This window comes from Petromyzon marinus, chromosome 21, assembly GCF_048934315.1.
Source record: "Petromyzon marinus isolate PM22_M1 ecotype Great Lakes invasive population chromosome 21, UKy_Petmar_22M1.pri1.0, whole genome shotgun sequence".
Classification (NCBI taxonomy): domain Eukaryota; kingdom Metazoa; phylum Chordata; class Hyperoartia; order Petromyzontiformes; family Petromyzontidae; genus Petromyzon; species Petromyzon marinus.
This window is the reverse complement of record NC_133687.1, coordinates 14,811,873-14,863,559: the sequence shown is the minus strand read 5'-3', so window position 1 is coordinate 14,863,559 and position 51,687 is coordinate 14,811,873. Positions and strand designations below refer to the sequence as shown.

The following is a 51,687-nucleotide window of genomic DNA, read 5'->3' as shown; positions in this document are numbered from 1 at the left end:
CCCTCACTCACCTGGGGCACTGCCCTCACTCACCTGGGGCACTGCCCACACTCACCTGGGGCACTGCCCTCACTCACCTGGGGCACTGCCCTCACTCACCTGGGGCACTGCCCACACTCACCTGGGCACTGCCCTAACTCACCTGGGGCACTGCCCACACCCACCTGGGACACTACCCACACTCACCTGGGGCACTGCCCACACTCACCTGGGGCACTGCCCACACCCACCTGGGGTATTGCCCACACCCACCTGGGGCACTGCCCTCACTCACCTGGGACACTGCCCTCACTCACCTGGGACACTGCCCACACCCACCTGGGACACTGCCCACACTCACCTGGGGCACTGCCCACACTCACCTGGGACACTGCCCTCACTCACCTGGGACACTGCCCTCACTCACCTGGGGCACTGCCCTCACTCACCTGGGGCACTGCCCACACCCACCTGGGACACTGCCCACACCCACCTGGGACACTGCCCACACCCACCTGGGACACTGCCCACACTCACCTGGGGCACTGCCCTCACTCACCTGTAGGCACTGCCCTCACTCACCTGGGACACTGCCCTCACTCACCTGGGGCACTGCCCTCACTCACCTGGGGCACTGCCCACACCCACCTGGGACACTGCCCACACCCACCTGGGACACTGCCCTCACTCACCTGGGGCACTGCCCTCACTCACCTGGGACACTGCCCTCACTCACCTAGGACACTGCCCTCACTCACCTGGGGCACTGCCCTCACTCACCTGGGGCACTGCCCACAACCACCTGGGACACTGCCCACACCCACCTGGGACACTGCCCTCACTCACCTGGGGCACTGCCCACACTCACCTGGGGCACTGCCCACACTCACCTGGGGCACTGCCCTCACTCACCTGTAGGCACTGCCCTCACTCACCTGGGACACTGCCCACACCCACCTGGGGGCACTGCCCACACCCACCTGGGGCACTGCCCACACCCACCTGGGACACTGCCCACACTCACCTGGGACACTGCCCACACTCACCTGGGGCACTGCCCACACCCACCTGGGGCACTGCCCTCACTCACCTGGGACACTGCCCACACCCACCTGGGGCACTGCCCACACTCACCTGGGGCACTGCCCACACTCACCTGGGACACTGCCCACACTCACCTGGGGCACTGCCCACACCCACCTGGGGCACTGCCCACACTCATCTGGGGCACTACCCACACCCACCTGGGACACTGCCCACACTCACCTGGGGCACTGCCCTCACTCACCTGGGGCACTGCCCTCACTCACCTGGGGCACTGCCCACACTCACCTGGAACACTGCCCACACCCACCTGGGACACTGCCCACACCCACCTGGGGCACTGCCCACACTCACCTGGGGCACTGCCCACACTCACCTGGAACACTGCCCACACTCACCTGGGGCACTGCCCACACTCACCTGGGGCACTGCCCACACTCACCTGGAACACTGCCCACACTCACCTGGGGCTCGGCTTCCGAGGGATTCTGCTTCTTCTTCTTCTTGAGGAGTTGCGCGGTGCGCTCTGAGTGATGCTCTCACCCAACCGCTACATTCCCAGGCTGTTCAACAAACTTAATCACCGCCCTCTTACATCGGGCCCCGGGGGGGCAAGGAGCCGTCCATAAATGACGTCACGCACTTAGGGGGGGATCAGACATTTGTGACGATGTGTGACGAGGGGGGAGGGGTGACAACACGTTCTACTTAATTAAATACTTTTTAATAAATGTTCTCTTCTACAACATCAGAGTGCAGCGCCACGTTAAATACGCACTACAATGACAATAGTTTAAAGCGATTTGAAGCATGTTTTATTTTTTTTGGGAGGGGGGGGCAGAGCTTTGTGACGTCATATATGAGGGGGGTCTGACTTTTTGTGACGCCGTGTGACGAGAGGGGGGGGGGGGTCAAAAACCGTCCAAAATCGCGTGACATCATTTATGGACGGCCCCCAACCGGTACATTCCCAGTCCGTTCAACAAACTGAATCACCGCCCGCTTACATCGGGCCGCGGGGGGAAAGGAGCTGCGGATTTATTCTGTTTGCCTTTTGGGGGAGGGGCCACACTTATGCTCATTGTGACGTCTATCCCAATGTTTGACCAATGTATTTTGCGAATATTAATGTACACATACACACGAATGTGTATGTATATATTATATACATTCCTGTGTGTATATACACACAGGAATGTGTGTATATGTGTATACAGAATGTGTGTGCAGTGTATAGACGCGCGTGAAGTGGATGGAGGAGGGGAAGGTCCATCAGCCGAATTTGATTGGAATTCAGCCGACGTCAAATCGCCGCACAGATGAAGCCACCTGATGTCCACAGGCAAAGGTAAAGATTTCCCGTGCAGCCTTAACAGACTGTTGGGGCAAGTGCTGTTAGCGAGTAGCACCTGTAAAAGCCCGCACGGCCCACGAGGGGGTAGGTTGCCAGCACCACGCCCGGCCGCCTTTGTCTCCCCAGTCGTGATGTTTACACACCGCACCAGGCACTTAAGACAGATCATCACCACTGATGTTGGCCGTGAGCGTGACGAGATGTTAACCACGTCGCCTGGTATGCAGGAGGTCGCGGGTTCGATCCCAACTCTGACGCCTGCTGTATATTTGGAGTTTGTGTTTCTCTTCCCCCCCCCCCCATCTACAATTACAAACGTGCGTTTAGAGCGATTTGGTCGCTCTACATTTCCACACGATCAGCCACTTCATTGAGCTATCATTTGTGGCCAGGTCGCCTCTGGAACAGAGCTATACTGTATAGCCCAGTGGGCCTTACCCCGTAAAATAAAAACAATTGTTTAGTGTAAAGCTTCTTATTAAAACCCGGTTAACCACGTGCATGCGTATGAGAAGTCCCGCGGGTTCCTTCACTGCGTGATCCACCACCCCGCCACGCCAGTCGCTGGCCTCCTCCTCCTTGCCCGGCAAGCCCAGCCACACACCTCGCACACATTTTTATTGTTTAACCCACCCCATCGGCCCTGCCGCCCCCCAGCATGCAGAGAGCGGGTGACAGCACCTCGCCAATGGGATCGCCGTGCCGTGTTGAATGTGTCGCCAGGGCGTCGGCCCCGCTGTGCGTGTTGGGCTGGCTGGGTGTCGTGCCGTCCAAGTCCGGGGTTGTTGTAACGAGAGAGCGCGGCGCGGTCGGTTGTGTGTGTGTGGATCATTGGGCCGGTTTGTGGAAGAAATGACACGCGAGGCTCAACAGTTCTGGGTTTGTTACGCACGACAGGGTGGGTGCAACAAACGACGCCGTCTGTGTGTTCACGAGCATGGCACAGCGGGGCCGCCACTGCCAACTCTGTCCCCAGTTGGTCACCCAGCACCACCGCCAATGACAGAGCACACTGCCTTCCTGCGGCTGAACACATTTATAGTTACCGTGCAGAGTCACCACGGGAAAGGGTTGTCACTCGAAACGGCAGCCTATTGCAGCGTTCTGTATTTATGGTAGAAAGGCAGTGTTAACCATGAAGCGAAGTGAGATTTTTTTTTTTAAATACGTAATGTGATCAAATTGTTGATGTAAAATTGCATTAGTTCATGCAAACTGCAGATCACAATCCCTGAGTAAGAACCGCAAACCAATGCTGGAAGTCTGCCAGGCGGAGAGGCGGCGCCAACGATTGCTTTGCAATTCTCTACAGGTAGTGTAGGTAGTGAGTATTTCATATTTGCCTATTTGTACCCCACTGGCAACACAGTTCTATATTTGTTATCCTTATTAATTTGCGTGTACGTGTGTACCGGCACGCGCCTCTAATATTTGCTTCACCCGCTTGCCCAACATGTGTGTGCGTGTGTTGAACTTCTTTCGCACCGTACGTAGACAAGCGCGCTAATGGGAGGTGCGGGGGGAAGAACACGAACACAAAAAGGACTTTGTCATAAGTCAGTTTTCACTCTCGACAAATGCGCGGTTATCAGTCCACGTAGTGCGCTGTAATTGTCTATATTTGCACCACTCACCTGCACCACTCACCTGCACCACTCACCTGCACGGTATTTGTGGACGTGTGCGTGGAGCGGTGGTGCAGTGGTCGCGCTATGCTGCGCTACGAACCCGAGGACCCGGGTTTGATTTCCGCTCCCAGCCACCAACAACAGTGACGATTATCTAAACCGGTCCTGGACGTCCCCGAGGTCGACTCAGCCTCAAACGAGTGCGGTGTATAAACATCGCCGCTGGGGGAGACAAAGGCGGTCGGGCGTGGTGCTAGCCACACACCCCCTCGTATGCCGTGCCGGCCTTCATAGGTGCTCGCTAACAGCACTTGCCCCAACAGCCTGTTGCAGGCTATCCTGGAGATCTTTGTCTTTGTTGCAGCCTTTTCACGCCGTGGCCGTCGTTTCGCCATACTTCACCACACCCGTCAGCGCGGTTTCGTAAACGCCGGCCGTCGCAACCAGCACGGTACGACGACTGCGACTCCTGCAGCTGCCTGCGCTCTGCTGACAAAGTGCAGCAGCAGCAGCAGCAGGCAGGCAGGCCAGCCTGCTGCAGCTGCTGCTGCTGCTGCCCGCGTCAAGCTGCCGTGACAGCGATCCGCGGCTCGGTTGTCGACGCGTGGAGGCGGCGGCTACAAGGGTGTGAACAAGTGAGTCGCTTGAATTACGGTCACTGCGGTTCTGCTTCTAAATGCGTCTGTCGCTGTCCTGCAAGGCGTGGGTTCGTGACGCCGGGCGGGCAGCACACTGAGCAACACCGGAAGGCGCGCTGATGAGAGCGCGGATTAGCAATGGGGACTCGGTGGGGTGGTCAGCAACTTGCTTGATAGCCGCTCGGTTTCAAAATCCTCGACTTACGGGAAAAAAAATAAAACCAACGCGTAAACAAAACACGACGTGTTCGGCCTGCCGCCCATGTTTACAGCATGGCAGCATTTAGCGGTGAGAAGCCGTAACACTAAACGTCTCACGTCGAGTGTGAGTCGTGTTGTCCACAGTTTATCATACATCTAAGTCCATGCTAGTCCGCGTCTGACTTCAAATGTCCAGGTATTGATTACAAAGTCCATATACTAGACCGAGTCTGACTTCAAATGTCCAGGTATTGATTACAAAGTCCATATACTAGACCGAGTCTGAATTCAAATGTCCAGTTATTGATTACAAAGTCCATATACTAGACCGAGTCTGAATTCAAATATCTAGGTATTGATTACAAAGTCCATATAAAATACCGAGTCTGAATTCAAATACCAAATTGATGGGGCGTTTACATCCCCACATTGATATGTTTTTAGCTTCACACCATCAGTTATTTGGTCGTGCAAGCATCTGGTTCTCGCAATCGTAAGTCATCCACTCGAGGGTTTAATTCTCTTGATTCACATTTCACATTCATGGCTCTAGCGCCTGGCAATTGGCGTAATACTGCGACCAACTAGCGCCGTGTTCTAACGATTCACCTCGAATGATGTGTGCCTACGTACGTCGGACTTCAGTCGCACCGTACGTAGCCAACCGTGTGAATCGGAAGTGCGGGGAAGGATAACAAACTATGTGTCTGTGTGTGAGTCTATGGGTCTCTGTGTGAGTCTATGGGTCTGTGTGTGAGTCTATGGGTCTGTGTGTGAGTATATGGGTCTGTGTGTGAGTCTATGGGTCTGTGTGTGAGTCTATGGGTCTCTGTGTGAGTCTATGGGTCTGTGTGTGAGTATATGGGTCTGTGTGTGAGTATATGGGTCTGTGTGTGAGTATATGGGTCTGTGTGTGAGTATATGGGTCTCTGTGTGAGTCTATGGGTCTGTGTGTGAGTATATGGGTCTGTGTGTGAGTATATGGGTATCTGTGTGAGTCTATGGGTCTCTGTGTGAGTCTATGGGTCTGTGTGTGAGTATATGGGTCTCTGCGTGAGTCTATGGGTCGGTGTGTGAGGAGATGGGTCTTTGTGTGAGTCTATGGGTCTCTGTGTGAGTCTATGGGTCTGTGTGTGAGTCTATGGGTCTGTGTGTGAGTCTATGGGTCTGTGTGTGAGTCTATGGGTCTGTGTGTGAGTCTATGGGTCTGTGTGTGAGTCTATGGGTCTCTGTGTGAGTCTATGGGTCTCTGTGTGAGTCTATGGTTCTCTGTGTGAGTCTATGGGTCTCTGTGTGAGTCTATGGGTCTGTGTGTGAGTCTATGGGTCTGTGTGTGAGTCTATGGGTCTCTGTGTGAGTCTACGGGTCTGTGTGTGAGTTTATGGGTCTGTGTGTGAGTCTATGGGTCTGTGTGTGAGTCTATGGGTCTCTGTGTGAGTCTATGGTTCTCTGTGTGAGTCTATGGGTCTCTGTGTGAGTCTATGGGTCTCTGTGTGAGTCTATGGTTCTCTGTGTGAGTCTATGGGTCTCTGTGTGAGTCTATGGGTCTCTGTGTGAGTCTATGGGTCTCTGTGTGAGTCTGTGGGTCTCTGTGTGAGTCTATGGGTCTCTGCGTGAGTCTATGGGTCTCTGTGTGAGTCTATGGGTCTCTGTGTGAGTCTATGTATGTACGTTGAACTTCTTTCGCGTACACGTCAGTAGGTATTTATACAAGTCAACAAAGAAGCCATGTGCACGATTCTTGCTGTATCAAGTGCTCGCTAATGCTACTTGACTGCGAGGTTCATACACGAGTATTTTGCTTTAATAATCATGGATAACACTACGCACAAAAAAGCAGCAAGTTCATAACTCTATGTGTTCTTTAAGCATGGATTCACCATAGCCATCATCAGACATGCTAACTCCACTGCTGGATGAATGCCTCTCCCCTGTAGCAATCCACGTGGCACCTGCGTCCGAGTCGATGGCTGCGTCTCCGCATCGGGCATGTGTGTCTCTGTGTGTCTGTGTGTCTCTGTGTGTGTGTCTCTGTGTGTCTCTATGTGTCTGTGTGTCTCTGTGTGTGTCTGTGTGTCTCTGTGTATGTCTGTGTGTGTGTGTCTCTGTGTCTCTGCGTGTGTCTGTGTCTCTGTGTCTGTGTGTGTGTCTCTGTGTATGTCTCTGTGTGTACCCTCTTGAACTGCTCTGCTCAATATCATCGCCACCCCCCCCCCCTCCCCGTGTCAACCGGCCCGAGGCGGCGCTGCGGCGCTTCGCGTGACGCCACAAAGAGGGGGGGCCGCGTGGGGGGGGGGGGCGTGGCCGTGCCAGGAGTCCTCAATGGGACTCTTTGACGACTTCTCGATTCGTGGCTTCAGGTTCCCGTTGAGAGGGAGGCCGAAACAACCCCGAAGCGAAGCGGCCGTGTACGCGCGCGCTGCGGCTAATGAGCAATTAGCCTCGGGCGGGTTCTGGAAGGAACTCGCTTTTTGTGACTTTTACGCATTTGCTTGCTGAAGGCGGCGTGCCGGAGGGTAAGAAAGGACCCCCTCCTCTCGCTCCGTAACAGAGGGGTCGGTTCTGCATGAGCGGTGGCCTCGGCGTGGCTCGGTGTGACGACGGCCTCAGTTGCCGCTGCGACAAGCGCGAACTGGCGACGCGCGCGTGGAAGATCTCGAGAGAGAGAGAGGAGGGGGAGGGGAACTCGAGGTGACCTGTTGGCCTGGGGATCGTCAGAGTGGATGGGGCAGGCGGCGAGCGAGAAGAAAAAGGCGGCCCACCAGAGGGACAGCGGAGCCCTGCAGATCGTCGCCAGCTCTCTTTAGACCGCGAACCCTCACCGCCACCGTGGGATAGCTTTTTTTCTGACTTTCTTGATCGGTGTAGTGGTGCCCCCAGCGCCTGTTTGCTGCCGCTGTTTGCAAGAATTTCGTCACCCGAGAGCCACCACGGACACGCAGCGAGGGGAGAGAGACGGAGCTACGTACGGGTACGTGAACGCCTACCGGGAGGTAGCGCTGACGCTGCCGCAGCGGTGCCCGCGTTGTCGCGCGGTTTATTACCGCGGGAGTTACGGGCAGTCTAGAAGCCTGCTGCCGGCTACGCAATAGATTTTCAACGGCGCAAACGTAAGCCGTGTGAGCTGTCATTGACGGTCAATCCGCTGCTGGATATGAATGCCTCCTCCCCACGCCGTGTTGCTGGCCACGGGCAACTTGGGTGACCATACTTCACCACGTTCGTCAGTGCAGATAGGTTGGTGAAATGGGGGCCACCAGAAGCGGTTTAAATATCTCCCCCGACGTCAGCTGGCGTCTTGTTAGCAGTGGTAAGGAATTCCACTCAGGCGGGGCCGGGTTGGTAGCGCAGTGCTGCGTTAACCGATCCGCCACCCGCACCACCCCCAATGTGCACATATACAGGCATACTTCGAATAGCGCTCAGGGATGCGTTCTTGGTAAACGGAGCGCTGTGCGAAACGGCGCTATAGGAGGTCACTATAACACGGTTCCGATGGAGATGCGTACCGACAGCGCTATATCTGTTTAACCTATGAGCAATATTTGAGGGCTAATGTTTGTGTATCGGTAATAGCCTTAGTAATAATAACAACCGCCATTCGCCACTAAGTGGCGGTGACGTCACCGCGGCGCTTGTGCCAGGTCACGTGCACTTTAAATCCACGTGCAGTGTCGAACGCTCGCTGGCAGGAGGTCACGGGGCAGACCCAGCAGGTGCCATGGGTCGACTAAGATGAGTGGCCGATACACCGCCTGTGCCCCCTATTGTGCCAACTCGCTGCGTTTTACCGCCCGGCGCTCCGCTCGTTGTTGTGAGCGTCGTTCCTCTGCCCTCCGTTGTTGCTGGAGGGCGACTGTCGCCAACAACTGATCAGTGGCAGCGTCCTTCACGAGCCTCCTCCTCCACGGCCTTAACAATGATACTGAATACACACACGCATCATACAGGCCTATATCTTTGTTTTATATTCGCATGTTGTGGACTTTTGCCGTGGGTGCGTTACAGGCGGCACGTTGTGACCGCTCAGCTCTCTCTCTTTCGGGCCCCGCACGATGCTCATTCAAATCCTCTCAGCCTCTCATGCTGTGTGGGAAGGGTGCTGCATCGTTACGCTGCCGCACGGCGTGTCGCCCATGTCGGCAGCGTAGTAAACATACAAAGACAAAGATCCCCCGTATGGCCCATAACAGACTGCAGGGGCAAGTGCTGTTAGCGAGCGGCAGCTATGAAGGCCGGAACGGCACACGAGGGGGTGGGTGGCCAGCACTACGCCCGGCCGCCTTTGTCTCCCCCGAGTAACCAGCTATATGTTCACGCCGAATACTACCTCGTAACTGTGCAGTACAAACAACTTGCGAGTTGTGGAGTACAAAGCTGCTGTGTATATCGGATGCATACAACGCAGGCGTTGTTGCGTCGGAATATAGTTACGGGTTTATAGAAACAACAGACGTCCGCTGATTTATAACCTAATAATATCAATACAATTCGTTTTCTTGATTATATCAGCCTATGCATGGGCTTCCGTGATCAACTCTATGCAGCAGCAGGCGTTTAACACACACACTGTGGTCTACTGATGAGACCCAGCAACATCGTAACCCACACACACACTGGGCTCTACTGATGAGACCCATCAACATCGTAACCCACACACACACTGGGGTCTACTGATGAGACCCAGCAACATCGTAACCCACACACACGCTGTGGTCCACTGATGAGACCCAGCAACATCGTATCCCACACACACGCTGTGGTCCACTGATGAGACCCAGCAACATCGTAACCCACACACACACTGGGCTCTACTGATGAGACCCAGCAACATCGTAACCCACACACACACTGGGCTCTACTGATGAGACCCACAACATCGTAACCCACACACACACTGGGCTCTACTGAAGAGACCCAGCAACATCGTAACCCACACACACACTGGGCTCTATTGATGAGACCCAGCAACATTGTAACCCACACACACGCTGTGGTCCGCTGATGAGACCCAGCAACATCGTAACCCACACACACGCTGGGCTCTACTGAAGAGACCCAGCAACATCGTAACCCACACACACACTGGGCTCTACTGATGAGACCCACAACATCGTAACCCACACACACGCTGGGCTCTACTGATGAGACCCAGCAACATCGTAACCCACACACACACTGGGCTCTACTGATGAGACCCAGCAACATCGTAACCCACACACACGCTGTGGTCCACTGATGAGACCCAGCAACATCGCAACCCACACATCTGAAAGCGCGCGGCGACGACGCATTGACCGCCGTCTTTGCCCGAAGGCTGGCAGCCGAAAGCCGCCGCGACGAGGATGAGCGGACTTCGCGCGATGCTTTATCCTCCTTGACCACATCAGCAGAGGGGTTTTTGTGATTCGTTTTGCGTCAAGCACTGTGTGTGTCTGTAATGAGCGCGATCCTTCTAACAACGAAATTCGTTCAGCAACCGGAATCGCCACCACAGCTCGGCGAGCAGCGTGCGCTATGGATTTGAAGTTGGCTTCTCACAGGCCAGAGGAAGCAACGCTGCAGTGGCGGCCGAACGATAACGGCTCGCGCGTCGCTTGCGTGCGTTGCCAACTGGGCGATCTTATCGATTCGCGTGAACACCCTCTCTCTCTTGGGGACTTTCAGGAACCGAGGGGGGTATTCCCAACACCCCCCCCCCCCCCCCGATTGTGCAGATGCAGCAGAGGGATTCCAGCCACGGTATGCGGTAGACGCTGTGGAGTCCGGATCAGTTCACGACGTTTGACGTCTTGGTCAGTCGTCCAGCAGTGGATTTTATTTTATTATTCGCACAGAAAAGACAAAGTGAAAACAAACAGTGCAAATGAAAATAAGGTTAAAAATGTGTACAGGTGAGGTTGGGAATCCAAGAGGGCTTCTATGAAAACCACACCAAAAAATTAAGGATAAATATTTACAAAACAGATTGTTCAATCAATTAAACGTACTAATTACAATTAAACATGTTAAACTCAGTGTTAAAAAACACATGTTTGTCTTTGTGTGCTTATGTGTGTGTGAGCGTGTGTGGGAGTGACAATTTTCTGCGACTTTAGAAAGCGATATCTAATGACATACGGCGACCCTCTTTAAAGGCCCGTCTGTCCTCCAAGGATCATCCAATTATCTTTTAAAGCCCGTATCTCCTCCAAGGATCATACAATTATATTTTAAAGCCCGTCTCTCCTCCAAGGATCATACAATGACCTTTTAAGGTCCGTCTGTCCTTCAAGGATCATCCAAGGATCTTTTAAAGCCCGTCTCTCCTCCAAAGATCATACAAGGATATTTTAAAGCCAGTCTGTCCTCCAAGGATCATCCAAGGATCTTTTAAAGCCCGTCTGTCCTCCAAGGATCATCCAAGGATCTTTTAAAGCCCGTCTGTCCTCCAAGGATCATCCAAGGATCTTTTAAATCCCGTCTGTCCTCCAAGGATCATACAATAATCTTTTAAAGCCCGTTTGTCCTCCAAGGATCATCCAAGGATCTTTTAAAGCCCGTCTGTCCTCCAAGGATCATCTAAGGATCTTTTAAAGCCCGTCTGTCCTCCAAGGATCATCCAATGATCTTTTAAAGCCCGTCTGTCCTCGAAGGATCATCCAAGGATCTTTTAAAGCCCATCTGTCCTCCAAGGATCATCCAAGGATCTTTTAAAGCCCATCTGTCCTCCAAGGATCATCCAAGGATATTTTTAAAGCCCGTCTGTCCTCCAAGGATCATCCAAGGATCTTTTAAAGTCCGTCTGTCCTCCAAGGATCATCCAAGGATCTTTTAAAGCCCGTCTGTCCTCCAAGGATCATCCAAGGATCTTTTAAAGCCCGTCTGTCCTCCAAGGATCATCCAAGGATCTTTTAAAGCCCGTCTGTCCTCCAATGATCCTCTCAGGATTTGGCTCATTGGTGCCCTGTCGACACGCGCCCACACACACGCACGCGCGCGTTGGGTGGACGGACGTCGTTGTGTCTCGAGCTGCTAGAGGCAGCTCGAGACACAACGGCGTCACGAATCGGCACAACATCCGGAGGCCAAAAGCTGTGCAGTAGTCAAGCTGCCGTGTGCCATGGAGTCGGCGTCGTAAACCCTATTCACAATACAGCACGGCAAACCGAAGCGCGTTTACCGACTTTCGTTGGTGAACACCGTGAGCATCTTCACTTGTAAGTGAGTTGCGCGCTAAAGCGTTCGTTGAAGCGGTGCTGAGAGAGCGGACCCCACGTTGCATTCCTTGTGCACTAATGCTTGTGTCATGGTGCGCGGCGCTTTCAGGCGCGCTTCTGCGGCCATCTGGAATGCTCTTCCTTCCGATATTAGGAAGCCATTGGGGGCTGTGCACTTTTAAATCATCATCATCTAAATTGACAAACTCATTTCTTTAGAACCTGCTTGTTGTTGTGTTCAGTTTGTTGCCCTTTTCCCCCCGCGCCTCCGATTAGCCACGATTGGCCTCGTACGCTGCGAACCAAGTTCAACGTACATCCGTGCATTTTATAAATGGGGCCGATTGTGACCCAGAAAACACGGTGCGTGGGCGTTCGCCACAGCAGCGTTTAATGGGCGCTTGTTCAGAGCCGTGGCGCTGTTGACTTGTTGCAAAAAAATAAATTTCAGCGGCGTTACATTCCCGCTTGCGCAACTGCAGATGGGGTTTGGTCCAACGGTGACTCTGCCAAATTTCCGTCGCTGTAATTTGGGCCACTGAGCTGGGCCCTCCCTACCCCCCACGCTCGCCCTCACGCGGCAAGGAAGCTGCCCATGTACGACATGAGACTCGTCACGAACATGGCCAGCCTCATCCACGGTGTACAAGCGACACCTCTGCAAATTAAATATGTGATTGAGTAATAGATTGCTCGATACGGTATCTGCGTATTGTGGTGTCTTGTGCGTGCTTCGAACAAGATCCAACATTTAGGTTTTTTTAAAGTACATTTTTCATGTTGAAAAAGCGCCATGAGCACTTCCTGAAGAAGTGCATCGTGGCATTCTTAAGAGTCACGATCAAAGTGCCAATGCGACATGGCTGACAACAGCAGCAGCAGTAATGCAGTGGTCGACAAACTGCAGACCGGTTTCGTTCTGTGGACCAGACGGTTTCTCGTCACTTACAGGTTTCAACATCAATGGTGCAGTGTCACCACTTGGTAAGATGTCCCTAATTGCTGCCTCTAGGCCACCAACATGTAAGCCTTGCCATGCCGGGACGCATTCAAAGTGAGCACGATGCTGATAGACGTTGTTCACAGGACACGATCAGTACGGAGTTCAGTTTGCCCTGAAACTTTGAATATTTTGACGTTTGATAAAGCTGACAATGTGGTGGCAGTCCCATACCCCCGCTTGCGGTTGACGAACGAATCATAATATCGCACTCATCACACACAAAGTGCTTGCCAAAATGACCCACAATACCTTGCCGATCTCGTCAAGGAACATAAACCATCATCACACGAACTCCGGTCATCCCCGCAGCAGCGGCGTTTGGCTCACCATTGAACAAAGACGGTCACTGCATCATCGCGTGGCGCTTTCAGATGCGCTTCTGCGGCCGTCTGGAACGCTCTTCATTCCGATATTAGGAATCCATTGGGAGCTGTGCACTTTTAAGTCATGATCTATATTGAAAACTAATTTCTTTAGAACTGCTTTTTGTGTGTTATTAGTTGTCCTTCCCCCGCACCTCCAATCATCATGGCTGGCTACATATAGTGCTAAAGAAATCCAACATACATACACGTATATATTTGGGAACATATCTCACAGAAGAGACATGGGGGTGGGGTATGGGGGGAGGGCAGTGGGGGTGGCGTAGAACACAACGCAGATTTGATCATCGCTTGGTCCTTCGGTTCTGACAGAGCCTCCAGGAGGAGCTGTCGCAGTCCGGCTGCTGAAATTTGCTTCGATTTAAACGAAACTAAACTTTTACAAATGTTACCAGCTAAGGCTCACTGAGCTATATAGCCCTTTTTCAGAAGCGACCTGGCCACAAATGATAGCCCAACGAAGTGGCTTATCGCGTGTCAATGTGTAGCCACCAAATACTCTCAACGCAAGTTGATTCTAAACGTGAAGGGAAAATCCGGAGGACCCTGAGAAAAATCCACGCGACCACGGGGAGAGAGACTCGCAAACTCCAAATACATACAAGCGTCAGGGTTGGAAGCGAACCCACGACTCCCTGTATACCAGACGAGGTAGTTACGTACCATCTCACCACCGCAGCGATTTGCGATTGGATGCCCGGCTAATGACTGCCTGAGAGAAAGGCGGTGGAGGGACATTTATTTTATGAATTGTATATTTTTTAAATTCAATATTAAGTTACGTGCTGGTTTTCTGTTTTTAAAACAAACTTATTTGCTTCTGTGATATCTATTGGATATACAAGAGTAAACAATGAACAGTATGTTACGTGCACGTCGAGTCTCTGGTAAGTGTCTTTAGGCCTGTAAACCAGCTGTAAACGCGACACGTTGTTCATAAGTTCATGTTCTTTGAATGTTTTGGCATTGCAGCTGTGTGTAGGAATGTTTTCATGACCGCAGCCAAACATGTGCCCCTTTGTGAGTCTATCTTGTGGCGTGAGTGCTGAAGGCGAGGTTCTGTTCGTCCTAACCCATATTTAGGCTCAGAATCGGTCCTGTCGGGGGTAGGATCAAAACCAGAGGCGTTTTGAATTAATGAGCCTTACCCTCAACAGCCACTTAAAAAAAATCCCCATAACGAACCAAAACTGTCAACACGCGCCTTCACTCGAAGTTGACTGGCACGTGCGAAATTGCACGGCCCTCACTCCGCTGCTAAATCGTCGGTCGGTGTGAGCGTCGGGCACACTGCACACACGGCAGTAGCAGTGCATGAGTTAAACTAACACTACATCTATTTATTTTAGCAGGTAAGGCCCACTGAGCTATAGAGCTATTTTTCAGAGGTGACCTGGCCAACAAATGGTAGTTCAGCGAAGTGGCTTATCATTTCTCTGGGGGATCCCGGAGTAAACTTCCACACGACCACGGTGATAGCCAACACGCAAACTCCAAATACAAAACAGGCGTCAGGGTCGGGTGTCGAACCAACCGCCTCCTGCATACCAGGCGAGGTAGTCAACATCTCCTAGCCACCGTGGCGCCCCCAGGTGCCGCCTTACACCCCGCGCCTGCTTTGTTTCCGTCGCAGCCCTGCACTCAGCGATGGATGTTTGTGACCCTGGAGCCGGACTGCTCGCCACGACGTGCCCGAGCGTCGTCAGCAGCTCCTCCTCCAAAATCTCCGCCTCCGGCTCGTCGTCCCTGATGGCTGTGAGGGCCCCCCCGAGCCCGCCCCCCATCCCGCGGGGCGGTATCCTGCGCAAGCAGCGCGCCAGCCGTCACAAGACGCAGCCCATCACCTTCGAGGAGATCCTGGAGGCGGAGGACGAGGGCGCCTCGCCGCTGGACGAGGAGCGGGCCCACCGGTCCTTCATGAAGGTACGCGGTAACGCCGGGCCGACGTTGGCGCACGGCCCTCATCCAGCAGCGGAATGGCAGCACGTCGGCTGTGCTCGCCACGGCATTCTTACATTTTATCGACTAAACGACGCAGGGTGCGCGATGATAATAACAGGATTCGACTCGCCTCCCTGTCTCCCTCTGCACATCCGACGACGTAACGCACTCTCTGTCTCGCTCTCCCTCAATCTCTCTCCCCGCGACAGTCCCTGGAAAACCTGCGCCGCATCGCGACGTCTTCCACCAACGTCTCTGCACCGGTGCACGCGGGGGGGCTGGAGGGCACAGAGGCGTCGACGGAGGGGCGCGACGCCAGGGGGAAGCCGATCCCCTGTACCGAGCTGTGATTGTTGCGGGCGAGGGGGGCAGGTGGGGGATTGGGGGGCCACGCGGCTCCACAAACCCCCACCCTCGGGCCATCGTGCACGCGGATGGATGATGATGAGGCTGTGACGTCACAGGCCTACCGGCCAATAAAATCGATCGCTCAATCGCCTACGTCGGGGGTCGGCGACCTGCGGCTCCGGAGCTGCGTGAGGTGACGCTGTAAGGGCCGCTCCGTGAAGCGTTCTTTACTAGGGGACCACCACCCTCTCGTATTCACCACCGTCTCGTATTCACCACCATCTCGTATTCACCACCATCTCGTATTCACCACCGTCTCGTATTCACCACCCTCTCGTATTCACCACCATCTCGTATTCACCACCATCTCGTATTCACCATCGTCTCGTATTCACCACCCTCTCGTATTCACCACCATCTCATATTCACCACCATCTCGTATTCACCACCATCTCGTATTCACCACCATCTCGTATTCACCACCGTCTCGTATTCACCACCATCTCGTATTCACCACCGTCTCGTATTCACCACCATCTCGTATTCACCACCATCTCGTATTCACCACCGTCTCGTATTCACCACCACCATCTCGTATTCACCACCGTCTCGTATTCACCACCATCTCGTATTCACCACCCTCTCGTATTCACCACCATCTCGTATTCACCACCATCTTGTATTCACCACCCTCTCGTATTCACCACCATCTCGTATTCACCACCGCCATCTCGTATTCACCACCGTCTCGTATTCACCACCATCTCGTATTCACCACCCTCTCGTATTCACCACCATCTCGTATTCACCACCATCTCGTATTCACCACCGTCTCGTATTCACCACCATCTCGTATTCACCACCATCTCGTATTCACCACCGTCTCGTATTCACCACCATCTCGTATTCACCACCATCTCGTATTCACCACCGTCTCGTATTCACCACCATCTTGTATTCACCACCGTCTCGTATTCACCACCGTCTCGTATTCACCACCATCTCGTATTCACCGCCATCTCGTATTCACCACCGTCTCGTATTCACCACCATCTCGTATTCACCACCGTCTCGTATTCACCACCATCTCGTATTCACCACCATCTCGTATTCACCACCGTCTCGTATTCACCACCACCATCTCGTATTCACCACCGTCTCGTATTCACCACCATCTCGTATTCACCACCCTCTCGTATTCACCACCATCTCGTATTAACCACCATCTTGTATTCACCGCCCTCTCGTATTCACCACCATCTCGTATTCACCACCGCCATCTCGTATTCACCACCGTCTCGTATTCACCACCATCTCGTATTCACCACCCTCTCGTATTCACCACCATCTCGTATTCACCACCATCTCGTATTCACCACCGTCTCGTATTCACCACCATCTCGTATTCACCACCATCTCGTATTCACCACCGTCTCGTATTCACCACCATCTCGTATTCACCACCATCTCGTATTCACCACCGTCTCGTATTCACCACCATCTTGTATTCACCACCGCCTCGTATTCACCACCATCTCGTATTCACCACCATCTCGTATTCACCACCCTCTCGTATTCACCACCCTCTCGTATTCACCATCCTCTCGTATTCACCACCATCTCGTATTCACCACCATCTCGTATTCACCACCCTCTCGTATTCACCACCCTCTCGTATTCACCATCCTCTCGTATTCACCACCATCTCGTATTCACCACCGTCTCGTATTCACCACCGTCTCGTATTCACCACCCTCTCGTATTCACCACCATCTCGTATTCACCACCGTCTCGTATTCACCACCATCTCGTATTCACCACCATCTCGTATTCACCACCATCTCGTATTCACCACCGTCTCGTATTCACCACCGTCTCGTATTCACCACCCTCTCGTATTCACCACCATCTTGTATTCACCACCGTCTCGTATTCACCACCATCTCGTATTCACCACCGCCATCTCGTATTCACCACCGTCTCGTATTCACCACCGCAGTGCATTGCGGCTCTTGAAATATTGAGGTGGGAGGTTTTTTGCCGAATTAAAAAAATGTTCACTTCTTGTTACTTTGGAAGCTGACCCCTGGCCTACGTGGATCGGCCGTGCATGGCCTTCATACGTCATCAAGGTCGTCATAGTTATCCACGTGACACTGACGTCGTCGTCTTCACCGTCATCACCGTTATGAACAAACATCTCCCACGATCGTCCGCGCGTCACGCAGACTCTCGTCGTCCTTGCCATCACAGTCGCTACTCTCATACCAACATCACAATGAAGCCTTCTCGTCCTCATTATAATCACCACCACCACGTGTCATCATCATTATCACAATCACTCTTACAATCGTCATAATCATCAGCATATTACCTACCCCGCCCCTCCACCCCCTCACGTATCAACATCATCGTGATCATATTGCAACCTCTTACCAGCATAATGATCAGAGTTTCTCGTGTCTCATCATCATCATGGCCACCCCCCGTGTCGACATCACCATCGCTGAATCGTCATCCGCGGTGTGACGCTGCAGCCTTCCGCGTTGGCTGCTGCGCAGTCCGAGAGCGGTTGGCGCTAAGCAGATGCACGGGGCCCGTGGGGGCCCATTGAGGTCGCGTCACAGGCACGGGGCCAGGGCGCTGCGCTAGGAGATGTTGACTACCTCGCCTGGTATACAGGAGGTGGTGGGTTCGATCTCGACCCAGACGACGCCTGCTGCTGTATATTTGGAGTTTGCGGTGTCTCTCTCTCTCCCCGTGGTCGCGTGGATTTTTATCCGGGCCCTCCGGTTTTCCCCCTCCACGTTTAGAAACGCGCCTTTGGAGTATTTGTCTGCTATACATTTCCACGTGATAGGCCACTTCATTGAGCTATCACTTGTGGCCAGGTCTCTTCTGAAAAAAAGACAAGAGCTGTACAGCAGCCCCAGTTGGCCTCACCTGGTAAAAGTGAAAACATTTTAGTCTCGTATCAGCTGTGGCGTTTACTCTTGTGTGTTTGTTTGTTTTTCAACTGCATTGTTATGATTTGAACGATGAGCGCGATTCTTTGTGACGGCGTACAATGGACCTGCCCGCGTGTGAACGGAGACGGGATGATGTCACGTTGCCTTTTAAGTCGCGCCCGACGAAGAGCGACGGCGTGGCAAGTGATGTTGGCCAGCAGCTATCGAGACGCACAGAGAGAGAGGAGAGTGGCCACAGACCAACGCACGCGCGTCCTGGTCACAGTGGCCCCGGGTCGATGCGGCGACCACGTGAACGCGACAACGTGAAGCAAGCATGATATCAAAGCTGTGCTGATCTAGAGGAGACGATGTGCTCCCAAGAAGAGCCGTTGGCCGAAACGTCGCCGATTATATATTTCTTTCCTTCCAGGCCTTACAGTGTTGTCGACGAATGTGTTGAGTTTTTTTTTTCAAGGATCACGTCTTCCTGGTTCAGATGCTATTTCTGCTGCGGATGATGATGGTGATGATAGTGGTGTGTATCTTAGGAATCAAGAGGTCAATTTTCAGGATACTAGAACAATGCGTTTGTTGTAACTGTTGGGATATTAATCTCCGGACCAAAGACAAAGGTCCCCCGCATAGCCTTAACATACGTTGGTGGTAAGTGCTGTTTTCGAGCACCTCTGAAGGCCGGCACGGCGCACAAAGGGGTGGGTGATCAACACAACGCCCCGCCGTCTTTGTCTCCCCAGTGCTGATATTTACACACACAGCACCACTTACTCATTTGAGGCCGAGTCGACCTAGGGGAGGCCCAAGACCGGTTCAGATATTCGTCACCGATGTTGGCCAGTGCCGGATTATCCAAATAGCAAAAGTAGAAGCTACATAGCTACTACATATGTAGTAGCTACTACATTTACTACATATGTAGTAGCTACTACATTTACTACATATGTAGTAGCTACTACATATGTAGTAGCTACTACATATGTAGTACTACATATGTAGTAGCTACTACATATGTAGTAGCTACTACATATGCTACGGGTAACGGGCCCCGCATTTTCAAGGGCCCCGCGCTAAACGCTTTCAAGCTATCAATTCCGGTTCAGTGATTCTGCACTTGCTCTATTACTATAGTACTATATCGCCTGTTATGAACGACTGGGTGTTTAAGGTTAGCGATTTGTCGTATTATCAGGCTGTATAGGAAATGAAAAAATACAATTACTTTACTATGCAAGTTAAACATTTGTGTTTTAATATTTACGTGTTTTTTTTTTATTTAAGGGAAGTACCCGGCGTTGCCCGGGCGAAAAATACATTTCACAACTTCTCTTAAAAACCTTACATATACAGACACAGATACTAAGCAATCGTGAAAGCTCCAACAAAATTATAAGAGGCTTGCAGAAGTCCAAAAAGTTGCTACAGGCCCCGCCCTAGCTTAATCCGGCACCGATTTTGGGATGAGAGTTGAACCCGGGTCACAGCTTCCCAATCGGATTCGTAGTGCAGTGCGCTAACCATTGCGCCACCGCTCCCCATCCCACAGCCGATGCACACGCACGTGTCGCTGTGCACACGCACGTGTCGCTGTGCACACCACGTGGCTCTGCACACCACGTGGCTCTGTCTGATATGAGGCTTCCACCGCTCTTGCGGCCCCAGTGGGGGTATAAACAGGACGTGGAACCACGCGGAGATAGGCACGGAGCCATAAATAAAACACATCTTGCTTGCATACAGCCGGCTTGACATTAACTGCTTTCATATTGGGAATGAATGGAGGGAGGAGGGGGGGGGGGAAATTGATAGAAAGTTTGTAAGTGGAAAAACTTTTAAATGTGAACAATTAAAACAAACCAAACATTCAGCCCAGTGCTATTATTCATGAGAGCACGCGGTTTGCTCCCACTGTAAGATTCTACAATGTTAAATGAATGGGGGAGACGGGAAAGCCGTAGGCGGATGTGGTTGTGTGCGTGTGTTTTTGTTACAGTATTAACAGAAGTGTTTCTCGATGGTAAACAACCAGCGGTGCCATATACATCCAGGGAAGAAGGCTAAAAAGTTGGAATCGTTATAGACGTGTACATTTACAACAACAAATACAATAAACACAATTTTCCCCTTTTGAAACAAAACCCACTCTCTAAAGTGTCATTTTCAAGAGGGCCAGAGTGGGAGAAAGTTCACAAGAAAAGTGTCGTGGGCGCGATGGTCCAGGGAGCGAGTGGCGAGGGCTGAAACACAAACTGGGACGGGTCTAGAACGTAAACTGTAACACCCAGTGGCTGTACCGGGCGTGGGTGTGTAAATACCTGACCCAAAAAAAAAGCAACGTGTTCCACGTGAACCATCGTTCACTTTCCTAACGGCGGGGTTGGCTGTAGGAGAGGGCGGTGCGGAGCGGAGATGCGCCGCCCATACGGGACGTCTGTGACGAAGAGCCTCGCAGCTCATCGGATTCATCCTTCTGCACTCTAAATAGAGATTCCGATTCTGCATAGAGAGCAGAACGAGCGACGTGATTTTGTGAAAAGTGTTCCTGTTGGTTGTAACCTTGTTGGTGTGGGCAATGTCCATCTTATGACACGGCTCTTTTCCAGATGAGAATGTATTCACAAAGATCAGCGGCGGTCGGTGATCTGTGTGTATATGTAGAACCTTTTTCGCACCGTACGTAGCCAACCGTGCTAATCGGAGTTGCGGGGGGAAGGAAAACAAACTAAAAATACAAAAAAACAGTCCCAAAAAAATGAGTTTTCAATCAGGATGACTTGGAAGTGCGTAGCTCCAGTGGCTTCCTGATATCGGAAGAGCATTCCAGACGGCCGCAGAAGCGCATCTGACCGCATGCGACGCTGTGACCGTCTTTGTTCGATGGCCCGCCGTAAGCCGTTGCGAGGATGACCGGAGTTCGGGTGATGGTTTATGCTTCGTGTGTAATGCGTGCCACCTTACAATGTGTTCGTTCGGCAACTGGCAGTCAGTGCAGCGCAACGAGCACTGGACGGACACGGTCGGATCTCACAGCACCCATACACGACACGTGCCGGAGGATGTTGTACACGCTTCTGCAGCTTCATAATGTTTTTGGCAGACGTCCCGTAGAGTAGCGCGGTTGCAACAATCGAGCCTTGTCGATACTATGCTGCACGCGACCGTGTTGGCTGTGCCGCGACTCGATAGTGGTGGAGTGCGTTGTAGAGCCTCTCTGTGTATATAGTTTGGTATATACTCGATGTATATACCAGACAAGATAGATATCAATCTTGATTTAAAGCGTTCATGACTGCAGGAATTCATATTCTTGGGACTTTCGGTAAAGTCACGTAGATAGGTTGCAAAGAAAATAACAAAAAATAACAAAAAATATACATTTACTCTACCATAGTCTGGGATGTACTCTACTTTACGTATAGAGTTAGAATGGGTGTCAGTTGCTTTTCATGTGCCATATGAAATGACGATGCCTTAAATGGTACTGAACATTTATATGTTTACAGTTGCAAATGGTCCCTTGCGGTTGGTTATCTAACATAGGTCTGTGACCAGATCGCCCGGAATGCGTCCAATCTCGAAGTCTAAGCAGGGCTGAGCCAGGATGGTGCTTGGATGGGTGACCACTATGTACATCACCACACAGGTTCTGTGACAGAGCTCTGTGGATATACACATTGTGGGCAGTGGAGCAAAGTAAATCGTTGTGCTACACGTTAAAGCTGGCAGCCCATGCTCACCAGCCTGGAGAAATAAGGTAAACTAACCTCCAAGTGAGGCAGGGCCATGGGTAGACCCTCATTCGGCAGTGGGTTGACAACACGTCTATACGCGTACTACCGATACGTTCCCATTGATGACATGTTCATTGAAAATGAGACAAGTTTTGCAGATAAAAGTGCGTTTAATGAGCAGATCTAAACACGGACACGCCCAGTCAGGTCCATCATCTTCAATCAGAGCAATCAACATTTTTTAAACAATTGCTTAATCAGATATAAATGTAAGTGCTCTCCTATTGACATATGGCACTCGATACGTATTGTTGGAATCAAAATGTTTTACGCCTGGTGCTCGATCACACCACTGAACACACCACACACTGCGAACAGCACTCAGCTCATCCTTACATCAACTCAGCAGAGATTGTGGATATTATCGCGCGCGGAGCGTTAGCGCATCCTAATGGTACACCCCGGTATCATTCAGTGCATGATCGTCACAAACCACCTTCGTGATAAAACCTGAGACTTTGCGAGTTCAAATCAAAGTTGTTATGAAAGTGTACGTTGAACTTCTTTCGTAGCCAATCGGAGTTGCCGGGGAAGGACAACAAACTAAACACAAAAAGCAGTTGTGCTTCTCGATCGCACGAAAAAGTATTTGATCAGCGCTCTCCAACGATTAGATTACATGTGCAATTAGGCAGAAGGAAGGATTCGGAAGGAAGGTGCGAGCCCCTGGTTAAATAGTGCGCGACCTCTGGCCCCTTCTTCACTCCTCGGTGGGCACGAGAAGTTGGTACTGGACGCCGGCGCTGTGCATGCGGGAGATCTTCACCACGGCCACGCACACAGCGGCCACGGTCAGAGCAGCGGCGAGCGCGTACACCATTCCGGATAGCGAGCCGCTCACTTCGGAAGCTGCGGGGATAGTAAACACGGCAGTCACAACAACAACAACAACAAGTCCACCCCGCACCCATCAGATGGACGGGTCTCACCGGCGCCTTGCGTGTCGTAATCAGAATATTTATTTATCCCGGAGGAGGAATCCAATGAGCTGTGAAGCTCTTTTTTTTACAGCTGTCCAGTAGGGGGCACCGGATCAGAAAGTTACAACAACAGTACAACAAACTAAAAGATAAGGAGTGCGGAGTAGAGGAAAGGTAAGTCACTAAAATTAATAACGTAACAAAAGGACACAAGTGCAAAGTGCATAAGTGTATGTCTTGTTGACGTCGCTAACCGTATCGCAATTGTGCATTTCAAAGTCAGGTCACTTTAATGGCATCGTTCAGTTCATGACTACATTTGACGTAATATCAAGGGTGGGCACGCCCGCGACCAGGCCTGCTCCACCCACTTCAACTGTAGAGGCCCCCGAACAAGAACGGCCAATAAATACTGGTGAGGACGTGAATCTCAATTTTAGTAGGAAACGTTGAAAAGAACTGAACAATTGTTGGCGAGATGTGTTCAAAATATATAAACTATTTTTGTATTTACCAGGTAAGGAACACTGAGGAATGTAGTTTTTTTTCAGAAGCGACCCGGCCAACAAACGATAGCTCAACAAAGTGGCTTATCATGTGGAATTTAATATCAGCCAAATTATCTAAACGCACGTTTCTAAATGTGGAGGGAAAAACCGGAACACCCGGAGAAAAATCCACGCTGCCACGGGGAGAGAGAGAGACACGAAAACTCCAAACATACATCAGGCGTCCGGGTCTGAATGGAATCCACGATCTCCTGTATACCAGGCGAGGTAGTTAACATCTTCGCCACCGTGGCGGCCACGGCATCCGTACCACCAGCATACTGGAGATCATCGACCGATGAACCAACGTCAGCTCACCCTGGCGCGACTTGCGGAGCAGCACGGGGCCCTGGGAGAGGTCCACTTTGTGCTCGGCGCGATTCTCCCGGCTGACGAGGTCACGCACGGACCGCTTGGACCGCACGCACCCTCGCCGGCAGCGCGAGCTCACGTCCGAGATGTTGCACACGCGCACGTTGCACTCCAGGTACACCTGCCCAGGGACAGCAACAGACACCCGATGTATCTATGTATGTATGCTTGAACTTCTTTCGCACCATACATAGCCAACCGTGCTAACTGGAGGAGCTGATGCAGTAGTCGTAGTAGTAGTATCCCGTGTTTAACCAGGAGATGAGATACATGCATGTTGAGACACATTATGTTACTTTTCCTCTTTTTCAAGGTTTATTTGTGTTACATCCCGACTCTTAACGTCTGTTGTATATTTAAAGTTTGCTTGTTTCCTCTCCCCGTGGTCACGTCGATTTTTATCCGGGTCCTCAGGTTTTTCCCTCCACATTTAGAAACTTGCGTTTCGAGTATTTTGGCTGCGAGAAAAGTCCCCGTGAAAAGCCGCTTCGGTAAGCTATCATTTGTGGTCAGATCAATAAATACATAAGGCTTTCCCAGCTCAGGTTCACATCACATTATTGGGGCTTTGCTGGCACGTGTCTACAACGCAGTGGGAACTTTCAACGTAACAAATAAAATTCGACGGAATGATTGGCGGAGGAAAATGGTTGGTGCATGTACAAAGTATTTACCCACGTACAAACCATTTTTGACAGGCTATATGTTCGGAGTCTGCATGTTTTAATATTCATATTGAAGGGTTGCTTTGTCTATATCAGGACACTCGCATATTTATTTTTAAAGGAATTCTCTTAAGATCCCAAGCTGCAAATTCCTGAAATGGATAAGGGCTTGCATTTGTAGTGGGGCTTCAATGCATCATCGTTTCAAAGTGCCTTATGTAACATTTTATCTCCATCATTTCAATTCCCCCTGGCAGTCTCGCCTTGAGTGTGGTGGGGAGGTATCCCAGTAACGAGCAGGGGACCCCCAGGGCTCAAGGTGTAATCCACACCGGCCTGTAAATTGATAGATCCTGCCAACAGAGGGCGATATTTCTACGTGGGAATGAAGTAATTTTCGGGGTTTTTTTCAAATTCGGAACATTAACACCAGCGGTCGGCTACCAAAATTACAAGAACGATTTTTTTTTAATTCAGTAAAAACACGATTTGTTAAAAAAAATTCAAGACCACAGTGTATGTCTTGAGTGATCAATATTTCACTCTTGTCACTGTGCAACTTCAACCATTGGAGAGACCATTTTATTTACGAATGGCATCTCATATGAGGGCTGATGAGCATTTTGCACCTGGGATCCGCTGAAGAACTCCACGCTCTGGAAGCTGAAGTGCTGCCTCTTCTCGTCGCCGCTGTAGTAGGTGGTGTAGGAAGGATCCACCTGGCACCTGCAGTTGGCAGACAAAGAGTCCACAAAACACAAGTTCAGAGGAGCAAGTTCGAGCGTACACATTCATAATTACACCGTGGCAATTTCAACAACCGCATTCCACTGTTAGGCATGTCACAATTAATCCCGCACCACCGATCAGCATGGTTGGCTACGTACGGTGCGAAATAAGTTAAACCTACATACCTACATTATATGTCAAAAAGCTAATCTTAAACTCCACTCCAATCTATACAGGAAGGCAGTGAACATAGGCCAAGACCGGACTAAGATGTTTTCATGCTGAGACTTTTGGTAAGATTCTGGCAAGCGAGTTCTGAGTGTTTTTCAAGTCATCCAGGTCTTGGGCAGGAGGAGCAATGAGCGGATGCCTTCATTCAACTTCTCTGTCCGACCGTCAACTTGCCAATGATGCAACGTGGAATGAAATGACATTTGTTCATTATCAGATGAGAGAAGAGAAAGAAAAAAAAGAACTTAAAGTGGAACCGCTGTCCACCTCATGGGGCACAGTTGGAAAGCCGGACCGTGTCTATGGCTGCTTTAGTCACTCACAAAAAAAAGCGTTTCTCTAGTTATTCTTCTCTTACCCATCTCGAATTATGAAGTAGGACTCGCTGTCGGTGGCGCCTGGGTACGGGGAAGCCTTGCACGTCTCTAGCAGGAGCTGCAGGCTGTTATCGTAGGAGTTGAGCAGCATCTGGTGAAACAAGAGGAATGCGTGGTCACTGGGTAGAAGTGAAAGTGGTCATTGGGTGACTCGGCCACTTGGGAGTCAGCCAAGTGCACAGTTGGCACGCCGTTCACGTAGCTGTGACGACTTCGGTTGAGCCCTTGGCTTTCACCGGCCTACGCGACCAATCCAGCAACCATGTGAAGGCAGCCGTGGGCAGTGCCACTTGTTACACTCTTTGGATCTTTGGGTAAAGTCACGTAGAAAGAAAATAAATTAAATAATAGAATACGACGTTTCGATTGCAACACAAGCAATCGTCATCAGGTAGAACTAAATTTGAGAGAGAGACAAACACAAACACGGAGACACACAGAGAGAGACACACAACATAGACACACAGAGACCCAATGCCTCTGTGTCGTGGCCTTAAATAGAGAGGGGGGGGGGGCAGAGAGAGAGGTGGGTCTGCTGGAGCAGAGAAATGAGCATGTCAATGAGAGAGCTGTATGGAAATCCACCCTGCGGCGGCAGGGGGAGAGAAAGAGCGAAAGGATTTATGAGAGCTTCAAATCAAGGTTGTTCCACTGCCGTGCGACCGTGAGCGGTGCGCGCAACGCAAGCTCGTCTCTCCAACCTCTGCGTAGATCGGGGCTCCGAGGTCCACCTCGAATGGGTACGCGCGGACGGCCTGGCTGAAGGCCTGGCTGGTGTAGATGGCGATGCTCAGGTCGAAGGTGCCCGAGCTGTACTTGTCGTACACCCTGCAGCGAGACGGAGGGCGCACAGACACCCGCAGTGACACGTCAGCGCACGCGTCGTACAAACCCACCACCGCCTGAAGGTCTTATAATCCGATGTCCCTCTAATAAGCATCGCCATGCCCCTTTGCGGATGCGTACCGCGCTCGTGCGGTCACTCATCGCGGATTAGTAACTGGGATTGTGCCTTGTTGGCGAGTGGCTGCCGCTTTTGTTACCTGGGAGCGAAGCTCGCGATGACCTTTCCCTCGGAGCCGATGTAGCAGCGCATGGGGACGCGCAGTTTCTTGACTCGGGTTCCGTGCACGAAGCCGTAGGCCGTGTTCGAGTACACGATGGTGTTGGCATCGGTTGTCTGGGGAGAGACGCAGAGAGAAAGAACAGCATTGAAAAATACAAAGGCGTGTGACAATTTACAGAGCCGCACATACTGGTGTGCGTACCCACATCATACAAGTTGAGTTGGATGAACAGTTTATGGATTTCAAGGAGGTGTCAGGCACAGATAATATCCTAAGCCTCGTGCCTTGATGCCACAACCACTTCTGGGCAGTCTGGAGATTTAAGCCTCAGTCATTTTTCCCCCATGGTGACCTGCTTTGCTGAAACCCATGGTAGAGCCTCCAGGAGGAGCTGTAGCCGCTTGGCTGCTGATGTTTGCGACGATTTAAACTAAACTTTTATTTTATTTTACCAGGTAAGGCCCACTGAGCTAAAAAGCTCGTTTTCAGAAGTGACCTGGCCACAAATGGTAGCCCAATGAAGTGGCTTATCTTGTGGAATGTATAGCAGCCAAATAACTAAATGCACATTGATTATAAATGTGGAGGGAAAAACCGGAGAACCCGCGGAAAAATCCACTCGGCCACGGGGAGAGAGAGAGAGAGAGACACGCAAACTCCAAATATACCGCAGGCGTCAGGGTCGGGGTCGAACCGACGACCCCCTGCAAACCATCCATCACAGCCTGGGCCCAAAAACAACTGGGTGCGCAACCGCGGTCTCTTTGCCCATCCCGCGTGCTCAATCGCTAGGTGAGAGCAGCCTTCCAGGCCTCTCGGCCGCGCTGATCGATACCTCCAGCGTGGAGCCACAGCCGTGCAGGTCGGTGTGCAGGACCAGGTACTGCCCCGAGATGGAGCCACGGCACGAGGGGTCCTCCAGGTGGACGTCGGACGACGAGAGGCCGAGCTCGCTCAGTTCGCTCAGCGGGATCTGCAGCTCCATGTAGCGCGACGTGCAGTTCATCAGCTTCACGGCTGCAAGAAGTGTGCGAGTGTGCACACAATAGTGTGTTACGGCTGTTGCCGAACGTTGATGTTGAATGCTGGGTTAATCTGTGGGTCACCATTAACGTTGTATTTATTTATTTTGCCAGGCAAGGCCCACTGAGATATTTATCTCTTTTTCAGAAGCCATCTGGCCACAAATGACAGCTCAACAAAGTGGAAAATCACGTGGAAATCTATAGCAGCCAAATACTCTCAACCACGTGATTCTAAATGTGAAGGGAAAACCCGGAGGACCCGGAGAAAAATCTACGCGACCACGGGGACAACCACGGGGACAACCACGTGGACAACCACGGGGACAACACGCAATCTCAAAATATACAGCAGGCGTCGTCAGGGTTCAGGATCGAACCTACAAACTCCCGTATACCAGGCGAGGTAGTCAACATCTCTCCACCGCGGTGCCTAAGCAAATTGTGGAAATGCCATTTTTCTTTCGAGAGGTTATCCACAAGTTAAAGATAAATCTACATCTCGAGTGGCATTTTAACGTGCGAGATGGCCATTCTTTTTTATTGTTTGCCCAAGCGAAACGAGTGAAGTCTTACCGGGTGGAGCGGTAGGTGGTTCTGATCCGCGTGACGCAGACATGGAACGAGATACACACAGAATCAGACCGCACACGTTCTATGCCGCTCATGAGTAACTTTGAGGTGATCAGTTAAATATCCCGACGAACGGCGTCGATGCGGCCACCGAACATCGGCCATCGGCCATCGGTCTCCAGAGAAACAACACACACGGTACATGAAACATTAATATTGCACGTGGGTTTTCCCCTCTTTTCTGGCAACAAAACTGAAACCTTTTTACAAGGAATCATGTCTGCATTAACCACAATACTTGTGGTCAAAATGCAAACAAAAAACACACTTTGATAATATATGCATTGTCCTTGAATCTGATTGTCCACACCAGAGACAGCTTTCTTTTGAGCCTCGTCTCAATTGGTGCTAGACCAGAGGACGCCAAAAGGCGTACAGCTCAAAGACAATGCACTATCATAGTAATGAGAGCTGGGGGTAAGCATCTACATCATTAGACCTCCTTTGCCAGTACCAAAATATAAGAATAGGGTTTTTCCCCTTTTTTTTGGCAACAAATGATGTAGATGCTTACCCCGAGCCCTCATTACTTTGATAGTGGCGTTGTCTTTGAGCTGTACGCCTTTTGGCGTCCTCTGGTCTAGCACCAATTGAGACGAGGCTCAAAAGAAAGCTGTCTCTGGTGTGGACCAATCAGATTCAAGGACAATGCCAATATATTATCAGTGTGTTTTTTGTTTGCATTTTGGCCACAAGTATTGTGGTTAATGCAGACATGATTCCTTGTAAAAAGGTTTCAGTTTTGTTGCCAAAAAAGAGGGGGAAAACCCTATGCTTATATTTTGGACCTGGCAAAGGAGGTTTAATGATAATAATGCACGTGAAGATAACACAAGTTTAACACGGAGTAGGCTTTTGAGACCAATATTATCCATAATAGAGGTTTTTGGGTGAGACCGCGTGAAAATAAATGTATCGGGTGGTGGCGGGTTTAACGGAACATTTATACTTGCATGATCTAACCCAAAGTAAAGATAACCGTGGTTCTTCACTATTGTCTGTATTTAACAAAATGACATTGGCCGACTAAACTATGTCGTTGAATGATTCTGGAAGGTTATAATTTGACACTGCGTTCATACCACAACAACCAATTTCACCAAGCATGTTACCAACGGACGTTCCATGCATGTTAGCTCAAGGGCAACCCAATGGGGCCTCCTTGTGCACAGCGCTGACGGGATAACTTACCAGTCGTGATCGCTGCAGATGATGAATATTCAGCCATACAAGAGACAATCATACAACAATATAGATTAGGGTGGTTTTTTCTATTTTTAGTTTAGCTTATTGTTGATAAGCACTCATTTTGCTTAGTGAACATTCACATAACAACGCATTAATTATTTAAAAAAGATTAACAAGTATTTGCTGTGTGGCGTACATCAAAACTTAAAAAGTGAACAAGACGTTAAGTAGGAGTGTGGTTAAGGCAGATGGAGTCGAGGTCAGGATTACAGTGAGTGTAGAGGTGAGTACTCGTGGCCGGATGGCTCGCTGCTTCAACATGGGCTCGTGATTGGCTGGCTCGTGTGCTTTGATTCAAAACTGTCGGTCACTCTGTTTGGGGCCAATGTAGATTTGTGCCGAGTACAACCTCACCTGCTGTTGGATTATAAAACAATGAGCCGCTCACTGTAAGACCACTGCTGGATGAGGGGCTTCGCCACGTTGTGTAAGTCATGTCAGATCAGACCTCACCACACTGGTCAGAGTGGGTTGGCGAGGTAGGGGTGTACCTGGGATCATTGACCATGGCTGATGATGTAAATAAATGTGGGTGCAAGGACAGAAGCACAAAGAGAGCGATGTCCTCTCACCATATTCACAGTTGCTGCCGGTCCACGGTGGGCTGCAGTCGCACCAGTGGCCGGGGTAGGACCACTGATCCTCACAAGTACCACCGTGAAGGCACGGGTAGGACTGGCAACCGACTGCAGAAAGACATCACCGTTATGTCGTGCACCAGGTGAGGCTAGTGTGCTTCAATTGTACATCGGAAGTTTTCCTACTACAAAATTCAAGACTTTGTTGCACGGTACTTTTTTACGTTTTGTTACACAAACAAATGTGACAGTGGCACCACTGTGATGTACACAAGAGAGGCGTGGCTTCTTACCAGGTCCAGGAGAGGTTGTGCGATAAGGTTCTGCTCCAAAATGAAAGTTATGGGAAAAAGGCAATAATAGAGTTAGTCATTGGCAGATGAAATTGATACATCCGTAGTGAGTTCAACTGAGTCGCAGACGTACTCTTTGGAGGCAACACATTTATTAATACCAACACAAAGGGGTAACTACCCCTTAACCAGGTAACAACCTATGGTGGTGGACCACCAGATTAACTACACTAGTCACACCGTAACTAGCTACGTGACCACCAGACTAACTACACTAATTACACCGTAACTAGCTACGTGACCACCAGACTAACTACACTAATTACACCGTAACTAGCTACGTGACCACCAGACTAACTACACTAATTATACCGTAACTAGCTACGTGACCACCAGACTAACTACACTAGTCACACCGTAACTAGCTACGTGACCACCAGACTAACTACACTAATTACACCGTAACTAGCTACGTGACCACCAAACTAACTACACTAATTACACCGTAACTAGCTACGTGACCACCAGACTAACTACACTAGTCACACCGTAACTAGCTATGTGACCACCAGACTAACTACACTAATTACACCGTAACTAGCTACGTGACCACCAGACTAACCACACTAATGACACCGTAACTAGCTACGTGACCACCAGACTAACTACACTAGTCACACCGTAACTAGCTACATGACCACCAGACTAACCACACTAATGACACCGTAACTAGCTACGTGACCACCACACTAACTACACTAATGACACCGTAACTAGCTACGTGACCACCAGACTAACTACACTAGTCACACCGTAACTAGCTACGTGACAACCAGACTAACCACACTAATGACACCGTAACTAGCTACGTGACCACCAGACTAACTACACTAATTACACCGTAACTAGCTACAATGGACTGGACCACAGCTTTGGTCCAGGTCCACGTGTTGGAGACTCGGAGGACGTAGAACGTAGACAAAGGTTTCTTCAGGATGAACAACAGCAGCCGGTCCCTCTGGGGGACCCGGCTTATATCTTCTGCGGCATGGCTGGCTCCGCCCTTAGTCACGACCACCTTCGAGAATTCTCGAGCAGGATCTCAGACCTGACACGTGACCACCCTTAGCCCCCATTTGGGCCCCCTGTGTAGACTCAACTGGTGACGTGTCCTCTGGGGTAAACCAGAGTGCCATGGCCCTTAGTAACCCCATTCCCGTGGCCGGCACTCCCACACCCTATCCTGTAGAGTCCGGCACTGCACGCAGAGTGTGGTGCCATCCAGCGCTCACCGAGCCCCTCGAGAGCTGGTACTGCACTCACATCCACGTGGTGTCCGCGATGTCAGTACATCGCACGCCGTGCCTCTCTAGGGCCGGCATTGCACAGTGACATCCGCGATGTCACCACACATTGTTACTGTTTTATATTAGCGAACTTAGTTCCTGCCATAAGAATGGTATCTAACACAGTTCACAATCACTGTCACATGTTTGATCCAGATCTTCACAATTCTCTGTAATTTACAAACTTCATCATCATACTTACGGGTCTGAATTATGGAATATTAGATGTTGTTAAAGTATTCCTAAGATATTCTTTGAGTCTTTCGGTAAAGTCACGTAGATAGGTTCAAAGAAAATAACAAAAACTACGACGTTTCGATCGCAACACAAGCGGTCGTCATCAGAAAAAGGTGGTTAGCCTCTAAAGGCAAAATGTTTATTCCATACACCCAACCATCAAATTCACCATGGAGATGGAAAAGGATGGCAAGCTACCAATCTTGGAAGTTTGAATCGAAAAGAGACCAGATGGCTCAATGGGACACTGTCTACAGGAAAGCCACCCATACGGATGCCTACCTAAAATATGACTCCCACCACCATTTATCGCAGAAGAATTCCCTCATCAAAACTGTACACCATAGAGCTCGATGTATTTCCGACCATCACCACCTATCCAGTGAACTGGAAGACGTACACCAAGCTCTCAAGACAATTGGATATTCAGACTACACAATCCGTAAAGCTATCACTCCAACCGTTGGGAAAGAACCATCTGAGGACCCAATCAAAACAATCACCTTGCCATACATAGCAGGGGTCACTAAAAAGATTTCCAAAATCATAAGCAAACACAAGATCCAAGTTATATTTAACACAGTACGTACAATTCCTGATCTGATCCCATCTGTGAAGGATGTGAGCCCTGACATGCAATACACTGGAGTCTACAAACTAAGCTGTGTCTGCAGCAGGAATTACATTTGGGAAACTAAGCGACATGTCTCGGACCGTGTTCATGAACATAAGGCAGATCTGAAACACGGAAGGACCAATACCCTGGCCGTGGATGATCATTGTTTTAATGCGGTGGGCTGACACGAAATTTATTTCTATAAGACGAAGGTACTTTGCAAACCCACTGGCTATCAACAAAGATTTGTTCATGTAGCCATCCATATATACAGACATAGACACAATTTCAATCGAGAAGATGGGTACAAACTCAGCAATCACTGGAAGGACGTTATCAACCAGTTTACGTCATAACTGGCTGTAATGTTTCCATTTTCGACCTGGCAGCCCTTTGTTGGTGGAAGCACACCACCAGTGCCGTCATGGCCCTCTACGAGTACCATCAGCTTTAGCAGCAACCTTCACCGTCAACAGTGTGAGTGTGTAAAGCGAGGGGCAATGATTACTTGGCAGCCCTTTAATTGGTAGAATCCCACCACCAGCGTTGTTGTTGCCCTGTACGAGTACCATCACTTACATTGACATTAGCTGCCCCGCCCATGCTGATGACACTTGGGCTATGCCCATTTCAAACCTTTATAAACAGTTTGCCTTTAGAGGCTAACCACCTTTTCCTGATGACGACCGCTTGTGTTGTGATCGAAACGTCGTAGTTTTTGTTATTTCCTTTGAACCTATCTACGTGACTTTACGAAAAGACCCAAAGAATATGAATTCCTTCAGTCACGAAATCTTTAAGTCAAGATTTATGCATAAGATATGCTATACTGTGTTTATACCACAACAACCGATTTCACCAAGCAATGTTACTAGCGGACGTTCCATGAACGTTAGTTCAAGGGCAACCCAATAGGACCACCTTGTGAAGAGCGCTGACGTGATAACTTACCAGTCGTGATCACTGCAGATGATGAATTTGCAGCCATACAAGAGACAAACATACACAAATATAGATTAGGGTTGTTTGTTTCTAGTAATAGTTTAGCTCTATGGTTGATGAGCACTCATTTTGTTTAGTGAACATTCACATAACAACGCATTAATCACAATAAAAATTAACAAGTATTTGCTGTGTGGCATACATGAAAACTGAAAAAGTGAACAAGATGTTAAGTAGGAGTGTGGTTAAGGCAGGTGGAGCAGAGGTCAGGGTTACAGTGAGTGTAGAGGTGAGTACTCGTGGCCGGATGGCTCGCTGCTTCAACATGGGCTCGTGATTGGCTGGCTCATGTGCTTTGCTTCAAAACTGTCGGTTACTCTTCACCATGGCGAAAAACGACCACTTTCTATTTAGGGCCAATGTAGATTTGTGCCGAGTACAACCCCACCTGCTGTTGGATTATAAAACATGGATGAGGGGCTTCCCCACGTTGTGTAAGTCATGTCAGATCAGACCTCACCACACTGGTCAGAGTGGGTTGGCGAGGTAGGGGTGTACCTGGGATCATTGACCATGGCTAATGACATAAATAAATGTGGGTGCAAGGACAGAAGCACAAAGAGAGCGATGTCCTCTCACCATATTCACAGTTGCTGCCGGTCCACGGTGGGCTGCAGTCGCACCAGTGGCCGGGGTAGGACCACTGATCATTACAAGTACCACCGTGAAGGCACGGGTAGGACTGGCAACCGACTGCAGAAAGACATCACCGTTATGCCGTGCACCAGGTGAGGCTCGTGTGCTTCAATTGTTCATCGGAAGTTTTGCAAATACAAAATTCAAGACTTTGTCGCACGGTACTTTTTTACGTTTTGTTCCACAAACAAATGTGACAGTGGCACCACTGTGATGTACACAAGAGAGGCGTGGCTTCTTACCAGGTCCAGGAGTAGTCGTATGAGCAAGATCTGCTCCAAAGTGAAAGTGATGGGGAAAAGGCAATTGAATAGTTAGTCATTGGCAGATGAAATTGATACATCCGTAGTGAGTTCAACTGAGTCGCAGACGTACTCTTTGAAGGCAACACATTTATTAATACCAACACAAAGGGGTAACTGCCCCTTAACCAGATAACAACCTATGGTGGTGGACCACCAGACTAACCACACTAATGACACCGTAACTAGCTACGTGACCACCAGACTAACTACACTAATTACACCGTAACTAGCTACGTGACCACCAGACTAACTACACTAATTACACCGTAACTAGCTACAATGGACCGGATCACAGCTTTGGTCCAGGTCCACGTGTTGGAGACTCGGAGGACATGGAACGTAGACGAAAGTTTCTTCAGGATGAACAACAGCAGCCGGTCCCTCTGGGGGACCCGGCTTAGATCATCTGCGGCGTGGCTGGCTCCGCTCTTAGTCACGACCACCTTCGAGAATTCTCGAGCAGGGACTCAGACCTGACACGTGACCACCCTTAGCCCCACTTGGGACCCCTGTGTAGGCTCAACTGGTAACGTGTCCTCTGGGGTAAACCAGAGTGCCACGGTCTATAGTAACCCCATTCCCGTGGCCGGCACTCCCACACCCTATCCTGTAGGGGCCGGCACTGCACGCAGAGCGTGGTGCCATCCAGCGCTCACCGAGCCCCTCGAGAGCTCGTACTGCACTCACATCCACGTGGTGTCCGCGATGTCATTACATCGCATGCCGTGCCTCTTTAGGGCCGGCATTGCACAGTGTTTCGATCAGAACACAAGCGGTCGTCATCAGAAAAAGGCAGTTAGCCTCTAAAGGCAAAATGTTTATTCCATACACCCAACCATCAAATTCACCATGGAGATGGAAAAGGATGGCAAGCTACCAATCTTGGAAGTTTGAATCGAAAAGAGACCAGATGGCTCAATGGGACACTGTCTACAGGAAAGCCACCCATACGGATGCCTACCTAAAATATGACTCCCACCACCATTTATCGCAGAAGAATTCCCTCATCAAAATGCTACACCATAGAGCTCGATGTATTTCCGACCATCACCACCTATCCAGTGAACTGGAAGACGTACACCAAGCTCTCAAGACAAATGGATATTCAGACTACACAATCCGTAAAGCTATCACCCCAAAGGTTGGGAAAGAACCATCTGAGGAACCAATCAAAACCATCACCTTGCCATACATAGCAGGGGTCACTAAAAATATTTCCAAAATCATAAGCAAACACAAGATCCAAGTTATATTTAACACAGTACGTAAAATTCCTGATCTGATCCCATCTGTCAAGGATGTGAGCCCTGACATGCAATACACCGGAGTCTACAAACTAAGCTGTGTCTGCAGCAGTAATTACATTTGCGAAACTAAGCGACATGTCTCGGACCGTGTTCATGAACATAAGGCAGATCTGAAACACGGAAGGACCAATAACCTGGCCATGGCTGATCATTGTTTTAATGCGGTGGGCTCACACGAAATTGATTTCTCTAAGACGAAGGTACTTCGCTAACCCACTGGCTTTCAACAAAGATTCGTTCATGAAGCCGTCCATATATACAGACATGGACACAATTTCAACCGAGAATATGGGTACCAACTCAGCAATCACTGGAAGGACGTTATCAACCAGTTTACGTCATAACTGGCTGTAATGTTTCCATTTTAGATCTGGCATACCTTTAATTGGTGGAAGCCCACCACCGGGACCATCACTGCCCACTACTACCATCACCACTAGCAGTAGCCCTTTATTGGTGGAAGCCCACCACCAGTGCTGTCGTTGCCCTCTACGAGTACCATCACTTACATTAACATTAGCTGCCCCGCCCATTCTGATGACACTTGGACTAAGCCCATTTCAAATCTTTATAAACAGTTTGCCTTTAGAGGCTAACCACCTTTTCTTGATGACGACCGCTTGTGTTGCGATCGAAACGTCGTAGTATGTGGGTGCAAGGACAGAAACACAAAGAGAGCGATGTCCTCTCACCATAATCACAGTTGCTGCCGGTCCACGGTGGGCTGCAGTAGCACCAGTGGCTGGGGTAGGACCACCGATCCTCACAAGTACCACCGTTAAGGCACGGGTAGGACTGGCAACCGACTGCAGAAAGACATCACGGTTATGTCGTGCACCAGGTGAGGCTCGCGTGCTGCATTTGTTCATCGGAAGTTTTGCAACTACAACATTCAATACTTTGTTGCACGGTACTTTTTATGCTTTGTTCCACAAACAAATGTGACAGTGGCACCACTGTGATGTACACAAGAGAGGCGTGGCTTCTTACCAGGTCCAGGAGTAGTCGTATGAGCAAGTTCTGCTCCAAAGTGAAAGTTAGGGGGGGAAAGGCAAAAATAGAGTTAGTCATTGGGAGATGAAATTGATACATCCGTAGTGAGTTCAACTGAGTCGCAGACGTACTCTTTGGAGGCAACACATTTATTAACACCAACTCAAAGGGGTAACTGCCCCTTAACCAGATAACAACCTATGGTGGTGGACCACCAGACTAACTACACTAGTCACACCGTAACTAGCAACGTGACCACCAGATTAACTACACTAATCACACCGTAACTAGCTACGTGACCACCAGGCTAACTACACTAATTACACCGTAACTAGCTACGTGACCACCAGACTAACTACACTAATTACACCGTAACTGGCTACAATGGACCGGATCACAGCTTTGGTCCAGGTCCACGTGTTGGAGACTCGGAGGACATAGAACGTAGACGAAGGTTTCTTCAGGATGAACAACAGCAGCCGGTCCATCTGGGGGACCCGGCTTAGATCCTCTGCGGCGTGGCTGGCTCCGCCCTTAGTCACGACCACCTTCGAGAATTCTCGAGCAGGATCTCAGACCTGACACGTGACCACCCTTAGCCCCCATTTGGGCCCCCTGTGTAGACTCAACTGGTGACGTGTCCTCTGGGGTAAACCAGAGTGCCATGGCCCTTAGTAACCCCATTCCCATGGCCGGCACTCCCACACCCTATCCTGTAGAGGCCGGCACTGCACGCAGAGTGTGGTGCCATCCAGCGCTCACCGAGCCATTCGAGAGCTGGTACTGCACTCACATCCACGTGGTGTCCGCGATGTCATTACATCGCACGCCGTGCCTCTCTAGGGCCGGCATTGCACAGTGACATACGCGATGTCACCACACATTGTTACTGTTTTATATTAGCGAACTTAGTTCTTGCCATAAGAATGGTATCTAACACAGTTCACAATCACTGTCACATATGTTTGATCCAGATCTTCACAATTCTCTGTAATTTACAAATTACATCATCATACTTACGTGTCTGAATTATGGAATATTAGATGTTGTTAAAGTATTCCTAAGATATTCTTTGAGTCTTTCGGTAAAGTCACGTAGATAGGTTCAAAGAAAATAACAAAAACTACGACGTTTCGATCGCAACACAAGCGGTCGTCATCAGAAAAAGGTGGTTAGCCTCTAAAGGCAAAATGTTTATTCCATACACCCAACCATCAAATTCACCATGGAGATGGAAAAGGATGGCAAGCTACCAATCTTGGAAGTTTGAATCGAAAAGAGACCAGATGGCTCAATGGGACACTGTCTACAGGAAAGCCACCCATACGGATGCCTACCTAAAATATGACTCCCACCACCATTTATCGCAGAAGAATTCCCTCATCAAAACTGTACACCATAGAGCTCGATGTATTTCCGACCATCACCACCTATCCAGTGAACTGGAAGACGTACACCAAGCTCTCAAGACAATTGGATATTCAGACTACACAATCCGTAAAGCTATCACTCCAACCGTTGGGAAAGAACCATCTGAGGACCCAATCAAAACAATCACCTTGCCATACATAGCAGGGGTCACTAAAAAGATTTCCAAAATCATAAGCAAACACAAGATCCAAGTTATATTTAACACAGTACGTACAATTCCTGATCTGATCCCATCTGTGAAGGATGTGAGCCCTGACATGCAATACACTGGAGTCTACAAACTAAGCTGTGTCTGCAGCAGGAATTACATTTGGGAAACTAAGCGACATGTCTCGGACCGTGTTCATGAACATAAGGCAGATCTGAAACACGGAAGGACCAATATCCTGGCCGTGGATGATCATTGTTTTAATGCGGTGGGCTGACACGAAATTTATTTCTATAAGACGAAGGTACTTTGCAAACCCACTGGCTATCAACAAAGATTTGTTCATGTAGCCATCCATATATACAGACATAGACACAATTTCAATCGAGAAGATGGGTACAAACTCAGCAATCACTGGAAGGACGTTATCAACCAGTTTACGTCATAACTGGCTGTAATGTTTCCATTTTCGACCTGGCAGCCCTTTGTTGGTGGAAGCACACCACCAGTGCCGTCATGGCCCTCTACGAGTACCATCAGCTTTAGCAGCAACCTTCACCGTCAACAGTGTGAGTGTGTAAAGCGAGGTGCAATGATTACTTGGCAGCCCTTTAATTGGTAGAATCCCACCACCAGCGTTGTTGTTGCCCTGTACGAGTACCATCACTTACATTGACATTAGCTGCCCCGCCCATGCTGATGACACTTGGGCTATGCCCATTTCAAACCTTTATAAACAGTTTGCCTTTAGAGGCTAACCACCTTTTCCTGATGACGACCGCTTGTGTTGTGATCGAAACGTCGTAGTTTTTGTTATTTCCTTTGAACCTATCTACGTGACTTTACGAAAAGACCCAAAGAATATGAATTCCTTCAGTCACGAAATCTTTAAGTCAAGATTTATGCATAAGATATGCTATACTGTGTTTATACCACAACAACCGATTTCACCAAGCAATGTTACTAGCGGACGTTCCATGAACGTTAGTTCAAGGGCAACCCAATAGGACCACCTTGTGAAGAGCGCTGACGTGATAACTTACCAGTCGTGATCACTGCAGATGATGAATTTGCAGCCATACAAGAGACAAACATACACAAATATAGATTAGGGTTGTTTGTTTCTAGTAATAGTTTAGCTCTATGGTTGATGAGCACTCATTTTGTTTAGTGAACATTCACATAACAACGCATTAATCACAATAAAAATTAACAAGTATTTGCTGTGTGGCATACATGAAAACTGAAAAAGTGAACAAGATGTTAAGTAGGAGTGTGGTTAAGGCAGGTGGAGCAGAGGTCAGGGTTACAGTGAGTGTAGAGGTGAGTACTCGTGGCCGGATGGCTCGCTGCTTCAACATGGGCTCGTGATTGGCTGGCTCGTGTGCTTTGCTTCAAAACTGTCGGTTACTCTTCACCATGGCGAAAAACGACCACTTTCTATTTAGGGCCAATGTAGATTTGTGCCGAGTACAACCCCACCTGCTGTTGGATTATAAAACATGGATGAGGGGCTTCCCCACGTTGTGTAAGTCATGTCAGATCAGACCTCACCACACTGGTCAGAGTGGGTTGGCGAGGTAGGGGTGTACCTGGGATCATTGACCATGGCTAATGACATAAATAAATGTGGGTGCAAGGACAGAAGCACAAAGAGAGCGATGTCCTCTCACCATATTCACAGTTGCTGCCGGTCCACGGTGGGCTGCAGTCGCACCAGTGGCCGGGGTAGGACCACTGATCATTACAAGTACCACCGTGAAGGCACGGGTAGGACTGGCAACCGACTGCAGAAAGACATCACCGTTATGCCGTGCACCAGGTGAGGCTCGTGTGCTTCAATTGTTCATCGGAAGTTTTGCAAATACAAAATTCAAGACTTTGTCGCACGGTACTTTTTTACGTTTTGTTCCACAAACAAATGTGACAGTGGCACCACTGTGATGTACACAAGAGAGGCGTGGCTTCTTACCAGGTCCAGGAGTAGTCGTATGAGCAAGATCTGCTCCAAAGTGAAAGTGATGGGGAAAAGGCAATTGAATAGTTAGTCATTGGCAGATGAAATTGATACATCCGTAGTGAGTTCAACTGAGTCGCAGACGTACTCTTTGAAGGCAACACATTTATTAATACCAACACAAAGGGGTAACTGCCCCTTAACCAGATAACAACCTATGGTGGTGGACCACCAGACTAACCACACTAATGACACCGTAACTAGCTACGTGACCACCAGACTAACTACACTAATTACACCGTAACTAGCTACGTGACCACCAGACTAACTACACTAATTACACCGTAACTAGCTACAATGGACCGGATCACAGCTTTGGTCCAGGTCCACGTGTTGGAGACTCGGAGGACATGGAACGTAGACGAAAGTTTCTTCAGGATGAACAACAGCAGCCGGTCCCTCTGGGGGACCCGGCTTAGATCATCTGCGGCGTGGCTGGCTCCGCTCTTAGTCACGACCACCTTCGAGAATTCTCGAGCAGGGACTCAGACCTGACACGTGACCACCCTTAGCCCCACTTGGGACCCCTGTGTAGGCTCAACTGGTAACGTGTCCTCTGGGGTAAACCAGAGTGCCACGGTCTATAGTAACCCCATTCCCGTGGCCGGCACTCCCACACCCTATCCTGTAGGGGCCGGCACTGCACGCAGAGCGTGGTGCCATCCAGCGCTCACCGAGCCCCTCGAGAGCTCGTACTGCACTCACATCCACGTGGTGTCCGCGATGTCATTACATCGCATGCCGTGCCTCTTTAGGGCCGGCATTGCACAGTGTTTCGATCAGAACACAAGCGGTCATCATCAGAAAAAGGCAGTTAGCCTCTAAAGGCAAAATGTTTATTCCATACACCCAACCATCAAATTCACCATGGAGATGGAAAAGGATGGCAAGCTACCAATCTTGGAAGTTTGAATCGAAAAGAGACCAGATGGCTCAATGGGACACTGTCTACAGGAAAGCCACCCATACGGATGCCTACCTAAAATATGACTCCCACCACCATTTATCGCAGAAGAATTCCCTCATCAAAATGCTACACCATAGAGCTCGATGTATTTCCGACCATCACCACCTATCCAGTGAACTGGAAGACGTACACCAAGCTCTCAAGACAAATGGATATTCAGACTACACAATCCGTAAAGCTATCACCCCAAAGGTTGGGAAAGAACCATCTGAGGAACCAATCAAAACCATCACCTTGCCATACATAGCAGGGGTCACTAAAAATATTTCCAAAATCATAAGCAAACACAAGATCCAAGTTATATTTAACACAGTACGTAAAATTCCTGATCTGATCCCATCTGTCAAGGATGTGAGCCCTGACATGCAATACACCGGAGTCTACAAACTAAGCTGTGTTTGCAGCAGTAATTACATTTGCGAAACTAAGCGACATGTCTCGGACCGTGTTCATGAACATAAGGCAGATCTGAAACACGGAAGGACCAATAACCTGGCCATGGCTGATCATTGTTTTAATGCGGTGGGCTCACACGAAATTGATTTCTCTAAGACGAAGGTACTTCGGTAACCCACTGGCTTTCAACAAAGATTCGTTCATGAAGCCGTCCATATATACAGACATGGACACAATTTCAACCGAGAATATGGGTACCAACTCAGCAATCACTGGAAGGACGTTATCAACCAGTTTACGTCATAACTGGCTGTAATGTTTCCATTTTAGATCTGGCATACCTTTAATTGGTGGAAGCCCACCACCGGGACCATCACTGCCCACTACTACCATCACCACTAGCAGTAGCCCTTTATTGGTGGAAGCCCACCACCAGTGCTGTCGTTGCCCTCTACGAGTACCATCACTTACATTAACATTAGCTGTCCCGCCCATTCTGATGACACTTGGACTAAGCCCATTTCAAATATTTATAAACAGTTTGCCTTTAGAGGCTAACCACCTTTTCTTGATGACGACCGCTTGTGTTGCGATCGAAACGTCGTAGTATGTGGGTGCAAGGACAGAAACACAAAGAGAGCGATGTCCTCTCACCATAATCACAGTTGCTGCCGGTCCACGGTGGGCTGCAGTAGCACCAGTGGCTGGGGTAGGACCACCGATCCTCACAAGTACCACCGTTAAGGCACGGGTAGGACTGGCAACCGACTGCAGAAAGACATCACGGTTATGTCGTGCACCAGGTGAGGCTCGCGTGCTGCATTTGTTCATCGGAAGTTTTGCAACTACAACATTCAATACTTTGTTGCACGGTACTTTTTATTCTTTGTTCCACAAACAAATGTGACAGTGGCACCACTGTGATGTACACAAGAGAGGCGTGGCTTCTTACCAGGTCCAGGAGTAGTCGTATGAGCAAGTTCTGCTCCAAAGTGAAAGTTAGGGGGGGAAAGGCAAAAATAGAGTTAGTCATTGGGAGATGAAATTGATACATCCGTAGTGAGTTCAACTGAGTCGCAGACGTACTCTTTGGAGGCAACACATTTATTAACACCAACTCAAAGGGGTAACTGCCCCTTAACCAGATAACAACCTATGGTGGTGGACCACCAGACTAACTACACTAGTCACACCGTAACTAGCAACGTGACCACCAGACTAACTACACTAATTACACCGTAACTAGCTACGTGACCACCAGGCTAACTACACTAATTACACCGTAACTAGCTACGTGACCACCAGACTAACTACACTAATTACACCGTAACTGGCTACAATGGACCGGATCACAGCTTTGGTCCAGGTCCACGTGTTGGAGACTCGGAGGACATAGAACGTAGACGAAGGTTTCTTCAGGATGAACAACAGCAGCCGGTCCATCTGGGGGACCCGGCTTAGATCCTCTGCGGCGTGGCTGGCTCCGCCCTTAGTCACGACCACCTTCGAGAATTCTCGAGCAGGATCTCAGACCTGACACGTGACCACCCTTAGCCCCCATTTGGGCCCCCTGTGTAGACTCAACTGGTGACGTGTCCTCTGGGGTAAACCAGAGTGCCATGGCCCTTAGTAACCCCATTCCCATGGCCGGCACTCCCACACCCTATCCTGTAGAGGCCGGCACTGCACGCAGAGTGTGGTGCCATCCAGCGCTCACCGAGCCATTCGAGAGCTGGTACTGCACTCACATTCACGTGGTGTCCGCGATGTCAGTACATCGCACGCCGTGCCTCTCTAGGGCCGGCATTGCACAGTGACATCCGCGATGTCACTACACATTGTTACTGTTTTATATTAGCGAACTTAGTTCTTGCCATAAGAATGGTATCTAACACAGTTCACAATCACTGTCACATATGTTTGATCCAGATCTTCACAATTCTCTTTAATTTACAAATTACATCATCATACTTACGTGTCTGAATTATGGAATATTAGATGTTGTTAAAGCATGTGTAAGATACTCTTTGGGTCTTTCGGTAAAGTCACGTAGATGGGTTCAAAGAAAATAACAAAAACTACGGCATTTCGCTCGCAACACAAGCGGTCGTCATCAGAAAAAGGCGATTAGCCTCTAAAGGCAAAATGTTTATTCCATATACCCAACCATCAAATTCACCATGGAGGTGGAAATAGATGGCAAGCTACCAATCTTGGAAGTTTGAATCAAAAAGAGACCAGATGGCTCAATGGGACACTCTGTCTACAGGAAAGCCACCCATACGGATGCCTACCTAAAATCTGACTCCCACCACCATTTATCGCAGAAGAATTCCCTCATCAAAACTCTACACCATAGAGCTCGATGTATTTCCGACCATCACCACCTATCCAGTGAACTGGAAGACGTACACCAAGCTCTCAAGACAAATGGATATTCAGACTACACAATCCGTAAAGCTATCACTCCAACCGTTGGGAAAGAACCATCTGAGGACCCAATCAAAACCATCACCTTGCCATACATAGCAGGGGTCACTAAAAAGATTTCCAAAATCATAAGCAAACACAAGATCCAAGTTATATTTAACACAGTACATAAAATTCCTGATCTGATCCCATCTGTGAAGGATGTGAGCCCTGACATGCAATACACCGGGGTCTACAAACTAAGCTGTGTCTGCAGCAGTAATTACATTTGGGAAACTAAGCAGCATGTCTCGGACCGTGTTCATGAACATAAGGCAGATCTGAAACACGGAAGGACCAATACCCTGGCCGTGGATGATCATTGTTTTAATGCGGTGGGCTCACACGAAATTGATTTCTCTAAGACGAAGGTACTTTGCAAACCTACTGGCTATCAACAAAGATTTGTTCATGTAGCCATCCATATATAAGACATAGACACAATTTCAACCGAGAAGATGGGTACAAACTCAGCAATCACTGGAAGGTCGTTATCAACCAGTTTAAGTTATAACTGGCTGGAATGTTTCCATTTTCGACCTGGCAGCCCTTTGTTGGTGGAAGCACACCACCAGTGCCGTCATGGCCCTCTACGAGTACCATCAGCTTTAGCAGCAACCTTCACCGTCAACAGTGTGAGTGTGTAAAGCAAAGTGCAATGATTACTTGGCAGCCTTTTAATTGGTGGAATCCCACCACCAGCGTTGTTGTTGCCCTCTACGAGTACCATCACTTACATTGACATTAGCTGCCCCGCCCATGCTGATGACACTTGGGCTATGCCCATTTCAAACCTTTATAAACAGTTTGCCTTTAGAGGCTAACCACCTTTTCCTGATGACGACCGCTTGCGTTGTGATCGAAACGTCGTAGTTTTTGTTATTTCCTTTGAACCTATCCACGTGACTTTACGAAAAGACCCAAAGAATATTAATTCCTGCAGTCACGAAATCTTTAAGTCAAGGTTTATGTATAAGATTTGCTATACTGTGTTTATACCATAACAACGGATTTCACCAAGCAATGTTACTAACGGACATTCCACGAACGTTAGTTCAAGGGCAACCCAATAGGACCACCTTGTGAAGAGCGCTGACGTGATAACTTACCAGTCGTGATCACTGCAGATGATGAATTTGCAGCCATACAAGAGACAAACATACACAAATATAGATTAAGGTTGTTTGTTTCTAGTAATAGTTTAACTCTATTGTGGATGAGCACTCATTTTGTTTAGTGAACATTCACATAACAACGCATTAATCATAATAAAAATTAACAAGTGTTTGCTGTGTGTCGTACATGAAAACTGAAAAAGTGAACAAGACGTTAAGTAGGAGTGTGGTTAAGGCAGGTGGAGCCGAGGTCAGGGTAACAGTGAGTGTAGAGGTGAGTACTCCTGGCCGGATGGCTCACTGCTTCAACATGGGCTCGTGATTGGCTGGCTCGTGTGCTTTGCTTCAAAACTGTCGGTCACTCTTCACCATGGCGAAAAAAGACCACTTTCTGTTTGGGGCCAATGTAGATTTGTGCCGAGTACAACCCCACCTGCTGTTGGATTATAAAACAATGAGCCGCTCACTGTAAGTCCACTGCTGGATGAGGGGCTTCCCCACGTTGTGTAAGTCATGTCAGATCAGACCTCACCACACTGGTCAGAGTGGGTTGGCGAGGTAGGGGTGTACCTGGGACCATTGACCATGGCTGATGACATAAATAAATGTGGGTGCAAGGAAAGAAGCACAAAGAGAGCGATGTCCTCTCACCATATTCACAGTTGCTGCCGGTCCACGGTGGGCTGCAGTCGCACCAGTGGCCGGGGTAGGACCACTGATCATTACAAGTACCACCGTTAAGGCACGGGTAGGACTGGCAACCGACTGCAGAAAGACATCACCGTTATGCCGTGCACCAGGTGAGGCTCGTGTGCTTCAATTGTTCATCGGAAGTTTTGCAAATACAAAATTCAAGACTTTGTCGCACGGTACTTTTTACGTTTTTTTCCACAAACCAATGTGACAGTGGTACCACTGTGATGTACACAAGAGAGGCGTGGCTTCTTACCAGGTCCAGGAGTAGTCGTATAAGCAAGATCTGCTCCAAAGTGAAAGTTATGGGGAAAAGGCAATTGAATAGTTAGTCATTGGCAGATAAAATTGATACATCGGTAGTGAGTTCAACTGAGTCGCAGACGTACTCTTTGAAGGCAACACATTTATTAATACCAACACAAAGGGGTAACTGCCCCTTAACCAGATAACAACCTATGGTGGTGGACCAGCAGATTAACTACACTAGTCACACCGTAACTAGCTAGGTGACCACCAGACTAACTACACTAATTACACCGTAACTAGCTACGTGACCACCAGACTAACTACACTAATTACACCGTAACTAGCTACAATGGACCGGATCACAGCTTTGGTCCAGGTCCACGTGTTGGAGACTCGGAGGACATGGAACGTAGACGAAAGTTTCTTCAGGATGAACAACAGCAGCCGGTCCCTCTGGGGGACCCGGCTTACATCATCTGCGGCGTGGCTGGCTCCGCCCTTAGTCACCACCACCTTCGAGAATTCTCGAGCAGGGACTCAGACCTGACACGTGACCACCCTTAGCCCCACTTGGGACCCCTGTGTAGGCTCAACTGGTAACGTGTCCTCTGGGGTAAACCAGAGTGCCACGGTCTATAGTAACCCCATTCCCGTGGCCGGCACTCCCACACCCTATCCTGTAGGGGCCGGCACTGCACGCAGAGCGTGGTGCCATCCAGCGCTCACCGAGCCCCTCGAGAGCTCGTACTGCACTCACATCCACGTGGTGTCCGCGATGTCATTACATCGCATGCCGTGCCTCTTTAGGGCCGGCATTGCACAGTGTTTCGATCGCAACACAAGCGGTCGTCATCAGAAAAAGGCAGTTAGCCTCTAAAGGCAAAATGTTTATTCCATACACCCAACCATCAAATTCACCATGGAGATGGAAAAGGATGGCAAGCTACCAATCTTGGAAGTTTGAATCGAAAAGAGACCAGATGGCTCAATGGGACACTGTCTACAGGAAAGCCACCCATACGGATGCCTACCTAAAATATGACTCCCACCACCATTTATCGCAGAAGAATTCCCTCATCAAAACTCTACACCATAGAGCTCGATGTATTTCCGACCATCACCACCTATCCAGTGAACTGGAAGACGTACACCAAGCTCTCAAGACAAATGGATATTCAGACTACACAATCCGTAAAGCTATCACCACAAAGGTTGGGAAAGAACCATCTGAGGAACCAATCAAAACCATCACCTTGCCATACATAGCAGGGGTCACTAAAAATATTTCCAAAATCATAAGCAAACACAAGATCCAAGTTATATTTAACACAGAACGTAAAATTCCTGATCTGATCCCATCTGTCAAGGATGTGAGCCCTGACATGCAATACACCGGAGTCTACAAACTAAGCTGTGTCTGCAGCAGTAATTACATTTGCGAAACTAAGCGACATGTCTCGGACCGTGTTCATGAACATAAGGCAGATCTGAAACACGGAAGGACCAATAACCTGGCCGTGGCTGATCATTGTTTTAATGCGGTGGGCTCACACGAAATTGATTTCTCTAAGACGAAGGTACTTTCGCTAACCCACTGGCTTTCAACAAAGATTCGTTCATGAAGCCGTCCATATATACAGACATGGACACAATTTCAACCGAGAATATGGGTACCAACTCAGCAATCACTGGAAGGACGTTATCAATAAGTTTACGTCATAACTGGCTGTAATGTTTCCATTTTAGATCTGGCATACCTTTAATTGGTGGAAGCCCACCACCGGGACCATCACTGCCCACTACTACCATCACCACTAGCAGTAGCCCTTTATTGGTGGAAGCCCACCACCAGTGCTGTCGTTGCCCTCTACGAGTACCACCACTTACATTAACATTAGCTGCCCCGCCCATTCTGATGACACTTGGACTAAGCCCATTTCAAATCTTTATAAACAGTTTGCCTTTAGAGGCTAACCACCTTTTCTTGATGACGACCGCTTGTGTTGCGATCGAAACGTCGTAGTATGTGGGTGCAAGGACAGAAACACAAAGAGAGCGATGTCCTCTCACCATAATCACAGTTGCTGCCGGTCCACGGTGGGCTGCAGTAGCACCAGTGGCTGGGGTAGGACCACCGATCCTCACAAGTACCACCGTTAAGGCACGGGTAGGACTGGCAACCGACTGCAGAAAGACATCACGGTTATGTCGTGCACCAGGTGAGGCTCGCGTGCTGCATTTGTTCATCGGAAGTTTTGCAACTACAACATTCAATACTTTGTTGCACGGTACTTTTTAGGCTTTGTTCCACAAACAAATGTGACAGTGGCACCACTGTGATGTACACAAGAGAGGCGTGGCTTCTTACCAGGTCCAGGAGAAGTTGTGCGATCAGGTTCTGCTCCAAAGTGAAAGTTAGGGGGAAAGGCAATAGAAGAGTTAGTCATTGGCAGATGAAATTGATACATCCGTAGTGAGTTCAACTGAGTCGCAGACGTACTCTTTGGAGGCAACACATTTATTAATACCAACACAAAGGGGTAACTGCCCCTTAAACAGATAACAACCTATGGTGGTGGACCACCAGACTAACCACACTAATGACACCGTAACTAGCTACGTGACCACCAGATTAACTACACTAATTACACCGTAACTAGCTACAATGGACCGGATCACAGCTTGGGTCCAGGTCCACGTGTTGGAGACTCGGAGGATGTAGAACGTAGACGAAGGTTTCTTCAGGATGAACAACAGCAGCCGGTCCCTCTGGGGGACCCGGCTTATATCTTCTGCGGCATGGCTGGCTCCGCCCTTAGTCACGACCACCTTCGAGGTTTCTCGAACAGGATCTCAGACCTAACACGTGACCACCCTTAGCCCCACTTGGGACCCCTGTGTAGACCCAACTGGTGACGTATCCTCTGGGGTAAACCAAAGTGCCATGGTCTATAGTAACCCCATTCCCATGGCCGGCACTCCCACACCCTATCCTGTAGGGGCCGGCACTGCACGCAGAGCGTGGTGCCATCCATCGCTCACCGAGCCCCGAGAGAGCTGGTACTGCACTCACATCCACGTGGTGTCCGCGATGTCAGTACATCGCACGCCGTGCCTCTCTAGGGCCGGCATTGCACAGTGACATCCGCGATGTCACTACACATTGTTACTGTTTCATATTAGCGAACTTAGTTCCTGCCATAAGAATGGTATCTAACACAGTTCACAATCACTGTCACATATGTTTGATCCAGATCTTCACAATTCTCTGTAATTTGCAAATTACATCATCATACTTACGTGTCTGAATTATGGAATATTAGATGTTGTTAAAGCATGCGTAAGATATTCTTTGGGTCTTTCGGTAAAGTCACGTAGATGGGTTCAAAGAAAATAACAAAAACTACGGCGTTTCGATCGCAACACAAGCGGTCATCATCAGAAAAAGGCGGTTAGCCTCTAAAGGCAAAATGTTTATTCCATACACCCAACCATCAAATTCACCATGGAGGTGGAAATAGATGGCAAGCTACCAATCTTGGAAGTTTGAATCGAAAAGAGACCAGATGGCTCAATGGGACACTCTGTCTACAGGAAAGCCACCCATACGGATGCCTACCTAAAATCTGACTCCCACCACCATTTATCGCAGAAGAATTCCCTCATCAAAACTCTACACCATAGAGCTCGATGTATTTCCGACCATCACCACCTATCCAGTGAACTGGAAGACGTACACCAAGCTCTCAAGACAATTGGATGTTCAGACTACACAATCCATAAAGCTATCACCCAAACCGTTGGGAAAGAACCATCTGAGGACCCAATCAAAACAATCACCTTGCCATACATAGCAGGGGTCACTAAAAAGATTTCCAAATTCATAAGCAAACACAAGATCCAAGTTATATTTAACACAGTACATAAAATTCCTGATCTGATCCCATCTGTGAAGGATGTGAGCCCTGACATGCAATACATCGGAGTCTACAAACTAAGCTGTGTCTGCAGCAGTAATTACATTTGGGAAACTAAGCGACATGTCTCGGACCGTGTTCATGAACATAAGGCAGATCTGAAACATGGAAGGACCAATACTCTGGCCGTGGATGATCATTGTTTTAATGCGGTGGGCTCACACGAAATTTATTTCTCTAAGACGAAGGTACTTTGCAAACCCACTGGCTATCAACAAAGATTTGTTCATGTAGCCATCCATATATACAGACATAGACACAATTTCAATCGAGAAGATGGGTACAAACTCAGCAATCACTGGAAGGACGTTATCAACCAGTTTACGTCATAACTGGCTGTAATGTTTCCATTTTCGACCTGGCAGCCCTTTATTGGTAGAAGCACACCACCAGTGCCGTCATGGCCCTCTACGAGTACCATCAGCTTTAGCAGCAACCTTCACCGTCAACAGCGTGAGTGTGTAAAGCGAAGTGCAATGATTACTTGGCAGCCCTTTAATTGGTGGAATCCCACCACCAGCGTTGTTGTTGCCCTCTACGAGTACCATCACTTACATTGGCATTAGCTGTCCCGCCCATGCTGATGAACCTTTATAAACAGTTTGCCTTTAGAGGCTAACCACCT

At 49.3% G+C, this 51,687-nt stretch overlaps 2 protein-coding genes across 3 annotated transcripts; one reads left to right on the top strand and one right to left on the bottom strand.

Moving 5' to 3' along the window:
* Window positions 1-4,401: 4,401 nt before the first annotated feature.
* On the top strand, window positions 4,402-15,918 carry C21H11orf96 (chromosome 21 C11orf96 homolog). Of its 2 annotated transcripts, none has more exons than XM_032958253.2 (3): window positions 4,402-4,640; window positions 15,063-15,352; window positions 15,580-15,918. In XM_032958253.2, exons 2-3 carry the CDS (start codon window positions 15,077-15,079, stop codon window positions 15,718-15,720), a joined length of 417 nt encoding a protein of 138 aa, XP_032814144.1. In that variant the 5' UTR covers window positions 4,402-4,640; window positions 15,063-15,076; the 3' UTR covers window positions 15,721-15,918. The 2 variants fall into 2 exon arrangements, with proteins under 2 accessions (XP_032814144.1, XP_032814143.1); XM_032958252.2 differs by lacking the exon at window positions 4,402-4,640 and adding an exon at window positions 7,152-7,815.
* Window positions 15,919-22,571: 6,653 nt separating this feature from the next.
* LOC116944543 (uncharacterized) lies at window positions 22,572-49,553 on the bottom strand. Its single transcript, XM_076068359.1, has 24 exons — window positions 49,454-49,553; window positions 49,156-49,269; window positions 47,093-47,122; window positions 46,795-46,908; window positions 46,138-46,149; window positions 43,512-43,541; window positions 43,214-43,327; window positions 41,152-41,181; window positions 40,853-40,966; window positions 40,223-40,234; window positions 37,598-37,627; window positions 37,300-37,413; window positions 35,238-35,267; window positions 34,939-35,052; window positions 31,159-31,188; window positions 30,860-30,973; window positions 28,983-29,003; window positions 28,220-28,401; window positions 27,361-27,497; window positions 27,019-27,145; window positions 26,299-26,408; window positions 25,610-25,706; window positions 24,262-24,436; window positions 22,572-23,324 (listed from the first exon to the last, which is right to left on the bottom strand). Exons 1-24 carry the CDS (start codon window positions 49,551-49,553, stop codon window positions 23,176-23,178), a joined length of 2,100 nt encoding a protein of 699 aa, XP_075924474.1. The 3' UTR covers window positions 22,572-23,175.
* Window positions 49,554-51,687: the final 2,134 nt, after the last annotated feature.

Excerpts from the sequence above, each read along its gene's own strand:
- C21H11orf96 (XM_032958253.2), top strand. The coding sequence starts at position 15,077 with ATGGATGTTTGTGACCCTGGAGCCGGACTGCTCGCCACGACGTGCCCG. Across the intron at positions 15,353-15,579 it reads CCCACCGGTCCTTCATGAAG|TCCCTGGAAAACCTGCGCCG; the intron begins GTACGCGGTAAC and ends TCCCCGCGACAG.
- LOC116944543 (XM_076068359.1), bottom strand. The coding sequence starts at position 49,553 with ATGTATCAATTTCATCTGCCAATGACTAACTCTTCTATTGCCTTTCCC. Across the intron at positions 27,498-28,219 it reads GCTGTGGCTCCACGCTGGAG|ACAACCGATGCCAACACCAT; the intron begins GTATCGATCAGC and ends GTCTCTCCCCAG. Across the intron at positions 24,437-25,609 it reads AGTTCTTCAGCGGATCCCAG|GTGTACCTGGAGTGCAACGT; the intron begins GTGCAAAATGCT and ends GTCCCTGGGCAG.